This window comes from Dermacentor albipictus, chromosome 4 (assembly GCF_038994185.2).
Source record: "Dermacentor albipictus isolate Rhodes 1998 colony chromosome 4, USDA_Dalb.pri_finalv2, whole genome shotgun sequence".
In the NCBI taxonomy this organism is placed as follows: Eukaryota; Metazoa; Arthropoda; class Arachnida; order Ixodida; family Ixodidae; genus Dermacentor; species Dermacentor albipictus.
In genome coordinates this window covers 107753362-107825450 of record NC_091824.1, presented here as the reverse complement: position 1 = coordinate 107825450, position 72089 = coordinate 107753362, and the positions used below count along the sequence as shown (strand labels likewise).

Genomic DNA, 72089 nt, shown 5'->3' with positions numbered 1-72089 from the left:
CCCTACCGCAGGCGTATCTTATCTGTGCGCGCGGGAAGCGCAGGCCTGGAAGAAAATGTTAGCAGATGCGCTGCAAGAACCGGCAAGGCTCCACGGAACGTACGCCCGCGAACTCATATGTTCCATGGTCGCACGTAGGCCGGTTCTACACGCGTACTGTTCTGCACCGTGCGCCGGCTATCGCAAAATTTTGGTTCCGTGATGATTCACTTACCGTGAGAAGAAGGCACATTAGACCGCAGTCAATGAATCTAAACGCGGAGTCAGAAATGACGTACTGCCTCCTCGCCGGCGCGCTGTCGTAGTGATGAGCGGTCACCCGAAGATTGTTCAATAGGGCACGACGATTCCTCAAGCGAGAATGTGTTTGTGCTCATAAACACCAAATGGATCGCAAATGGGTCGGTGTGTCGTACGTGTCTCCAGTGCATTCTTGCAGTAACAACTGCATGCACACCTGCATGCAGTTGCACGCAGATGTACGCATTCTCACTAGTGCAGCTAGTGAGAATGCGTACATTTTTTTGTATTACCAGACTTCTAGCTCGCAAGACCGTCTGAGAGCCCCAGGAGGTCCAAGCAGAAAAAAAAGCAAGTAGAAGGCAGCGATAAAGGTGACCTTTTTTAATATCGCGCAAGAACTGGCCAGCGGCCGGTACCCGCGGTTGATGAGAACAGCTCATTTTGCTGGCCTGATAAAGCATGTTTATTTTCATAAAAGCCGCTAAAAGCAGCCGATTCGACCTCACGGCCCAATTTGCGAAGTTCATTATGAACTTCTTTCAACATGACTTCGGCAACAGTAATGCATTGAGACATCGTGATTAGATTATTTTGTTCGGTATTGCTGCGGAGCGCGCACGTCCGAGCAACCCGGTTGAGCGCAGCGCGGCGTGGTTTCGCGAGAAAGGTAAACAGGAGAGGAGAGCTGGCGCGATGGGCGGAGCAATGCCATGAGCAACGCTAACTTCCGGCTTCACTTTAGCTTCACGAAGAGTGACGACAGGGTCTCTCCTGAGTTTCCTTCCTCCATGGTAAGAGGCGATTGGAGGACTGGTGGAAGAAAAGTAGGGAAACAACAAAAAATGGAGACGTACAAAAGCACAGTTCGCAATAGGGGATCAGAAAACTTGGTTGTGGGAGTTCATAGTTGTTGTTTTCCTTGTTTAACCTAGGTAGGATATTAGGCAGTATAATAACAAGAACTTGGCGGCGCGACCTACCGACCCGTTCCGAAGGGGACGCTCATAACATCCATCCATCTAGACGCGTCGCCTGGGCAGTGTCAGGAGCGTTTTAGTTGAGAGAGACAGAGAGAGCAAATGATAAAGGAAAGGTAGGGAGGTTAACCAGGACTGAGCCCGGTTGGCTACCCTACACTGGGGAAAGGGAAAAAGGGGACTGAAAGATTAAAAGAAGAAGAGAAAGTCCACTGGGGATATCGTTCGGTCACTCAGTCCGGGTCACAGGGTTTTAGTTGAAATTCCGAGTCTTCTTACGGAGTTCCAGCGGCAGGTTGGTGGCGTCACCTGGTGGAGCAGAACTCAACCAGACAAGCACAAAGCTACTATTGCGGTAACCAAGTACATTCTACTTCACCGCTGGTGTAAGTTTTCGGCAGCGGCGTAATCGTGGACACGTTGCTTCATAATTGTTTTTCGACAAGGACACTCATGTTTTACATGAGTGTCTAGGGCATTGTGTCTAGGGCATTGTGGTTAGACGAAGCGTCACAAGATGTCGCTACAAGCGTTGCTGCTGCCGTATAGACTATGGTAGTACAGACCTTTTCGGTAACCCGGTGGGAACACCACCAAAAGGTAGCCATGACGGTAGGAAGTTTGCGTACAAGCTAAAGCTATTTAATATATGAGCGAGCAGAAGAGCATATGTGAACCTTTGACGGGACACCCAAATGAAGTCTTCATCAGTGCTTGAGAGCACAGTGAAGATTGATGATCGCTGAAGCAAGGTCGCTTCTGTTGAAAGCAAACAGCGCCTCACAGTCCTGGTAGCGTGCTGCAGCGAAGCGAGTTGTTTGTGGGAGCAAGCGTTCAATGACTCCAAGTTTGGCGTTATCACTTTACGAATCTGCAGTTATATATTTACTGAGGCTGAACTGATTTCTAGAAGTACGTATTAGTAGGCCAGTCAATGAGTCAATGTGGCATTTGTAAACGACTGTCTACATTAAAAGCATTCGCAGTAAGCGATTGAATAATAATAATAAAAAAACACGATTGTTTTCGTTTAAACTCATCGCAAGAGCTATAGGTAGGTAGGGTGTTACTCAGCCATGACGTACTGCTATTTTACGATTGCTGTGCTTGCTGTCGAAGTTGGCTGCAGTGAGTCAAAGGCGTTTATAACTTCGCCACTTACTCGAGTTCATGAACGCCGATCTGCCCTCGAAATATTTCTCAGTGAGGGGATTGTAAAAAGCTGCCAAAAATGGCAGTCTATCCCTCACAGGAATGTGGGTGTAACCAAAAAACGTCTCTTTATTTGAACACAAGTAGCGTGCCTGTTTTATTCAACGGTTTCCCACCGTGATGGCTCCGATAGCGGTGTGCGTCAGCACGTATGCGCGGGATTGGGGTTTGACCGGAGACAGGCGAGGCGTGGCCATATGTACGCGTCCCGCATGTTCGGCGCTCGTTCGGTGATTTACGAGCTCGCAGGTGGCATCTTTTTGCAGAAAGGCTGGCTGGCGAAACCTTTAGCCTGTGTACTCTTCTTTCTGAAAATAATTTAACGAATGATGTTGATGATGACGATCTGCTTTTGGGAGCAAGGGCCAGATATGACCAAACAGCGCCATATGATATCACGGATGTTGTGATCCTAAGTAGAGTGGTCTAGTACTATATCGCGGGGTTGGAGGGGATAATCATATTAAAGGGAAAGTGGCTTGTAGTTATTGTCGCCTCAAAATACGGCTCCTGTAAACGAAAGGCGTTGATCACACAGGAGATGAATAGTACACACAACAGGAACCAATGAACGAAACAATCAAAATGGGGAATATATCTTAGCCCTAGCCTCAACTTCTTTGTCGTCAGCCTGGCAACCACTGTTCACTATTCCTTTTTTTATCTTATGCCTACTCATCGTATTGAACACAGACATCACGGCGTGCAAATTGTCCACTGCCATGTACCCTTTCTACCTACGGAAATACCTATCATTTACTCCTACAACCGTTAACGTCAAAGGAATTGAAACAAGAAAACAAAGAAAATAGACAACAGAAATAACTCAATGACACGCAGAGCGCAATACATTTCCGGCACCGCCAAGGACGCTAATTAGAAAAGAGGACGTCATGGGGCGACAGGCACAAACATACTCACTGCCGACACAACATTACATTCATTACATAGCCCAGAAGAAAAATTTCTAGGACACTGGTCCAGATGGGTTTCGATGCTCATGGCCTTAAGGGCTCTGCTCAAGCTCTTAAGGGCTTGTGAATTATGTGACCGTCCTTGAAAGTTGTAGCGCCTAGTATCGGGCTATAATGTGAATTTTTGTCAGTTTTTCTTCTTCTTTCACCTTTTATTCCCTTTCCCCAGCACAGGATAGCCAGCCGGTATTTACAATGGCTAACCTCCCTTTCTTTCTTTCCTCCCATTTTGTATATCTTTCTTTCACTGCATACATAGTAAATAAAGACCACCCGCGTGCGAAAGATGTGGGGGGTACCCGGACACCCAGCATATACGCTGTGGGATTGCCCACACACTAAAGGCAAATTAACAGAAACCTTTAAGAAACACAAAATTTGCCCAAGGATCCTCGAGGAGTAGCTTGCCCACTCGTCGGCGGACAACGTTACGGCGATGATCAAAGTCGTCACTTTACTCCACCTTGCAGAAGCAGCAGACGATATGCAAGGGCCACTGCCATAGGAGATATTAAGAAATCCTGTGAAATCCCGGACATGGGGTCGAAATTAATGATGTTCTTATGCTTCTTCTTCCTACAACATGAGGCCTTCGTGCATATCCCAGTCTGCCTCGCAACCGGAACTATTCCAAAGACGGTTGAGAATGTGGTACCTTATGTATAATCGTGCGATGTGCAAGCTGCAAATGTCGGCTCATTTTTACAATCTAAGCAGTAATGAACGACGAAGTTTTAGCGTTACCGCCGCTACTATATGAAGACAGCTTAAATGGGCACTGAAGTGCTGTACCAAATTAGTCTACACTTAGTATCGCATTTTTCCTAAATTCCATTTTCATTTGTTTTGGAGAAAATTGTTGACTAGAAGAAATGAAGGCCAAACTACCCTTTCTTTACCTTCGCATTTAAACATCAATGCCAGTGCGTCACTGGAGTCGCACATTTCACGATATTTTCTCACTATCAGGCCGTATTGACGAAGAAAGAGTTCTCGAAACAATGTTCGGTGGAGTATTTAGTTACTTTGGAATTCAATGGAGCACTTCTTTAGCAATAAACTATTAACTATACATGGAATGAGCATACGCTTCCGAAATCTATGACGTCGCGGCGAACAGGTTGAGAAAATCAGGGCGACGTCGCTACTGGCCTTTCGTGTCTGCCTCTTTTCTGCCCCCTCTCCCCCTCCCCCCCACACACACACTCCCTCACTCGCTATATACTTAGTCGTTTTTCACTGGAGTGGCCACTTTGGCGTTGATGATACTTAATTTACCACTACAGCTAGGTTAACTTCATATTCTTCTTTTGTGTCGCCTAAGGAGAGTCGCGTCGGTGCAGTCTATGATTCTCTTTGGCACGAGACGCTTTATAAAGCAAGTGAGACATAATGATCTTTCTGCCCGGGACCACAGAGCAACACGTTAAGAAGCGAGTGGCTAACAAAAGTTGTGATCCGGCTGGCGACGGCTACTTGCATCGCGTGGGTGTAGGCCCTTGGAAACGCTCGTCGCCCCCGGCCTGTGTAGAGGGTCAAGGTGAAAAGTGGCCACGCACGCGAAGCAGCAATCTCAAAGAAAGAGAAGGAGCCACGCGAAGAGAACGGTTCAGCCTCGGAACGTCCGCCGGTTACGTTCACTCGCCACCAGAACTGACCCGAAAACCACTCGCGAATTATATCCCACTCGATTGGGTGATACCGCGTCGCAAGGACGCGTATCAAGGTAAAGCCACCCGTCGAATTTCGATTTCCATCGCCTCGATTCGGCGTCCGTGGCGGCAAAGCAGTGACTTCGTGCACGCGATAGAGGTGTCTACATAAAATTGATCTCTCTTTGTTAAGCCGGTTCAGCGCCGCTTCTACTCGGATGCGCGTTCCATTTAGCATGCCACATTTTATATCGCCGAGAATGATTAATCACCTAGATAAAGATAACGTTTACTGTGAACCATAACCAGGGGCAGAGGTTTTAAGCAATGCACGTCGGAAGGGCATGCATGGACGCGAAGCGAAACGTCAACTTTTCGAATGTGCTGCATCTGTCATCGTGACGGCGGAGCTGCGTTTTCTCACACCTGGTGAAAGGCCATCGCGCGTCTGTTCCAACTCATGCAGCGTCGCTTCTGATTCTGCCGCATGACGAATAAAATACAGACCATGCAACGATGTAATGCTGGGCGGAAGCTTTGCGTGAAACATACTACAATTTCTTTGCTCGAATGCCTAGGAAATTTAACATTTACGACCCGGTTTAACTACCGTGCGGTAATCAAACAGCGCATCTCCTTGTGCCTTTAAAATTGCCCTGAACCGATTTTTAGCGAAGTAGAGAAATGCATTTGAAGCTAGATTATTTCAGAAATACTTTCCTGCAAAAACTTCTTCAATGCGCTCAGGAGAAGCGGAGTTATTGGAGAGTTTTAGGTTACGGGGACGCAAGCGTTCGGGTCCGCTAGCCCTTGGGGCCAACGTATTTTACATGCGCAGACCGGTCTGCGCATGCGCAGTACTACGGCCCTAAGCGCTAGCGGGCCCCAAAGCTTGCGTCCCCTTAACATAAAGCTCTCTACTGGCAACAAGACATAGTGCTCGCGGTTATGCTCCTTCTTCAATGATTTGAGACTACGGCGGAGCGGGGTGTGCCCACAACGTTCCGCCTACTAAACGTCAAGGGGGCGCGAAGTTCAAATTTGATTTTGAATGTTCACGTACGCGCATTTATTCCCGGTTTTGGTGCCTGCGACGCGGTAAACGTGGTTATCCTCAGCGAACATCAGTGCGCTCAACCACGGTACTCGGTTGTCGTGGCACACCGCGGCGGCCACAGTATCTACGCAACGTAGCAGACAGCTGCTGCACGCAACTGCAGCGTTTGCTCTGTGCACGACAGGGCTAGTGTGCGCGCTCGCGCTCATGTGCTCCCGTCTGGCTGTGCTACGTGGTGCGGATCGACTGTGTCCTGCAGCAGCTTGACCAACTGATAGTAGCCAAATACAACGTGCGCGCTTTGAACTTCGCTTCGATCATTAGGTTGATCAAGTTTGTCAAAGCGTTTAACCAAGAGCGGCCATGAGCGAAATTCGAGTGCTTCGATTCTAGTTCACTGTTCAAAACTAGTCCACATTAGTGAGACCCGAGGTCTACGACACTGAGAAGCAGGGTGCGCAAAGTTTAGTTCCTGCATGGGCGGCCGCGGCCGAGCGTGAGGAGACGATAGTCGGCTTCTTCCGGAAGTACGTAATTATTAGCGAAATTCGAAAGCAGATATTTGCTTACTTCAGCCTGTTCATAAAACTGCGTAAATAAATAGTAATATTAGGAAGAAGCGCACTGATCCGAACACCCTTCTTGATTGATGACAGCCATTGGCCAATACCAGCAGCGTATACGGGAATCTGCTATCGCACTATACGAAAAAGCCCGCAGAAAAGAGCGAGGAGCAGGCTTCTGTTGAAAAGAAAGCGTTTGAGACAAAGGTGACCTTGCGCTCCGCTTGCGAAATTCACGCGCAGTGCACGACTGCAAAATTTGGCTGAGATGGTCACAGCAGCATACGCTATCCACGGACTGCGTTTTTTTTTCACCAAGCCCGAGGAGTGGTTCAGGACCCCAATAATAACCTTCGTATTGGTGCCGAGTATTATAGACTCATCTTTGAGAATCTTCAGTATACGCTTTCGACATTGCCAACGTACATCTGCTTTCGGGCTTGTTTGAAGAAATGTCCGTGGATGAGGATTGTAATTAATCGTCGGATTACTGGCGTCTGGACACACTGCTACCGGTTCAACCAGCTTCAGCCATAGGGCGACTTTGAGTAGTGCAAACACTCTACTACACGGCTCACGTAGCCCACGTTATCGGCAGCACCTTTAGCATGCAAGTCTTTCTTTCATAGCTGTCAAAGCAGAGCAGACCGGCACCAGTACTGCTTCTCTTTGCTGCGCTTGTGCCGTTCCCTCTGGAATACGGTAGCACTTCGTCACACAGCCAAACTCTATTTCCAATTATCCGCCGGAACAACAGGACACGATGCGTGCGCCTACCTTCGCGCTCGCACACGCAAATACTAGAGTGGTCGCTGTATGCCTGCATCTTAAGGAAGCCTAAATGCAGGAGACGTGCATGCGCAATCAACTGCTTCTTAAGGAGCCCTCAGCCAACGCTGCAGACGCGGTTACGCACAACCGCGGTTTTTTTTGTATTGCACGTCTCGTATTACGTATAAGACAAAGGAGTTGTTGGGCCTAGGTGCACGTCGATAAGCAGACTGGGCACGTAGAGGGGCTGCCCATGAGTGTCTTTAGCTGCAGTCTTACTTTGTCTCACTTCTGCTGCAGGCCTTATACGGCTCTTCCACTGATTAAAAAGAAAACTATGTTATCTTACAGAGGGGCTGCTGTGAATCTCCTAGGCCGTTGAACCTTTACATACAATCCGTAGCAAAACAGCGCCAGAGTACACAAAGGTCTTTTCTACTGCGGATATGAACCAACCAGCCCAAAAGTACGTCTGGACCAGTTACTTGCAATGGTTTCCTACGTCTGACTGACTTTGAGACTGTGTGTGCGTGTGTGTGCGCGTGTGTGTGCGTGTGTGTGTGCGTGTGTGTGCGCGTGTGTGTGCGCGTGTGTGCGCGCGTGTGTGTGCGCGTGTGTGCGCGCGTGTGTGTGCGTGCGCGCGAGTGCGTGTGTGCGCGCGAGTGTGTGTGTGCGCGCGCGTGCATGTGTGTGTGCGAGTGCGTGTGTGTGCGTGCGTGTGCGTGCGTGTGTGCGTGTATGTGTGTGTGCGCGTGTGTATGTGTGCGTGCGCGCGTGTGCGTGTATGTGTGTGTGCGCGTGTGTATGTGTGCGTGCGCGCGTGTGCGTGTATGTGTGTGTGCGCGTGTGTTTGTGTGCGTGCGCGTGCGTGCGTGTATGTGTGTGTGCGCGTGTGTATGCGTGTGTGCGCGTGTGTGCGCGTGCGTGCGCGTGTGTGAGCGTGCGTGTGCGCGTGCGTAAGTGTGTGCGCGCTTGTGTATGTGTGTGTATGTGTGTGCGCGCTTGTGTATGTGTGTGTGTATGTGTGTGCGCGCGTGTGTGTGTGTGTACGGGCGTGTGTGTGTGTGTGTGTGCGCGCGCGTGTGTGTGTGTGCGCGCGCGCGTGTGTGTGTGCGCGCGCGCGTGTGTGTGTGTGCGCGCGCGCGTGTGTGTGTGTGTGTGTGCGCGCGCGTGTGTGTGTGTGTGTGTGCGCGCGCGTGTGTGTGTGTGTGCGCGCGTGTGCGCGCGCGCGTGTGTGTGTGCGCGTGTGTGTGCGCGCGTGTGTGTGTGCGCGTGCGTGTGTGCGCGTGCGTGTGTGCGCGTGCGTGTGCTTGCACGCGTGTCTGCAAGTGCGGCTGTTTGCTCCTATTCATGTACACGTGGTGGTGTAGAATAATAGGCGTACTTGGGCAATGTCCGGGCTTTCTAATTAGTCTTTTGTGCCAAAACTTGAATGATTAAGGCAAGCGGAAAGGCGTGATAGCCGTAGTAGTTCACTTTTAACCTAAATTCAACTAATTTCCTACAAATAGATTCAGCGGTTGCATACGAGGGCATTCATGCACTGCTGCGTCTGATATAATAAATCTGTGCGAAGCCAGATCTTTGTATTGAGCTGAACGACAGGAACCTGAGCCAGTTGGTAGGGATCCATGGTCTGAAAAGATAGGCACACGAAACAGAGAGACAAGAGGAACAAAAAGGACAACATAAATGCACTGAGCAGGACGGTAGTCACAGCTTCGTCTGAAAGGCAAAGCATCGATTGCGATAGCAAATGAGTAAAGAGCTAGCTATACTAAGGATATCACTCTTATCGGTCTTATACGCTTGTAAACATAGGCATACCAACTAAGCTAACAAGCATGGTGTCACGCGCATACGAGAAAACATGAACACATCTTACTCTATGACCGCCGAAACACGCTGTCAAAACGCTGGAGTGAGGATGCGCGGCAGCAGCAGTGAGATAATTGACCTTCAGGCTGCATCTCGCATCAACACAAACTAAGCCATGAAAAGACAGCGCGAGGGGGGAGGGGGGGTCTCCGTTCCCGTCGCAGATGGCTTTCCAGATACAGCGCCCGGGGGTCGCGCCCGGGCCAACCGGAGTATAACGCGTACCCTCTCCCTATAGTCTCCCCCCGGAGCTTTGCGCGCGACGGAAGACGGCGCGCTTCGTCCCTGCTTTCCTCGCTTGCGTGCGAGAGATTGAACCGCAATCACCGGCTAACCTTCGCACGCTTTCACTCGCAAGTATACAGCATATGGAGCACGGCGACGATTTTATCATCCTTGTACTTGATACGAAAAAATCACGGCGACGGCAAAAATCCACCCGGAGTGTCCATATAATTCTATCGCAATAAATGCCATAAAATAACTGTGTAACGTTAAATACCTTTCGCAGTACATTGTATACAGGGTGTCCCAACAATCATGCCCCATGATTTAAAAAAAATTGCGAATGACACCTAGCTAGACAGAACCAAGGTAATGTTTACCGTCGATTGGAGATTCTCAGATTAAATTTTGCATACCGCCCAATTACATAATTCGTCATAATTAATGAACTCATATTATAATTAGATGAAAAGCGTTAATGAGAAAATTGTAGAGCATCATGAACAAGTCCGGATACAGCTTTCTGTTGCTCAATACGTCGTACATAAAAGTTTTTTTCAAGCGGGAAAGAAGCCCGCGAATAAACGAAGAATTTCCGCACGACTGACCGCTCGATGCACTTAGCGTGTATTCGCAACCTTCTTTAACGCTTGGAAAAACACTCTTATGTAGCAGGTATTTAGCAACAGATAGCTGTATCGGGAGTTACTCATGTTCCTCTACAATTTTGTCATTGAAACATTTATTCTAATTGTAATATTGGAGAAGTTCATTAATAAATATTCAATATTTATTTAAGTGGAATGCAAAAAATAATCTAAGTATCTCCAAATGACGGCAAATAATATTACGATGGTTTTGTCCAGCTACGTGGGATTTGCACGTTTTTAAATATGGTGAATTATAGTTGGGACATTTTGTATAGGTACACAGGAATCATATATTGAAATTAGAACATATTCATTATCAGGACCGTCGCACTTAATGCAGAAAATATTCTTTAAGTCGTTCGCTGGCAAGTTTGCTCAGTTAGCGCTCGAACTGGTAAAATAGTGTTCTCGCCAGAAGCGCCTTGCGCGTTCTCGTTGGCTCGTTGTCGTTCAGAGCTTGCTGCTTGTGTCGCAACTTGCGGCCTCTGGACAGGCTGCCGCAAATCGCTCATATTATTGATGACCGTTCTCGCCCGGGAAGACACACGCATTGCGTAGGATTCCAAGAACGAGATTTGTTGCGAATTTGTGAAATTAGCCCATCAGAATTTGATCTAGGAAACTGCAGCTTGCCTAAGAGGTCTTCTCGTAAGATGTCTTCATAGCTGACTGGCAGTCGGCAAACCCTATCGCGGTTGCAACTTTTTCCGATCGTTTTGCGTAACTATGTTGACACGTGCTCCAGATTCGCTACAGCGTGTTCTCTTTTCTTTGCGAGAGCGTTAGGTTTCTCCAAGTGTCATGAAAAAGTTACCAGGCGAGGCGTACAGTGCAGTAAGGTGCCTCACGCAACGGATTATCCACACTGACGGCTTTGGTTGAACATATTTTACCGCCGGTTAATACAGATCGCTCCTTGGGTGCGTTCCTAGCTGAACACACACAAAAAGAAAATACGTGCTATGCAAGGTTCAGCCTTCGTTGAGCGTACCGCATCTGGAACGCGTCCTATTTCTTCGCAGCTCACGTAATGTGAGGTGGCGTGCTCGGTGACAGTAGGCGATTTTTCGCTTGCCCCTCACGAGCGATCTCCGATCTCATGGAAGGGAAAAGCTGCACGCAGCCTGGCACCGATGGCGCGACATGCGTCTTTACCGAGGGTGACGTTGCACAGATGTTTGGCAAGACGGAACCGGCTTCTTAGAGGAATCAAAAGGCGACGTGCTGTGGTGTGCGCAACGTTTAACTATATACCGTGACAGGTTTACCTGAGTTCGTGTGATACAACTAGCTTAAAATATAAAGCAAGAGTACCTGCGGCTGAGCAAAACGCCATTGAATAAACAGCGATTTACGGATACCCTCCGCTTATGTGCCAGTACAGGACTCAAATTAACCAGCCAATAGGAGGCAAAAGTCTTCGTTGCCGCAGTGACTGCATTGATTAAAGCTATTAATTGTTATGTTGACTATACACTGCCCTTTGTTAGGTGCTCAGTAATCGTTACTTTGTCATTCGTTGCGAAAGTGCTTGTTGGTATATCGTCAGTAAGTTGCCCTTTTGCTTGGTTTATTCAGTTCAACTCTTTCATATGCGTGTTACTTCAACTACACCAGGCATGATACAATCGGCATTTCGGATGCAATAGTTAGGTTAGCGGCAAATAACTGCGGTGGGTTGAAGCTTGGGCGAAATAGCAATTCATGGCATAGCGTAAGCCATGAATTATAGAAGAAATTTTCGGTAGTCAGCACCATGTTTGTCTCTCTTTCTCATGTCTTAGTCCCCTTCGTCCCACTCACGTTATGTTCTAAACTACATGTGCGACTTTCTACAATCTAGCTTTGTCCCCAAAAAATTGTGTCTGCGCGATTAGATTCTCTTTCTGTTCAAACAGAAGGGAACACCGCTAATTTGAGAGATTTTTGATGCAAAATCAAGAGCTCGGAAGTGGTTTAACTGGCTTTCTTCGTCGGGACATGGAGAGCCAGTTCGTATGCACCTTCAAAAAAGTGGGCCTAAACTGCAAAGCTCATTAGAAAATGCTAAGACATCAAAGCTCGGCACAACGATCACTATTCGAAAGATACTATGAATATCGAAACATCACATACGTATTATTTCGTGATATTAACATTATTCCAAAACTATTTTCATTCGGTGGTAGAGAAGCGCTCACGTCTCTAGGAGGGCTCATTTCAATGTGCTAGTTCATAAAAAATATAATAATCTCCATAGTTGTCCGAAGTACATGACCACCGCCAGCACCACCGTCGTATCATAGTCGGCTTTTTTATAATGGCCTGCGTAATTGTCCGAAATACATGCCCACAGCCAATATATAGAGAGAGAGGTCACGCGTTGGCGCGCGCAACAATCCCAAGCTGCCTGTCATTGAAATGATGGCTATAGCTAGAATTACGTAGATTCACGATCACATGACGCTTATTTTTTTGAACCACTGGATCGTACTGCCTGCTTTTGACGGTAGGCCTAAGCACGTAGCAAAAATAGGGGTGTTGCCATCTGTCGTGAACACTTGAAAAAATATTCACGCATATAAACGCTTAGGATTGCCAAGCTTTCATTCTTTTGTGCCGATGTAGGTGGGTTGCAAAGCTTGCCATTTGTGCCTTGTGAAGAAAGGGTGTTGCTCACAAACAAACAAAAAAACCTTTTGTTCGCGAACAGATTGTGAGGATGATTGGAAGGGATGTCTATGCGCTTGTCTTATAGCACAGCAGTCAGTCTTTCACCAGTTTTTGAACGTAACTCGTAGTGGTGCGCCGCCAATGCGCCACGGTTTATGTCTACCTCACGTTTGCAGTCATGCCGTTGGTTTAGTCTGTAGCTAATTTGCACTAACTAATTTGCGCTCAAAGCAAGTGCAAATAGCACTCGCAGCGGTGAACAGCCTCACATTCGCGCACGTACTAATAAGCAGCAGCAAAAACACGGATGCACGTCACTGAACTTTTGCCACTCCATTCGAAGATCTTCGACGAATCACGTCTCTGTCCTCAATGCCCCCTTCGGTCGAGGCCACTGGCGCGTTGACTATAGGCACGGCAGGCAGCACACACTTGCGCGTTTTCCGGAAGCGCTTCGGAATCAGATGCTGATAGTCCTTGAAACCAAAGAACAAGTACACGCCTTGTAGTCCTATCAAGATGATGACGGTGATGTCCATGGCGAGCACATTGAAGAAAGCGCTCACAAAGCCGAGCATCCACGTCATGCCCATGATGAAAGCCAGCTTCACGTACAGTCTCATGTGGGAGGAGCTTCCACCTCCGGTGAACTCAAATATGGAGGCGCGCTTCGACGTTCTGCGAATTTTTACGACGGTGTGCACGTACAGACCGACGTCTACCACAAGGAGAATCATCATGGGCATGAGGAAGAACGCCAACTGGCTCCAGAGGTTGCCTATCCAGCAGCCGAAGCGACCGTAGTGAGGCGAGAGCACAAACTCTGGAGCGGCCCAGTTTATGGCCACACTTGTCCCGACTATAAGCAGAGGGACGCCCCACGCTATGACGCTGTACAGCAGAAAGCCACTGCGCTTGCTAGAAGAAACTCGCGCCGACGCGACGTTCTTCCAAATGTCGAAAGATAGCAAGCTGGTCCAAAAGAAGGTAGAAAGGAACCCGTAATGAAGAACAACGGCGAACACAACGCACACCAGCGTGTGTACGTCGAAGCTGTTGGCGAGCAGAAAGAACAGGTGACTCCAGAACAATGTACAAGACAAGCACAACGTACACCGCGTGGAAAACGAACGAGAACTCTTAAAGAACACATACACGACGCCCTTCAAAAATAGGCATGCGAGGGACAAACTGATGCAAATAATAGTGAGGTAGTTTTGCACGTTGTACGCTACGTAACGCGTCCTTCTTCTGTTGACATTGATCAAATTGTCATTTTCGTCCTCCATCGAATCGTTCGTGTAATAATATTTAGGCACCCTTATATAACACTTGTCATCGTGCCACGAGAAGCAAGACTCCTGAGTTAGAACGGGTCTCATTAAAGACACGAGGTTAGGCCTGAACGGTGTTTTGATGTGAACTCGAACCCACGTCTCTCGAACTGCTCGTTTTGGAATGCACTTCAATGAAGACAGCTCAGCCCCGTTGCAAAGGCCGCAGTACACGTTCTTGTAGACAATATCCGACATATTGTCTATGTGTTCGACAGGAGCAAAGTATGTATTACATTTCCGCGACATTTCCATGTCTGTCATTTCGGGGCAACTATGCACGTTCACTAAATGAGGGTCACAAGGCCTGAGGAAAGTATCCACGTGCTTCAGGACCACTGGCGGAAGGTCAACCTGAAATCCACTTTGGGGTGTTCCCGAGGAATTCCAAAACGTCGCTGTGCCATCCAAGTCGTAATTGCACAGAGCACAGAAAGCATTGACGTACGTCACCATTTTTTTGGTGGTCACTGGTATCATGTAGAAGGCCTCCTTCGAATGCGTCGCATTCTCACACGATTGTCGCACGCTGTCATCCGGCCACTTTGGGTCGCACAACGAGATAACGTAGAAGTTTCTTCCGAAATGGTGATCGACGTTCCGTGCCACGCAGGTTGCCGGCGTCCTCGACGACAAATTGGGTCCAGCGTCCCAGCAACAGTCACCGTAAAGTTCACAATTCTTTGCGCACGAACACGTCACCGCGAAGAGCTCCTCGTCGCAAAGAATCGGCGAAGGGCTGCAGCCATGAAGTTCGTGTGGACAGCGAAGAAGATTTTGGAGGGCGCTTTGTGGTATGACTGGATGATCGCTGTTCTCCACGCTCCAGGGAAGCGTTACATTGCAGTCCCACTCCGAACACAGTGCACCGACCAGCCACAGTAAGGTCACAACGGCCGAAAGCATGTACTCGTTCATGCCTTCATGAAAGCCGGGACTGTAGTTTCCTCAAGGTGGACTCTCTGCCGGTTCTGCGTCTTGAAGCATTAAGCTGCACGTGAATAAAAAGACCCGCTTAATATTACGCTGAATTGATACGCCGAATAAACACTTGAGAAAGAAAAGGTGTATTTTGTTAGCTCGCATGCTGGTTGCAAATAACTTTGTTTAATCATGATAAATCGACACAAGTGCGCGAATTTGGGCTATGTAGCTCTAGCATGATGTCCTAAACCCAACGAAGGGGGCAAGATAAGAGTACCTATGCAATCCACCTTAATTCTTGCTGTTTTAATGTCACATCTGCTATGGTTAGCATGTCGGCATGGCAAAGCGGAGTTGGAAGTGGATGATGCATACTTATACACATACACATAATAACTACACGTGATTTTGTTCTACGTACCGACAACGGTAACGTACCTACAACGGGAATTGTCTTTGTCAAAGTATTGACCGAAACAACCACTGACAACGTGTCTGAACCATGGCCTGAGGTTACACGCCTTACTACAAACATACATACATTCTTACAAGAACTGACATTTGAGCTAGTTTGTAAGAAACCTTACTTAAAGCGCTTGTGCCGTTGTTTATTGAGCTTTAAGTGAAGCATACATTCTTGTTACCTGAGCATGTTGTACAATCGGCAACAAAAGTTTATGGACTGCGGGAGCTCAGAAAGCGTTCAATTTCCGAGCAGCCTGTAACAGTAGTCAGTAAAACCTAACATCACAAGTTTGTTCACATATGCTAGTAGAGACTGTGCAGATATTCAACTTTCTCTCAGATTTCGTGGCCGAGTGTACCTAGACCCGGTGAAACATCACGGAATTCGCGTTTGCAAGAAGGTGTTTGAACAAAAAAATGCACGCCATGACTTATGCGTTGCTCTGCCAGCAAGTTCGCACTATGCACGAGCATTACCTCGCGGTACGTACCTGAAGGGATGAGCGCCTCCTGAACGCGGATAGACTTGCGTGCAGCACATGCTTCCGCGGGCGTTCGTTTCGTTGTTTTCGAGGCGACAGACGCGACGCGTTGTGCATCGAGCTCATCGGTACCCGCCTGGCGAAGGCCGAAGACGATATGGTATACGCACGTGACGAGTGCGACGCGAAGGCGAGCAACGCCGGTTGAGGGTCCGTACCGTCCGTGCCAGGGGGGCATCGTCGACCGGTTTTCGTGCGCGGCATCAGCCCTTTCCCCAAGATAGAGTGGCGTATACTGCATATTTGGCTCAGAACCTAATTTAAAGTTTAAGCGCACATACGTCCCCGAACGCTTCGTGCAACTGCCAGCCTATGCAAGGTCGACGTGGATCTCGTAATATATTTGTGCGCTTTTTGCTAGGGATTTGCAGGCAGAAATATCAAGCGGCTTAGCGTGGCGCGCGTAAAAGGAAGGAATGCGCCGGTCGCAAAAGCTGTAAAAGACGACGCGTGCGTACTAACGACAGCACAGTGATCGCCTGTATGACACCTCGCCTGACCAGCCAGTGTGGAAACCTGCGGGTTTCCACAATGTCTAGAAAAATTGTTGCTTTAGAAAGAATGAATGACAAAACGGCGCTGAATGCGCCGGTTCTACGCCACTGGGGTTTAATAGCATCTACCCACCTTACGTACTGACTTGCCACCTAGCAATGCGGTTTCTTGACGTTACTAAGCAAAAAAAAAAGACCGTTTTAAACGAAACTCACTTATTGTATGGTTTGCAGCCTCTTTAGCATTATAAAAAAATAAATTATGGGGTTCTACGTGCCAAAACCACGATCTCATTAGGAGGCATGCCGTAGTGGAGGACTTGGAACATTTGGACCACCTGGGGTTCTTTAGCGTGCACCTAAATCTAAGTACATGGGTGCTTTGGCATTTCACCCCCATCGAAATGCGGCCGCCGTGGCCGGGATTCGATCCCGCAACCTCGTGCTCAGCAGCCCAACGCCATAGACACAAACTAACCACGGTGGGTGATCTAGCATTATAGAAAAACTGTCTAAAGCAAATTAGGCCTCATAATGCTCGTTTTCATCGGGTAAGGTGTAATGTAAATAATGTAAACGCGACACCTCAAGGGAACGTCAAAGCTACAAAGCTCGCACGCCTCTTCCGAAGTGAACAGCTTGTGTTCGCTAAGTAAAGGCCACTCACTGCGCCTGGCTGTAAGTGCTAGCTTAAGCGCCAGAATATCTGCACAGGCTTTTTGTCACAGATATCAGGACGCTTAAAATTAGATCCGCAAGACTACTAGGGCCATTCGGTCAGCCCCTATGGCAACAATCCTAACGAGCAAGCTCACTCTGCTGTGCGAGATCTCACATGCCGCGCATCAGATCAGGAACTGCTCCAGGATGGTTGCGGCTCCTACAAAGACCCACTTACTACTTTTCACGAGATCACCTCACACTATAGGGACGGCAGGAAGTTTTTTCCTCCCTCCCCCCCCCCCCATCAGAAGCTCAACCGAGCTCAGGCAGTCACATTAAGAATGATTCAAACTACATCTTATCCCACACCTAATGTGCTTAACAAAATTGACCAGGATTTCCGCGCGGAATGTAAAAGTTGTGGACACACTCCATGTCGATTTGATCATATGTTCTGGCTGTGCCCCAACCAAAGGGCTTCGGATCTCAACAGTGAAGAGGACTGGAGTCGGTGCATATCCAGCGAAGTCCTCCAAGATCAACTCCTGGCTGTCCGGAGAGCTCACGATATCGGGAAAGCCTTTGGCCTACCGGTGCCTACGTGGGCGGAGCCACCGACTTAGCCTGGGGGCTTGTGCCCTCGGGCCCTAGTTTCTCTGGACCAAAATAAAGTTCTTGCCATGCCATGCCATGCAAGACTACTCTGAAATTGTTAAGCCGACGGTGCTACTTTCCGCGAAGGGACATGTACCAAATCCCCTATGAAGACTCGAAACAACATCGCTGGAACAGAGGAACAGTTACCGTTGTCCCCACCACCAGCCGAGGATTCGCGGTGACGTATTTCTGTGTGAAGTATTTGGGTGTGGAGTCCAGGGCCGCTATTTTGTAGCGATGCCTTATGCCTTATTCTATGCTATTCTTATCATCCACCACACACGGCCGCCTGATCCCCATGATAACGAGGGCAGGCCGTCGCTCTGACCAGTGGCCAAGCGCGATAAGCCTGAAAAAGCATAGAATCGGAAAAGGCATCGCTACAAAATACCGGCCCAGGAATAGGTGCTTGGGGCTCTAAGACATCTGTGGGGAGACATATTCTGATTAACCTGCTTGATTTTCTACAGGACTCGGTCCCATTGTCTAAGAATGTAATGTAAGATGGCTAAGGTTACAGCACTGGTGAATATATATATATATACATGTATATATATATATATATATATATATATATATATATATATATATATATATATATATATACTGGTGCGCATCAATGAACCTCGGGTGGTCAAAAATTATTCAGTGCCTTCCACTAAAGCATGCCTAAAAATCAGATGAACATTTTGTCATGTAAAACCCCAGAATAAATTTGTTTAAATAGGAGTATATCGGTTCTTATAGATGCAGATCCACCCCTCTCCCTCACACGGTATTACTGGATGTGGGAATTATAGTGCATTAGGGTTACTGTGTAGTGTTAGCAGAGACCGCAATCTTTGAATGCTTTGAGTAATGCAGGTAGCCGGAGCACTGAAAACTCGAAATGGACGGCTTTCATCTCAGCCATATCAAGCGGAAGGGGTCACAGAACAGGTATCTTATCTCTGAGATTGACATGCTTGATACATCGTTTTCGCCTTTAGAAACTACTAAGCAGTGCTCGACAACTTAGTACCACGCGAGATACTATAGATGATGCTCCTTAAAAGATAGTCGCGTAGCTTTCATTTACCAAATATGGGAGCCAAAAGCGGCCTGCTCAGAGTGGGACAGGTAGCAGCCATTCTGACTTATTGGTTGGTTTGCCAGTATTGTGACCAGGTAGAGCATGAGCGCAACAGACCACTTGTAGACTGACTGGAATATGGACCAAGACACTATCCTGGGACTGAGTTAGTGACTGAGTGAGGGCCCGATATTTGAGTGAAATCGAAATCAGTGCATTCTGCCAATGAATGGCTCCGCGTCCCCAGAGGCCTTGCGCTTCCCCCTCCCAATCAGCCTGTTCAATCAATCAATAGGAAATAACATTGTTGATTAAGAGAGTGAATTCTTTCGAATACCCTCTCGTAAAGTCGGCTCTTTCATGCGAATGGACAGTGGCGCAAATCCTAATGGACTCCGTCTAACACTCTAGCTTCTTCCATGTGAAGTAAAAGGATAAAAATAAAGAAAGAGACAGCTCCAACAGAATGAACTGAATGAGCAAGACAAATGTGTACCAAATTTGCGTGCTAATCGCCCATTTTCAATGTCCACCACCCTTCGTGGTGCTTTCTGCAACCGCCGGTTATTAGAACCTCATTCACCTTCGAATTTCGCAGCTTTTTGCCAAAAAGCAAACATGTCAGCCAATGCTCAAGCGCAAGGTTTTGTTTTTCTCATTTTTTGTTTTTGTAAGCTTTAAAGACAACATTTGTCATACGGTGCGGCGATTCCTAAATCGCCATTAGCGACACTATCAGCTTCCGGATCAGGAATTGGAAAGCATCCCTCCGAAAGCTCCAAATGGAATCCGCAACGGGTGTCGAATCGCAGTGACCTGGCGTGATGGCAAGCAGGGCTCGTCTGACTTAAGATGCGAAACACGAAGTGAGACCTTCCCTCGAAATGGCAGCTCTGTCGGCATCACGGCACCGTTTCCTCTTAGAGCGACCTTGAAGCGGTCTTTGTTGTTGTCTGGCACGTTTCGAGCTTCGGATAAGGAGATGTTAACACGATAATAAGCGCTAGTAGTCAGCAGCAGTGCTGGCTGGGATGACGTTTAGCCTTAGGCACACCTAGCTTTGAGATGCAAGCCGGAGACTTCCCGCTGCGGGTATACCAGCTTCGGCATCGCGGAGCGCTAGATACGTGATCTGCGATGGCGCTTGCGCCCCAAGCTTTTGCCTTCATTCGTTCTTTTCATTCGCGGAGACTTCATTTCCTAGGCGATAGAGCTTAGCGATGTTCTCGGATCTGGATCTCTTGGTGCTTGTGGAGCTTCATAGAACGGCAAGTAGAACGACCGGGTACATTAATTTCTCCGCGTTTCTGCTGCCCCTTCCTCTGAATTCTGTTTCGGATGAGGAGGTAGCGGCAGCCTTTACACTTTGGTTTCAGCCGCCCCTTGTGGTCCAATACCTGACGACTCTGTGAGCTCTCCGAAAGGCTTTGCTCCAACATTCATACAGGATGTTTGCCACTTGCCAATGCCCTTTTCTTGTAAGGGTCGCCAACAAACGCATCGATCAAACTGACAGTTATACGCGTCGGCTTATGAATAAGAAGTTCCATAAGCCACTGCTTCAGTGTTTGCGTGAGACAAGTCTGTAGGCTCATTTAGATATTTAGTTGAGCAGCAGGACAAGCAGTTCTAAATAATAAAAAAGGCACTTTTGGGCCATCCTTAATTCTTTTCTTTCATTATTTCGTTCTTCCTCTCTTTATTCTGGATAAATTACGAAAAAAAATTCCTGTATATATCATGCAAGTCCTCAAGCCTTCTGCCCGATCATGCCATCCTTCTTTTGGCAGTATATCTTTACCGCTACACGTACTATCGCGCTCAATATGAGTTGCAACACGAGAATCCATATTTTTTTTTGTGGGCGCTGCAGTGTTGCCGTACACTGCCTACTCAAAATATTTGCTGGACACTGTTCAAATTGCTGGTGCACCCACTGTTCAAATTGCTGGTGCACCCACGAGAAACATGGCACTTCTCATTTTTATTATTCGAAGATTTGACGGATGTGTGCCTGTATTTCAATTCATATTGAGCGCGACAGTAGGTGCAACGAACAACAAATACGCAGCTTCATTTTGATGGTGACAAATGACGCACGGGTTCTGCGCGCACAGCTTTAACTTTTGCCATCATGTCACAAGAAAGTGTTCCATATACCACGTAGCCAGAAATGTGCCGGTTGCGGTGTACACATTCCGCGCACGTATTAGAATGCACAATGGTTGTTGAAAAGCTATACAAAAGAGGAAACGGTGTCGTTAATGGGGCAACAAGCGGAGGTTACTGAATTAAACGGTGGCTTATCGAATTTTTTACCAGCCACAGTGGCTCAAATACTAATAATATTGCACTCCTGAGCTGGATGTTAGGTCCAGTTTCCGGCTTTGTAGACTGCATTTCGACCAGCCTAAATCACACAAAAAATATCCCGTATAATCACATTTTCAAATCAAATCAAGCTTGTTCATTATAAAAAAGGAAACGGTTACATTTTTGTTTTACAAACGATGGTCCCAAAGTCGAAGACTGTTGCCGGGACCGTCACCTACTCCAGCTATCTCAGCTGCTTCGACAATTTCCCTCATTATCTTATTCCTGTGGCGATAGACAGCAACAGTCCGTTTTAAGAGAGGGTAGGATGGTGCTTTCACACTGTTATGTTATGTAACACATTGTTGTGTGTTAGCACGCCTTCTATTCTTTTGTCTAAGAAAAGAGCGTTAATTCTAGGCATAGTAGTCACATGACTGCTTTTCCTTTTCTTCCCTTCAGTGTGTGTTGCAGTGGCATACCAGTGAGTATATATATGCTTACCAGCTGCAATAAATCAATTGTTGAAAGTTAGCGCTCGTCCCATGTTCATGCTTCATCCTTGTGTAGTTCTTGCGCTATGTATCCCAGTTTACGTCTGCATGCTGAACTGATGACAGACGACAATTGTACGTATCACCCCAGACAGATATTCCATGGTTAATATGACTATGAATAAAAGCACAGTGATAAAAGAGCCAAGTGTCTCGAAGAACCGTTCCCCAACATGTGCCCTACAGCAAACAGCTGACTCTCCTCCAAGATAGACTTGGGGACCACCTTCACATCTTCGTCGATGGATCCGTGATACCGGAGACGGGCTCATCCACAGCAGCCTGCGTTGCACCGGCCCTACAAAAGAGCAAGCTGTGCCATCTCCCGGGGCATGCAAGCTCTACCGCAGCAGAGCTAGCAGGACTCCACCTTGCTGTGGACCTACTGGCCAAGGAGCTAAAAGCGACCCCGGCAGCCACCTTCTGCGACTTTAAGGCGGCGCTGCTCTGCCTGCAGAGCACTTACGGGGCTAGCCTTGGGGTTGCGCTGCTCTATTCAAGACTGACGGCCCTTCAGGACGCAAAATGCTCACTATCCCTGCATTGACTACCGGCACACGTGGGGATCCCGGGCAATGAAGAGGCGGACACTCTTGTAAAGAGTGCCCACCACTCAAGCGCCCCCTCAGCCCTGCTGTAACGGCAGCAGACTTCTCCAGACACAGGCTGCGCCGGCACATCATCGCCTGCCACCCGGACAAACGGGTATCCCTGGGCCGGCCTCCACGGCCTCTTCCACAGCACGGCCTACCACGAAGGGATGCCTCGTTGCTGCTCCGACTGCGAGTGGGCTGCTACTGGACGGCAGCCCGCCGGCACTGCCTTTTGAAAGCCACCTCGCCAGCCTGTGCCTCCTGTGGTGAACCAGAAACTCTGGAGCACCTCCTGCTGGCCTGCCCTGCTCACATGCAGCACCACGGCCGACTTCCGCAGGAGTTCCACCGCCTGGGGATCCCATGTTCACGACAGGAAGATATCCTCTTCCCCTGTCGTAATCAGCTACCAGCCATCCTAAGTGTCGTCGAGTACCTCGACTCGTCGGGGCTCTCGGCGAGACTATAGGAAATTTCTACAAAGACGGATAGCCTAACGGCCATCCCACCACCTCGGGCTTCCTGATCCGCCACAACTTCGCTTCTGCTGGGCCACCTCCTATACGGTCTATCCCCAGCCTACTCCTCCTGTCGAACCCACTGGGCCTTCCCGGCCGGGCTGCTCTGATGCTGCTAGGACGACCCTCTACCTTTCTCCCTCCTATACCCTCTCTCTCCTTTACTCCCATCTCCGCTACCCTGCTGGCGCTGAGCCCTGCTCCCGCTTGGGTTGCAGAAGATAGTGGTAGCCTTTCCTCCTTTCCCCTCAAGAACCACTTCTCTCTCTGAAAAGAAGGCCCGTGCTTTTATTAGAGCGCGAATGCCAAATGCCCTTTTTTTCTTAATATTGTTAATATGGGAGTCTGTTCTGTGCGCGTCGCGAATGCACGGCCAGACTTTTCTTTCAAGAGGGAAGCGAGCCTTCCTTACCTTTATGGCTTTCTCTTTCACTGGCCCCCCGCGGACTCCAAGCTGTGCGCGAGAGAAAGGACCCCGCTCCCTCCGTTCGGTTCCTGAAAGAAACCCAGTGACGACGCTTCGGGGTGTCGGCTGTTGTTTCCCGTGCCTGGGGGCGGCGACGGGGATGGAAACCGCAGTTGGAAAAGCGCGGGACGGGCAGACTCGCCCCACCAGCCCTAGAGACCGGACCACTTTTTTATGGGGCTAAAACTGAACGTTTTGTGTATTTTTAACTTGCTTTTTTGACCTTCTCAGTGTAATTAAAGTTTGTTTTAAATGTTCAACTGCGTTCGACCCGTTATCTAGCTGGACAGCGGACGCTTTGATCCCGTCAAGTGCGATCCGCGAGGCCAGCATAGTAAAAAAGTGAAGTCGACTGCCATCGGCCGCCAACTCAACGTCCGCTGCAGTGGAATACGTCGCACGGCAAGACCTCCGGTTTGACCATGACATCCGCCTACTGCAGGGACACGGCATCGCCTACAAGTTGAGCAGCTGACGGCACACAGGGCAACGACAAGGTGGGCTCGTTTCAAATTTCATCGCGCAGCTTAGCAGGCTTCACCACATACGTCCGCTTTGAGTGAGATACGTCGTGAAGCACGCACGCCAAAATGGATCAGGACAAGCTGACGCCTGAAACGTCTCAAATTATGACAGCAGAGCATGAAGCCTCCACGGCAAATATTCGACCACAAAGAGCAACTACGTTTTCCATGAAAGCTAAAGAAACGTATGAAACGAGCCGCGAAGAGCACTGCCGGAGAATAGACGCTGCCTGGAAGAACGTGGAGACAGCTATTTTCAAAGTGTCATGTGCAAAAGAGGAAGACGTTAACAACGCCGCAACGCAGCTTCGCGCAAGCTATGAGCGCTACGAGCACGTCGCCGCCAGATACGCTACCTTCCTCGCCAAAACAAGCAGATCTGAAGCCCAGCAGGAATTAGAACTTCAAAAAGCAATCGACGCAGATCGTTATGTGACTGTAAGCGACAAATTACGTGAGGCTACAGAACGAGAACGCGACCGCTTACAAGAGGTAATGTCGCTGCACTCTCTATCGGCCCACTCAAGCGTTTCTTCGAGGTCACGACGATCGGGCTCGTCCACAATCAGCCTAGCCGCCGTACAAGCACGCGCACAAGCTGAAGCCGTCCGGGCCAGAGCAGAGTTTGGTCGCAGAGAGGCCGCGATGCGTATTGAGAAGGCAAGGATAGAGGCTGAATTGGATATTTTGCAGCATGAAAAATTGGAGGACGCTTAAGCTTCGCCTTCAAGAGTGGGACGCGACAGCGTTCCCGTCGACCCGCCAAGGGGTATAAGACAATGCGCTACGGCACAGCAATCACTTACGATGCGCCCCGCATCGGACTTAGCGCCCACCTATCACGCGGTGAGCGTCGAGCAACGCAGCGTTCGGCGCGGCAACGAAACGTGCGCCTGAGCGAACGAAACGAACCAAAGAACTCGGTGTCTCGGAGGGGAAACGATCTACGCCAGCCAAACGTCGTGATCGGCACGGGCAGAGAGATAGATGGTAATCTAAACCGGGAGCACGGCGAAGCGTCGTCAGGGGAGAGGGAGTCCCGCGACGCGCCTGGCAGCGGTCCCAATGCGCGCGCGGCGCGCCTCCTGTCGGGGCAGCGCCGTACATTGAGAGGAGGGGGTCTTCTGTGTTTGCCGCAAGATGGCTCTGCGTGTGCGGAAAGCGCAGAAGAAATGCAGCGGAAACGCACTTCGCAACTCGTGTAATTCTGACTTCTGTACGTTACATGTTCATAATTACCGATATACACCGCAGTATAACTTTCCACGGCTCGTTTCGAAGGCAACACCGCATTCACTAGAGGCGCGTTTGCACCGCTTGGAAGCATCGAACTCGTGGCTGAGTGGTAGCGTCTCCGTCTCACACTCCGGAGACCCGGGTTCGATTCCCACCGGGCCAATCTTGGAAGTTGCTTTTTATTTATGAAGCTCCTGCCGTGATTTAACGCTCACGGTCAACGCCGCCGACGCCGACACCCGACGCCGACGACACCGGCTTTTCTGCGACACGAGCTCCTTAACGCTATCGCGTTAAAAAGAAGCGGCAGCTGCAAACGCACAGGCGAATGCGCTCGAGGCAGCCGTGGAGCAGGATGGCGGGGAGCGCATGCGCACGCTCCCTCCTGTGGACCGAACGCTGCAGACTAGGAGTTATATCGATGAACAGCAAGCCCTACGCAACTCTGCGCTCGTGTTTACTGAGGTGGCTGCCACCAACTCTAGCGACGACGTAAACAATGTTCACACGTCGCCGAGGGCCAACACAGCTGCGAATAATTCGATGTGTCTGCGAGCTGATGAACGTCCACCTGACTACCATGCTGCCCCTAACAACCCAAGTTTTAAGCATGCTGGAGCGACGAGTCGTCCTATGGACTTACGAGTTGAACCGCAGCCGCTTGTGCACGCCCCGACACACAACAGTTCAAGCTCAGAGCTAGCCGATGTCCTCAAATTCCTGTGCCGCAAAGACCTTGTTTCAAGCGGTCTTACCAAGTTTGATGATCGACCGGAGAACTTTCGCGCTTGGAAATCATCGTTCAAAGGTGCCGTCAGAGATCTAGGTCTTTCTGCCCAAGAAGAGCTAGACCTTCTCATCAAATGGCTTGGCCCTGAATCTTCAAATCAGGCTCGGAGATTGAAATCGGTGCACGTGGATGACTTTTCAACGGGCTTGAACGTTGTGTGGAAACGGCTCGACGACGTCTTCGGGCGCCCTGAGACAATTGAGGATGCACTACTGAAGCGGCTGGAAGACTTCCCGAAGATATCTTACCGGGAAAATACCAGACTCCAGGAACTTGGCGACCTCCTGCTAGAACTCGAGGCTGCGAAAACTGACCCGTATCTCGCCGGTCTTGGCTATTTGGATACCGCAAGAGGGGTCAACAAAATTGTCTCAAAGTTGCCATCTGGACTTCAAGAAAATTGGATGTCGGCGGGGTCGAAATACAAGAAAGATCACGACACTGCATTTCCACCCTTTTCTTTCTTTAGCAAATTCGTTAGAGATCAGGCCAGCATGAGGAACGACCCGAGTTTCATCTTGCGTGCACAAAATGCGCCGTCTGAATTCAATCAGAGGAAGCAAGACAATGTTACCAAGACCACGCGGCAAAGATCGTCTGTGTCAGCGAGAAAAACAGAAGTGGATCCTGCTTCTGCCAAAATTAATCGAGATACCACTGCTAACGAACAGCAACCGGAATCGAGGGACTTGAAAAGGTGGTGTCCATATCACAAGAAACCTCACCCTTTGGAAAGGTGTCGCGCCTTCCGTGAGCAAACCTTGGAAGAGCGGCAATCTTTCATAAAGAAGCAAGGGATCTGCCTACGATGCTGCTCATCCAAGAACCACATGCAGTGGCAATGTCAGGCAGTTGTGAGATGCCTCATATGCGACAGCGCCGACCACGCCACAGCGCTTCACCCAGCACCGCCAACCTCGGAGCCGTCAAGGGCTAGTGGGTCTGATGACAGTACGACAGATGACTCAGAAAGACGAGTCACATCTAGGCGTACCGAAGTGGCAAACGCTGGCAGCAGCACAAAGTCGTGTGCTAAAATCTGCCTCGTAGAGGTGACTCATGAGACTCAGCCTGAGAAAACAGTCAGAGCGTACGCGATTCTTGACGACCAGAGTAATCGCTCGTTGGTTAGGCCAGAACTCCTCAACGATTTCGGAGTGAAGGGGACGCCTACGCAATACACGCTCCGCACTTGCTCCGGCAGTACTGAAGTGGTTGGAAGAGTCGCTCATGGTTTTTTCGTGCAGAGCATGTCAGGCGAAGTCAAGTTTCCTCTTCCACCTCTCCTCGAGTGCAAGGCAATTCCAGAAAACAGAGAGGAAATTCCGACACCTGACGCTGCAAGGCACTACCCGCACTTGAAGTCAGTAGCAAATCACATTCCGCCTCTTGAGGAGGCTGGAATACTGCTCCTCCTTGGCCGGGACATCCTAAGAGCTCACAAGGTTCGTCAGACAATCAACGGACCCCACGACGCACCGTATGCTCAGAAGCTCGACCTCGGATGGGTCATTGTCGGTGACGTTTGCGTTGGTCGAACGCGGAAAACGGGCAGCGTCAACGTGTTCAAGACCCATGTGCTGGACAGTGGGCGACCATCTCTTTTTGAGCCATGCCCAAGACATTTCTTTGTTAGGGAGGCGCCGATTCTCTACTCTGCAGATAAGGTCTCAAAAGATTTACGATTGGCAGCAACATTGGATGACAACCTGGCCCCGAATCTTTTCGAGACAACAGAACGTGACAACCAGCGTGCTCTCTCCATGGAAGACAAGACATTCCTCAAGATAATGAATAGTGAATTCACCCAAGACAAATTAAACAATTGGGTCGCCCCTCTCCCCTTTCGCACACCGAGATGTCGGCTTCCGAACAACAGAGAACAAGCTCTGTCTCGTCTGCTGTCGCTACGGCGTACCCTGCGAAAACATCCTGAAACACGGGAACGTTTCGAGAACTTCATGAACGAGCTCTTCATCAAGGGTCATGCAGAGGAAGCTCCACCACTTCACGTGGACGAAGAATGTTGGTATCTGCCCATATTCGGCGTTCACCACCCCCAGAAGCCTGATCAAATCCGAGTCGTATTTGACTCCAGCGCTCAGTATGAAGGGGTATCTCTGAACAACGTTCTCCTGACCGGCCCTGACCTGACGAATAACCTCGTGGGGATTTTGATACGCTTCCGGCAAGAACCAGTTGCGGTTACAGCGGACGTCCAGCAAATGTTCTACAGTTTCATGGTTCGCGAGGACCATCAGAACTACCTGAGGTTCCTCTGGTTTAAGGGCAACGATATCTCCAGAGAAATCATAGAGTGCCGAATGAAGGTTCACGTTTTCGGCAACAGCCCATCGCCAGCTGTTTCAACGTATGGCCTTCGACGGACTGCCCAACAAGCTGCCCCACGATTTGGCGAAGATGCCAGGAAGTTCGTTGAAAGAGATTTCTACGTCGATGATGCACTTAAGTCTCTCCCGAGCGAAGAAGATGTCATTAGTCTGCTGCAAAGAACACAGAAAATGCTTGCAACGGCCAACATAAGGCTGCACAAGATAGCTTCGAATAGGCAGAATGTGCTGAATGCATTTCCTCGAGAGGACCACGCCCAGGGACTGAAGAACCTCGACTTCGGCACAGACGCGTCGCTTACGCAGAGAAGTCTCGGTCTGCTGTGGGACATAGGCGACGACAGCTTCGTCTTCAGGGCTCCTCGTCAGGACAGGCCATATACGCGGCGAGGAGTGCTGTCGACCGTCAACAGCCTTTACGATCCACTAGGGTTTGTGGCTCCAATAACGGTTCAAGGCAAGTACCTTCTCCGTGACCTCGTGACGAAGGGTTATGACGGGGACACACCGCTTTCGGACGAGAAAAAGCAGAGATGGGACGAGTGGAAGAACTCTCTCCAGACACTACAGCACCTTCACGTGCGAAGAACGTATGCGCCAGTCTCGACGCTTGAAGCCGAAAGCAGGGACATTCATGTATTTTCAGACGCGTCCACAAGGGCCGTCGCAGCTGTGGCATACCTACGCGTGACTGACAAGCAAGGAAACAGACACGTCGGATTTGTCATGGGAAAGGCCAAGCTTGCTCCACAACCAGAAGACACCATCCCAAGGCTTGAATTGTGTGCAGCAGTGCTTGCTGTAGAGATGACCGATTCTATACTACGAGAATTGGACTTCCAGCCGAACTCGGTCACGTTCTACACGGATAGCAAAGTGGTCTTGGGTTACATATACAACGAAACAAGAAGGTTCTACGTGTATGTGGCCAACAGGGTGCAGCGGATACGTAGCAGCACGCAACCTGAACAATGGAAATACGTTCACACAGACGAAAATCCAGCAGACCACGCCACTAGAGCGATTCCAGCAGCACAGCTTAAGAGCACGAACTGGCTGTCCGGACCTGATTTTCTCTCACGACGAGAAGAGGAAGCACGGTCGTCGAGCTTCATCCTCTTAAATCCTGATGAAGACAAAGAAATACGCCCTGAAGTCTGCACTCTGGCGACGGAGGTGAACAGACGACAGCGACTCGGAGCTGAACGCTTTCATAGACTCTCGAACTGGAAATCTCTCACTCGTGCTGTAGCAAGTCTGATCCAGGTTGCCCATCGCGCAAAGAACGCATCACAAGGAGAGGTAGCTCCCGTTGAGGCGCTCTCCAAAGCCAGGCTCGTCATCATTCGCGCAGTACAGCAGGACGCATTTTATGAAGAGATATGCTGTATCCAGAGAGGAGAGCAGGTTCACAAGACAAGCTCGCTTCGAAGGCTTGACCCATTCTTAGACGCCAACGGCTTGATCCGCGTCGGCGGCCGCTTGAACAGAAGCGACCTTGCAGACGATGAGAAACACCCTCTCTTATTGCCGGGTCGGCACCATGTGGCGAAGCTTCTCGTGCGCCACCACCATGAATGCGTGCAACACCAGGGCCGACACTTCACAGAAGGAGCCGTACGAGCTGCTGGGTATTGGATCGTCGGAGGTAAAAGGTGCATCTCATCCGTGCTGCAAGCATGCATTTCATGCAAGAAGCTGCGAGGGCGCTTTCACGACCAGAAGATGGCTGACCTTCCGGCAGACCGAATCAGCACAGATCCTCCTTTCACGAATGTTGGAATCGATGTTTTCGGTCCCTGGATGATTGTCTCTCGCCGAACGAGAGGTGGTGTTGCAAACAGCAAGCGCTGGGCAGTCATGTTCACTTGCTTAAGCATTCGCGCTGTGCACATTGAACTGATCGAATCAATGGATACGTCGAGTTTCATTAATGCCTTCCGAAGGTTCCTAGCAGTGCGAGGGCCCGTCAAGCTAATACGCTCTGACTGCGGGACCAATTTTATCGGAGCTTGCAGAGAACTTGGAATCAGCGCAGAGGGCATTCATCGCTCACAAATCGGCAAGTTCCTCAGCGGAAACGGCTGCAAATGGATATTCAATCCACCGCACGCGTCCCATATGGGCGGTGCGTGGGAGCGGATGATAGGTATTGCACGTCGCATTCTTGACTCAATGCTCATGCAGTCACGTCATCAACGACTCACGCATGACATTCTTGCAACCTTTTTGGCAGAAGTTGCGGCCATCATTAATGCCAGGCCCATAACTCCTACTTCGTCTGACCCCGAAGATCCCACAATCCTAACTCCGGCGACACTCTTAACCCAAAAACACGGAAGCGCATCTGTAACAACTGGGCAGTTAGATACAAGCAACCTCTACAAACGGCATTGGCGTCTCGTGCAAAACCTGGCTGACGAGTTCTGGAAGCGCTGGCGCACAACGTATGTCACTAATTTGCAACAACGCCGAAAATGGCAAGCAGCAAAACCCGACCTCAAAGAAGGCGACGTCGTTCTACTCAGCGATAAAGAAGCAACCCGCAACGACTGGCCCGTCGGAGTGATTACACGAAGCCTGCCCAGCGCAGATGGAAGGGTGCGCAAGGTCGAGCTGAAAACAGCCAAAGACGGGGTTGTGAAAACGTTCTTCCGGCCAACAACAGAAGTTGTGCGTTTGCTGTGACCGTGATATAGTGGTGGCGTCTTAACAACGGAAGACACCAGACGGGGAGTGTTCTGTGCGCGTCGCGAATGCACGGCCAGACTTTTCTTTCAAGAGGGAAGCGAGCCTTCCTTACCTTTATGGCTTTCTCTTTCACTGGCCCCCCGCGGACTCCAAGCTGTGCGCGAGAGAAAGGACCCCGCTCCCTCCGTTCGGTTCCTGAAAGAAACCCAGTGACGACGCTTCGGGGTGTCGGCTGTTGTTTCCCGTGCCTGGGGGCGGCGACGGGGATGGAAACCGCAGTTGGAAAAGCGCGGGATGGGCAGACTCGCCCCACCAGCCCTAGAGACCGGACCACTTTTTTATGGGGCTAAAACTGAACGTTTTGTGTATTTTTAACTTGCTTTTTTGACCTTCTCAGTGTAATTAAAGTTTGTTTTAAATGTTCAACTGCGTTCGACCCGTTATCTAGCTGGACAGCGGACGCTTTGATCCCGTCAAGTGCGATCCGCGAGGCCAGCATAGGAGTCAAATTTGAGGTTAGCGCCCAGGAGAACACAGAGGAATAGAACCACGCCACCAGCTGCAATTTGACGAGCACCAAGTGTTAACGCTAGTGGAGAAGTTAGGGTCCTGTGACCCCTATTGAATATTACATATTTCGTTTTCTCGGGATTAATAATTAGGTAACTACAGCGATACCATTCTATAACGTCAGTTAAGGCAGAATTTAACTGTGTTATTAATGAGATTAACGACGTGTTTGATAATGATAAGGTGGCGCCATCGGCGTATAAAACGCAGTGAGATGAAGGTAAAAGGTCGGGTAGGTCATTAACGTAAATAATAAATAGTAATGGACCGAGAATGGACCCCTGGGGCACACCTAGGTTGATTATTTTAGTTTGAGAACGGGCACCAGCTACAGAAACCACGTACTGCCTATCGAACAAATAACTTTTCTAATAGAATTAAGGCGGAACCAGTAGTACCGTATGCTTCAAGTCTGGTGAGCAAAATTCTGTGATTAATCTTGTCAAAAGCTTTGGTGAAATCTAAAGAGACAGAGCCAACGAATTTACCCCAATCTATAGATTTCTTAATAAAATCGGTTAAAGAGAGCAATGCTAAACCAGTAGAACTTCCGGAACGAAAACCGAATTGACAGGGATTAATTATATTAAAATTTTCAAGGTGGTTATTTAAACGTTTGACTAATAAATGTTCAATAAGTTTACTTTAAGAGGAAAGAATAGATATTGATCTATAGTTAGAAGGTAGGTCTTTGGCACCCTGCTTGAATACAGGAATAAGCTTAACCTTCTTTAGAGATAGAGGAACAGTGCCCGATTCGAAAATGCGATTAGTTATGATAGATATCGGTTCAGAAATAATATTGGCCACTAACTTTAAATAGTGTGCGCACATGTTATCTAAACCCGGGCCTGTGTTTTTAAGGCTACAGATTGTTAAATACCTCTTGAGCAGTAACAGGGGAAAGAAAAAAATGAGTGAGGTGATCTAGGCAAGGTTGGCTTAGTGACTGTGTTGTTATTTATTTGTGACAGAGCAAAATGATCGCTCAAGGCATTGGCAACATGAGTGGGCTCTTGGTATGTTGTACCATTCAGGTTAATTTTAGAGCATTGTTCAGATGCAGAAGATTTATCAATGAATTCGTTCAGATGCTTTCATTGCTTTTTTGGACTATTGCTGTTTATTAAATTCATTTTCATAACAGCCCCTTTTAGCTTGTTTAAGTAGCGTGTTAAGAATATAATAATATTTTCTATAACGCAGGGCCAAATTAGACTTAGAAGGTTGCCGTTTAATTTTTCAGTATAGGTATAGGACGCACGTTAAGTATTCAGCTTCAGATTATACTAGACACATCCACAACAGCTATCCTTGCAGCACAAACGTAGCCTTGAAGTTTGAAAACCTCGCAATAATTCAATTTTTTTGTTACATGTATGCGATGATCATTAACGTGCGCCCGAGAAGGTTCACGCAGTTTCACTGAAGGCCGTCTATTGGCCCTAGGTCACATTCCACCTGGTGCACATGGCATCAGCAGCGTCTTCATAAGAATTTCAAGGATTCCTGGCAAAACAAGCTGGCTAGTGCGAGTTTCGCAATGCCGAACATTTACCGAACGATCTGATAGTACTAAACCATGGCAAACGAACAAGAAATGCAAAATATGTATTTGCTTACCTTACTCGCATATAGTGATAAGCAGTTGGTGAGGAAAACTTATCGGTGTGACTGGTGCAATCTACAACGATGCTGACAAGTATTAAATCGCTTTTCGTGGGTGCTTTCTACAAACTTTTCGTGTTAAACTGGAAAGGAAAGTAGATTACGTAAAGTTACTTATGCTTGGCCGCGTATTGGAAAGATGGTCTGAATTTATGGCACGTCTCTTCACAGCTAGTTTAACGATGCTAGAGTCACAGTACGTGTCTGAAGAGTGTGCACAAAGTAGCAATAGTAACGGGAATGTTTTGTCGCTGACTTCGTCTTCGAGGCTGAGATATATTTCCTTGAAAAGCGAGGAGCTGAAGTTACCAAGTTTTCGTTGGTAAAAACTTTCTTCTCACGAACGAATAGTCGCTATACGCTATAACTATAGTTCGGCTGTGAAGATTTGTCGGCTCTTATTCCTACAAGTAGCTCTAGCGCATATGGACAACTCTGCGTATGCGGTCGAAATCTGTTGTATTTGACACTCTAGAAACATGATATTCCTAGTTAAGAGCTTTCAATAAAACTACAATAAATTGTTTCATTTGCGCAATTCTCATGAAGGCAGGCACTCGAATTAAAGCAAAAGTTACGACATCATGTTCCGCAAACTTCATAAAAAAAGAATTATTTCACTGTAACGAGGGATTCTCCTCCCCCCCCCCCCCTTCTACAAATAGTGACTAGATTAGCGTACGACATAAATGGTGGTATTTCAACAGCATTAGTCATCAAGAAAAATGAAATTGCCGCTGCGCGTAGTCGTTTCCGGTTTAGTTCGCGGGTGAATTTTACGCAAGGATGTACATAAGTGCTACCGGAGAGCATAGCATTAGACAAAACAGCTCATATTATACGCTGCCTAAGCCGTACTCTTGTCCGAATGCGCAATTTTTCAGTCAAGGACATCTTCCAACAGTGTAATCTTCGCATTGTCTCACCTAAAGGCGGGTTCAGCACATGAAAGGCATCTGCAATGGATATTCTCATGGCATCAGGACTAGCTGCGGCCTCTGTACATCACTAGACGGAGTAACACTCGGCGCTAAGCTGTAGAAACGCATGTTAATCATGTAGAGCAGCTATAGTTAGCGAGGCGCAACGTTTAACCTGTAGATAGAAGAACTACGCTAAATGTAGTTGTTACTTGGCGGTCGTCTTTGAAAAGTAGAATGCTCGTAGTAGTATGATTAAGTTCCCAGAGAGACTCTCGCAGAGTCATCCCGCTGAGCCCAAGTATATATGTCATTGGTCATGGCTACGTCGTCAGCGCTCAAACAGTAAAAAAATTAGAAGTGGGACCGAAAGGTCAATCCGGAAGCACAGTACTCGGCCTCAACGGAATGTATACGGCACTGTAGCAAAAGGTATACGCTACATATACTGTTCAGTCGAGGAATGGAATCCGCAACTGGTATGTCTTAAAGCGCTTCCCCTTGTTTCCCTCGTTGCCTCTCTGATACAGAGGCAAGCTCCACCACGCGAAATGTTGGAACCTCTGCTGGCATACCGGGAATCTAGAGATGAGACCTTTCTGAGGCCTTATCAGCGCTGGCAAAAGTAAAATGTTAAGTTGAGGTAGTATCTATACAGAGCCATTCAAAACGCTATAGCTAATCGTGAATCAAGGTAGTGCAACCTCAATGATCCTTGAGATCACTGCGCTGTAGCGACGACGTTAGAAAAGCTCTGTATGTTATAAAGAACGCTCTTCCAGTTCCTTGGAGACTGGAGCCTATTTATCCGAGAGAGATTCACGAGATTCGCTTGCCTATATATTGGCGCTATCGAGACGGCAGCCGGATGTAGGTTACTTATCGGACTCGCTAACCTTCTCTCCATTTGGCACCACTTTCCTTACCTGCTTTGTTGACTCGCGTGGTGACACCGAGACCTTTTACGATGGTGCTTTTAATACTACGTGCCAGGAATGTGGAATGCGTATGAATGTGGAAGCGTTATGTGGTAGAAACTAGCGCGACTTCTTTTGATATATGATGATATACGCTTCTGTGTTTGGAAAGCGTTATTGAATGGCTTAAGCGAAGCCTTCAACTGTGAAGAAACGCGTTAGATAAACGCGTAGAAATATAATTGGCTGCATTTTCCACATAGAAAGTAGCGCCGAAGAGCGATCGATTTAAAAGCAAGAAAACTCAGCTTGCGACGCGGTTTACGATGTGCAGTTGTCAAGCACAACCATAACCGTGTAAGAACGCTTGCACCTTGTCATTCGCGCTTGTACTAAAAAAAAAAAAAAGAACTCAGCAGCTCATTCCATTTTTTGGTGCGAATATGCCGTTTCAGGTGGAATTAAATCTAATGTCTTCTTCAAGCGTTACAAAGTGAAACTATGGGACGAAGCTCCAACGTATCTGATTATGCCGCAAATAAGCAATTTAAAACGACCTCGTAGATGTGTGATGAGTATTAAAACCTAAAAAAAATCGAACCCGTTCTGAGCGAACAGAGTCGATCGGACCTGATGCGACAGCGAACTGATCCCTCTACATATTTTGTAACACCATGTGATCTATCTCCCTTTCTCGCTTCGCATTTATCATCTTTAGTCGACTCCTGACAGCATGTAGCGCAGCAACGACTAACCTCGGGACCATATAAATCTGCGCATTTCTGGGTGCAACACGAACGGTCATGCGTTGAATCTACCACGACGATCTGGGCAAGGAAATCAGTAACGATGCTGCTCGACGCAGCACCGTTACCGCGCCCCTCTTGTCCTTCGGAGGCGCGGTCAGGTCGTGACCACACACGTGTGGAACGTACGCCTCGATGTCAAGTCAACGTCCCCGCTGGGCAACCGATTTTAACGCGACAGCGCTAGGGGCCCCGTGTCGCAGAATATCACCGGCGTCGGACGTCGTGTCGGCGAAAAGATTTTCGAACCACCCATACCCGAGCTCTCCATGTGGCGCAAGGAAGTTACTGAACTAATTGAATTTCTCAAGCAAAAATTACGTAGAAAAATCGTAAAGTACCTTACGCATAATCTACAGACATGATAGCGTCGGATTATAGTTTAAATATACGAGACAATATAATTATGTTACGCGAAAACTAAAAAAACTCTTTTTCTAGCGTTTCTACCAATCATAGACCGGCAACGGCGTCCGCCATTTGTGTGCAGCGGCGCGCAAATATCTTGGAGGCCACGGAGCGAAGCACCCGGCTTTTTGCAACACCTCCAAATGGCGCTCTCTCTCCCTGTGATCTTTGCTTTCCCCTTTCCCATTCCCCCGGTGTAGGGTAGCCAACCGGACGTTATTCTGGTTAACCTCTCTGCCTTCTTTTCTATTTCCTCCCTCCAAATGGCGCTCGCCTCCGCCGCATCGCGCCCACACAAGAGAGCGCGTTTCTACCAGTTCACGGGCACCTACATATTCAAAGAATGCTTTTGATGGCCTCGATACAAGAACCAGGCTGGTCGAAAATTACACCATAAGCGTCCATCAGCCACTGACAGGAAACGGCACGACCACTGTCGAAGAATCTCTTCTTCCCCAAGAAAGAACAACTCGTCTGACAGAAACGGCAGTAACTCAAAGTAGAGCCTCTCCAGAAGTGGAAGCAGAGTGTGGTGACGATGTCCCGCGGTAACCGCCTTGCACCGGTTACGCCACAGACAAGAGGCCCCCGAAGCAATTGAAAATCGCGCGAAGCGGACACGTGAGCAGCGACCAGATTTAGCAAAGCGGTTAACTCCAAGGCCACGGAAACCAGCATGCATGGCCCTCCAAAATACCCTAGCGACGACGCACTGCAGCAGCACATGCTTGTTGGTTTCTTTAAGGGTGCAATTGGGACACAGCGAAGATGGGACTATGCCCCACCACTGTAGTCTCACTCGTTGGCAGGACTTACCACCCTGGACGCCACATGAAGTCGCGAAGGTGGCCAGGCAGAAATGACGCCGTTATCGCACCCCACGAGACATCAGTCGAGCGTACGTGGCGCGCTGGGGGAACTAGAGAAAGCAGTAAGGCTGGCATGGTATCCACAACACGGTTTTCAATAACTTCTACATCAGGACATACCTGTTGTACGTGGCGATAATATGCCACGGCTGTAGAGTAAAATGCAGGTGCGTTTAACACTTGTGGTCCGCCATTTAAGTGTAATCCGTCCGGCCCTGGGGCCAAACCACGCTTCATGGAAGACAATGCTGCCTTCACCTCATCAGCTGATGGTCGTGCACAAAGGCGGTCAGCTACCTCCGGTGGAAACCGAGGTAGTGCACTAAGCATTGTACGAGATCCTCGAGAATCGAGATCTATTCGCATAGTCGTGTGAGCCACGTTTTCAAAATGTGTTACAAAGAGCGACTAATCACGTGTGGGAGGCGACTTAACAGGAAGTGTTCTCAGGGACGCAGAACCTAATGTATTCGGCTGTCTAAAAAGCGAGTTTCTTGCATAGCACAGAACTTCAGGGTGTGCACACGGACAACTTCTGCATCGCCAAGCAGCTGCTGATAAAGACGACGCTGCGATGAGGCGTTGGAAACTTCTCCGTAGCTCCCGCTACCATGAACGCATCAGCGGAGTCAGTTGATTGACCCGGAGGGTAATACAGAGCTTCGTGGCAGTATCCGCCAGTTCTGACACAACGTCTGAGTGCACGTCCTTCCCCTGAACAATGCAGACGACACTACACCTTGTGAGCGTCCCATGACTTGGTCAGATCTAGAAAGAGAGACGCGAAAGACTCTTGACATACAAGAGCGCGAGTGCGCGTCATGCAGAACGCGGATGTCGAGGCGCCAAGGTTTTACTGATGAGGAAGACGAGAAGCAAACTTCAAGTACAATTGATCTGTTGGCCTACAACACCAGTGAGTCCTGAAGCGTCGAAAGAAGATGCACTACAAGTCAGATTTTTTTTAAATTTTGCAACTGCATGATGTTCTTTACGACAAAGAGGAAAATAGTAGTGTTATGAGAAAAAAACAATGTTTAGTTATTTAGTTGCAGTTAGCCTATGGTACAGGAAGTCCATGCTATAGAAATGTACAATAAATGAAAGCAAGCATCTAAACTCACAAAGAGCAGTAAATGCTCGAGTATGATAAAAAAGAACTGTGGCGAAACAGTCTGATGAAGACGCAATACAACAGGAATGTGTGGCGGTGATGTCCGATCAATTTCCAATGCTACTGAAGGGCGATTCAGCAGCTGTCTTGCCTAGCTGGAGTGTAGTATGCTGCTTCACTGCCAGTATCACTCACAGCAGACACGTATAAAATGAGCTTATGGTGCCATGCCTTGCACCAGACTTCAAAAGATATTCTCATATAATAATGACACTCACGGCTAGTAGGCGTAACGCCTTTAATTCACACCATGTGCTTTTTTTTAATGGTACACTGATGTTTGGCATTGGCCACGATGCATCCCATGCAAAAACCAAGAAAATGTGGATAAGGAATAGACACCAACATAAACCCCTTCGAATGCCAAAGAATTGGAGAAGAAACTAAGAACTTCAAGTAAGGGAAATGCCCAGCGCCAAAGTTGGAGGAGCTTCCGGAAGAATTCACGACCACCACATCGGAACCTTCAACGAGCGTTCTAAAGGATTTCACAGATTACACGAGACCAGCCACCAAAAATTTCATTGAGGATGTGGGAACACACCCCAGCGAAAATTATGCATGCCACCGACCAGGTAAGTAGCACGCACGTACACGCATAAAATAAACAGAGAACATACATGCAGTAATACACTCTTACACGCATGCACATACGATTACATACGCCTGTACTACTTCGCAACGCGAGCCAGCATCAGCGTACTATTACGAGAGCACAGAATGTGAATGAACGTTCATGAGCAAGAATCCCTTGATCAACCCAATGCTAGACCTTGAGCAGCGTACCACTTCTGAGCCAAAACAGTATGTCACCCGAAACCGTTCGGTCTGCTTATCATACAGCCACGTACACTCAGGATGCGTCTTCATCGAGCGGCCGTGATACAGCCGTAGGGCGGAACGAACTCGAACAGGGATGCCGAGATCGGTATTCGCGTCACGACTCCGTGGCTGTGTGAGCGTCGAGGCAACACAACACTCAGCGAAGGACTTTTCTTGCAGCTTAAGGTCCTAGGGTGCAGTAATGCGATGCAATGTGGGAACATCAACGCCTGCCTCACTATGGTGAGCACTAGATGCAATCGCCTACTACGCAGGAGGGACAGACCTTGATGGGGGGCGGATGTCAAGACGAAGGTAGCAGACAAACCACAAAGAGGCGTCGTGTTAATTATAACTGTCAGCACACCGTCACAGGATGAGTCCAAAGAACTCGATATACTTACTTACACTCGATGTATTGCAGAGCGGGGATCGCAGGTTTCTTCATTCACCAAGAAACAAACAGCTTTGAGGCAGGAACAGAAGTTCACACATGGTCAGCCGCGGGACGACAGGCGCTAAACGTCATCCGAGACATGGCCTAGTGAAGGAATATCCACCGTATGCGCCTGATGGCAAAGGCTGAAACGACAAAGAGGCGTCGTGTTAACCACCCGCCAGCACATTTCGCAGTACGAGTCGGAAAAACTCAGCATCCTTATGCGCATGCGGTGTACTGCAGTGTGGGAACTGCGGGTTTCATGCCCCTTGGAACCAGCAGTTGTGAGGCAGGAGCAGAAGTTCAGACACGCGTTCAGCCGCGAGACGACATGCGCTGAACGTCATCCATCTGGGACAATACCGGATGCAGGAACATTGCTCGCGCGTGTCAGAAGCCAAGGTACAGGTTGCGGACCTGAAACTAAAAACGGACGATTTGTTAAATGACGAAAGTGAACAGAAGGCACGCACTCACTATGTATTACGAGCGTGCTTCCACGAGCCGTGGGCGATGGGCCCGTCCAAGATGGTCCGCGTGTCGAGCGAAAACACGGCGTGGCACAGGAAACGGACAAGATGATATGGGATAGAAAAAAAAAAGTGGCCATCTACCACCGTCTTCACCGCAGCGCGCTACGCTACAGACCGAAAGCAACGTCCGTTCTTCTGTGTCAATGAAAGAAACCGGCACCAATTCGGGATGCCATTTGCCTCCGCGATTCCATATTTCGCGCCCGGGTGCACATTGACGCGAAATTATGGCCGGGAAGCAGTAACAATGCGAACGGGCCGATGTTCGCGTCGCAAACGAGAGAGGACCGCTGCAGCTGAACTTGCCTAGTGTCAGCTACCTTCCTAAAGTCAGCTAAGCCTGATTCTATAATCGCCCCGCCTTTTCCTCTCCGCTTCCGTCACGGCGACGACACGATGTGGCTGCGGCCGTCAAGGCACCTTGTGCCTAATTAACCATTACAGTTAACTTCACAATTGGCCAATATTTCCAATTGGTTGTAGCTGAGAAGTTAATAGTCGCGCCCCTCCCGTGAGCTATTGAGTTTCCCTTCACGAGTTAGCTGCGGAAGCCATGTAGCGACGACAGTTGCTGCGTTGTCCCTCGGGGTAGTGCCATGATCACTTGGTTGCATAGGCTTCACGTACGGCTGGGAAGAGGAAAAAAATAAAAAAAGAGAAAGAAAAACAAGTCAACAGCAAGCACAGGTGCTTTAAAACGTGCCGTATTTGCACGTAAATAATACAACCACGGATATAATGAAACGGGAAGGCACTTTAGGTCTCAAAAATATATACGTATCACGAATAACGCGAATTCATTCCTGAAAAGAAAAAACGACGCATAAACGCTGATGCTCGCAGGCTTTCTTAATCGTTACTCCGTAATACCGTCGCAAAATGCAGGGAAAGCACGGGCTCCGACGTCCGCCACTGTCACTGAGAACGGAGTCACCCATTGCTACACCCATTAATGTTATTGGCAAACTCAGAATCGCCCGCGACACAATCGAACCTGACAAAGCTTCTCTCGGATTGCATGGTGATCCACCGCGCGACTTCGAAGACCGCTTGCTTGACGCGCCTGCACAGCAACGTCTATTGGCTTGCTCAAAGCTGCGAGAGCTATGCCGTAGCCACATGCATTCTCGCCCTAGCAGCGTTGTCAATCTGGAGGAAAAAATAAAGAAAATCGGCACAAAATGCACTGGCAGCGGGCACGGCGAGAAGGCGAAAATAACATAACGACACTTTGTTAAGAACACGAATCCGAAGATAACGCGAGGGATCGTTACGGGGCTAGAAATGTCGAAATAAAAAATAAGAACTGAAAACACGTTATATTTGTGAACATACGGTAATTATGAATCAACGGCTGAACTGGGGAAAAGTCAGTAATGCAGGCATCACAGCATGAAACCAAGAGCAGCGGCACCCTAAGATCTATAGGGTGTTCCAGCTAACGTTAACCAAGTTGTAAAAGGAAAAGAATGAAGAATACGGTGCCAGACACAACTTTAAGACCTGCGGTGTTCGGTTGTCCGACCTCTGACGATAAAACAGTATAGTTCATATAATCACATCTTGCACCCTGAATTCTTAAACTTTTATAGCGAAGCTGTTAAGGGCTAGTTCTCCCAGGATCGTGTCCACGTATAGACACAACACTAATAAACAGGATCGGCTATTGTGTCGTCTTCTTCCACAGCTGGATTGTTGGCACCCCTCGGCGTTACCGTGAGAACACGCTCGTGCCACTGCTCCCGCGTTCGTCGCCGTCATTAATGAATTAAGGAACACAAAGACTTAACCAATTTCACAGCGAAGCTGTTAAGGGCTAGTTCCCTGAAGATAGTGTTCGTTTGTAGAGAGAAAACTCCCCGTACGTGGGATGGTCCCGAAGGTAGTGCAATGTCAGGCGGACTCGTGAAGGAGGTGCACTTCGCCATTAAGGGGCCCACATGCACAGCTTCACTGGTCATCCTTCACAGAGTGGAAGGGCACTGCTTTTTTTTCTTCTTTGAACTGCTTGGCCATCGTTGGCTGGGACGTACAGTATATACAGAGGGACCCACCTTATAAGCTGGTGAAGCACGTAGCGACAGTTGCTTCGTTGTCCATTGAGTAATCGGCACGGTCATTTGGTTGTCCAGGCTTTCCGTACGGGTGGAAGCACGTACACAAAAGCCCACGACAGGCACGACTTGAAACTTATAAGCAGCAACAGCTAAAGGAGTCGTTGGGGTCGGTCGTGGCATCAAATACGTGAGAAGGAATGCAACAGCCGCCAGCCGTAGCACGTTTTCCAGGGGCTCCAAGGGGCCGCGCGAGCATTCCGGAGCCAAAGCAGGTATCCTAACCGAGCTTGCAGAGGTCGAGGCCATAAGTGGGCCATCCGCGACGCAAAGCTTCGAAGCGCGCCTTACAGCAGAAACCCGGCTGTGATAGCCATGGTTATATTTTTTTAAGTTCGTGAAGTGGTAGACACGGCGTCTAACGTCGACGATCGCTGTCAGATCATATGGTACGAAGCAGACCTTCATCTGACACAAGCGACCGTGAATTGAAACATGACGGGCAGGACTCCCGGCGGCCGCCTCTAATACCTTATTTTAATCACCATTCTCAGCTTTTGGCGGAAGCGCTCCCGTGCCCAGGCGTCTTACCTCCGTGCACCGAACGTTATCACCTTTCACCACTGGATTGCAATTGCCGTTATCGCCGAGATCGACAACTTGGTGGAACCGCTGGTGTGCAAGAAAATAACCAAAGAAACGAAGGAAAATGATCGTTGGCGAAATCGGGCCTTCCATAAGACACCGGTGTCGGAATGTTCCGGAGGCGTCTACTTTGTTCGACAGCGCCGGCGCGCCGCGCTGAGGATTACGCTACCGCTTGCCGGCGCATCGTCTATCGACGGGATCCGCGGACGCCACCACCGCTCTGCGCACGTCATGCCGCCGTCCTTGTTTGCGATGTGCTTTCACAAACTGCGCGACTTATAAGGCACGCGTGCGTACTAGGTAACGTGCCGGAACCAGTTTCGAGGTTTTACTGTTGGTTTCATTTTCTTTTTCTTGCACCGTCTCGTTTTGGAACGCTCGCGACAAGGGTTTGCCGTTCATTCAATATGCCTCCGCATTCTAATTGTTTCGATTTCATATCGCGCGCACTTATATCGTGATACCGACGTTTTTGACATGTTGCTAGGAGCCCGTTAAGTCGTGGTGAACGATTAAAAGAAAACTTCGGCAGGCACACTTACGGCTGCTTATGTGTGGGAACACGTAATAATTATACCGTTTGTAGACCTATGACCGCCATGAACGCGCTCATGTTATACACTCATGACGCGGCGCCTCCGCCTCCCAATTTGGCTGCGCCATCACGTGCCCGATGACGCAAGTACTAGGCACGCCTTTACTTTGGCCCACGTTCGATTCCCACCCAGGACAATTTTATTTTCAAAGCCGTTAATTTATTGCGTTTACAGGAACCTCCCCGAGAAATCTGATCGTCAATCCGAGCATGTTTTGAAGTGTCTTAACTCTTAGCGCAGTTGGCCATTTCTGGCGCCATCTACCGGTCCCACCGACGCCGACGGATTTTCGAGTAATGGAGCATATAATAAGTTCGCATTATTATGCTATATAAAAGGGCTGTTCTTTGCAAAGTTGGCGCGAATGAGGCTGACTGTCTCGACGACGGTGCCTATGGCATTGCGAGAAATGTTTAACGACGACGGGACGGTTGTTTCTACGGAAAAGCGTGAGCGCGCTTTGCAGGAGGGCGGCGAGCTCGCTGTGCTTTAGCTACAGCCGCTTACCCTCACTGCACGCATAAATTTGAGCTGCCCGCCGCAGGAGTGATAGCGGTATTCTGCTGCCGCACACCAGGTCGCCGCTTCGATTTTTGGCCGTGGCGGCCGCCACATACTGACGGAGTAAAAAAATGCTCATGCACGTAGATGTAGTATGCACTACAGTACGTATACGCAAGCTCTCCGCCACAGCAGTGCACAGAGGAAAAGACGAAGAAAAACAAGTATTCGACAGAATCTTCGCCGGAGCATTCATCGCGACCACACACCTCGTCTAGAATGCCGATGACCTGTCAGGCCAGATGTCTACCAAAATTGTCGAGTCATCGCCTGTCGAGCAAGCAACTGGCCGTCTTCGAGGTAACTCTGATACATAAGCGCACTCGTGTCCAAGTGCTATACTCCGTTCCATACATAGCAGTCAACGCTGTGTAAGCTACGCAAGAAGTTCGGTCAAGGAAAGTTTCGCCAGGCTAAACCCGCCTGTTGCTACAATTCACCACCACCACCACCACCACATCAAGGAAAGTTATCACACCGCGCGTTTCGTCTGTGCTTCGCTGCGCGCTAACAGCGTTCGCTAGCGCGAGCATGCACGTGAGGCTCCTCGCGACGGGTTGAAAATAAAAAAAAAACCTCCAAAGAACAACAAAAATAAATATTACCTAGAACAACGCATTCGCAACCGTATACCGCAGTGCGTTGATATATATATACAGTGAAAGCTCGTTAATTCGAACTTCAATAATTCGAATTTATGGATAATTCGAACTGTACGATTTGGTCCGGCCAAGCTCCACAGAAGTCTATGTATAAAAAAGTCCGTTAATTCGAACGCGAGAAGGTTCCCTCACGGATAATTCGAACTACGCTCACCTGGCACACGGCCAGAGAAAAGCGCCTACTGCCTACACACAAGGCTGTATTGCCTCCGAAACGGAGTGAACGGCGACAGAAGGCAAAATCGGGAAAAAATCTAACCGACGCGGGGTCAGCCAGAAGGCAGTGGCTGCTGCCGCCTCTCCGTTCTACGTAACCTCCAAGACTTCTTGCCCGTTGCGAATCTCGGAGGCTTTGCAAATCTTGTACAGCTGCTAATGTTGAGCGGAGATGGCACGGCAAGCGCCAAAACACAGCGAATCAAGTACGTCGCAGCTGCGCTTGCAATCAAGAACCAACGAATCAGGGCCTTCGCCACCTTCACATGTTCAGCGTCTTTGTCTCGGCAGTCTTCATCGGTTGTGCACCTCTGTTTTCAGCTTAGGAGGCATCGGCCGTCGCGATTCATTGTGATGGTGTTAAGCCTCGGCTAACGTTCGTTTCATTGGACATCGGTGGTGTGGCACAGTCGGACCCAGAGCTTCGACTCGAAGATGGCGTGCGCCCGCGGCACACGCCATCACTTTCTGACACGCCAAATTTCTGACATGCCCTACTGCTTCCAAATCGCATTGTACTGTTGCGCTCCTTCACTTTCGTTAGTTCGAAATTTCGTTAATTCGAACTGAAGCGGCTTCCCCTTGCGGTTCGAATTAACGAGCTTAAAAGCTCGTTAATTCGACCCGCAAGGGGAAGCCGCTTCAGTTCGAATTAACGAAAGTTCGAACTAACGAAAGTGAAGGAGAGCAACAGTACACTGCGATTTGGAAGCAGTAGGGCATGTCAGAAATTTGGCGTGTCAGAAAGTGATGGCGTGTGCCGCGGGCGCACGCCATCTTCGAGTCGAAGCTCTGGGTCCGACTGTGCCACACCACCGATGTCCACCGAAACGAACGTTAGCCGCGGCTTAACACTATCACAATGATTCGCGACGGCCGATGCCTCCTAAGCTGAAAACAGAGGTGCACAACCGATGAAGACTGCCGAGACAAAGACGCTGAACATGTGAAGGTGGCGAAGGCCCTGATTCGTTGGTTCTTGATTGCAAGCGCAGCTGCGACGTACTTGATTCGCTGTGTTTTGGCGCTTGCCGTGCCATATCCGCACAGCATTAGCAACTGTACAAGATTTGCGAAGCCTCCGAGATTCGCAGCGGGCAAGAAGTCTCGGAGGTTACGTAGAACGGAGAGGCGGCAGCCGCCGCTGCCTTCTGGCTGACCCCGCGTCGGTTAGATTTTTTTCCGATTTTGCCTTCTCTGGCCGTTCTCTCCGTTTCGGAGGCAATACAGCCTTGTGTGTAGGCAGTAGGCGCGTTTCTCTGGCCGTGTGCCAGGCGAGCGTAGTTCGAATTATCCGTGAGGGAACCTTCTCGTGTTCGAATTAACGGACTTCTTTATACATAGACTTCTGTGGAGCTTGGCCGGACCAAATCGTACAGTTCGAATTATCCATAAATTCGAATTATTGAAGTTCGAATTAACGAGCTTTCACTGTATATATATATATATATATATATATATATATATATATATATATATATATATATATATATATATATATATATATATATATATATATATATATATATATATATATCGTAAGTAAATCTAGGGGCCCGATTTTTATTAATCATATCATAAGTACCCTACAAAGAAACATACCAAGGACACCACAGGGGAAATTACTTGTATACTTAATAACTGAATTTAAGAAGTGATAGATTCATGGAAATGAAAGTGGATGAACAATATTGGCAGTGGCTTAGCTGGGCTATGCCAGGATATACGTATCGAAAGCTAAGGCATAGGATGGTTAGCCTTGGTTAATTTTGATTGCAAGTCCAGGTTAGTCTGGTTGTCTAGCTATGTTGCGGCGTTTAGCCAATAGTTCGGCGCGCTGTTCGTCTGTTTCCTAGCTGGGCGATTCGTTTCCTCTTCATCTCGTTCCGATGTCGATTCCAGGCCTTCTCCAGCTTATCAGAACTGTCGCCGTCCATACTGCCGCCTCAACTGTGGTTGCGGCGCACGCGAGCTTTCCTTTTCAATCCTCCGACATGTTACCAGGCATGCGACGCAGCTGGCGAAGCGAGCGGAGGCGAACGCAATGACGAGGAACTCGACGTGACGTCATGCGCCTCCTCGGAGCACCACCACGGCGAAATCGCAAGTTCGCGGCCAGTAAAGCTTTCGCTTTAAAACAACGTGCCGCAGGTGGGGAACGATCCCACATCTTCGCATTACGCGTGCGTTGCTCTACCAGTTCAGCCACCGCTGCACCGTTTCCCTATCTACTTTCTGGGTTATTTATGTTTTATTACTTCAACTAACTCCCTTTCTTAAATTCAGTAAGTACAAGTAATTTGCCCTGTGTTTTCCTGGGTATCGCTTGAGTTCCAATATGTTTACATATATATGGCACAGTTTACAGAAAGAAAGAAAAAACGAAAAAGCTTCCTTAACTACGATCATCATCATCATCATCATCAGCCTGGTTACGCCCACTGCAGGGCAAAGGCCTCTCCCATATTTCTCCAACAACCCCGGTCATGTACTAATTGTGGCCATGCCGTCCCTGCAAATTTCTTAATCTCATCCGCCCACCTAACTTTCTGCCGTCCCCTACGCTTCCCTTCCCTTGGAATCCAGTCCGTAACCCTTAATGACCATCGGTTATCTTCCCTCCTCATTACATGTCCTGCCCATGCCCATTTCTTTTTCTTGATTTCAACTAAGATGTCGTTAACTCGCGTTTGTTCCCTCACCCTATCTGCTCTTTTCTTATCCCTCAACGTTACACCTATCATTCTTCTTTCCATAGCTCGTTGCGTCGTCCTCAATTTGAGTAGAACCCTTTTCGTAAGCCTCCAGGTTTCTGCCCCGTAGGTGAGTACTGGTAAGACACAGCTATTATACACTTTTCTCTTGAGGGATAATGGCAACCTGCTGTTCATGATCTGAGAATGCCTGCCAAACGCACCCCAGCCCATTCTTATTCTTCTGATTATTTCTGTCTCATGATCCGGATCCGCAGTCACTACCTGCCCTAAGTAGATGTATTCCCTTACGACTTCCAGTGCCTCGCTGCCTATTGTAAACTGCTGTTCTCTTCCGAGACTGTTAAACATTACTTTAGTTTTCTGCAGATTAATTTTTAGACCCACTCTTCTGCTTTGCCTCTCCAGGTCAGTGAGCATGCATTGTAGTTGGTCCCCTGAGTTACTAAGCAAGGCAATATCATCAGCGAATCGTAAGTTACTAAGGTATTCTCCATTAATTTTTATCCCCATTTCTTCCCAATCCAGGTCTCTGAATACCTCCTGTAAACACGCTGTGAATAGCATTGGAGAGATCGTATCTCCCTGCCTGACGCCTTTCTTTATTGGGATTTTGTTGCTTTCTTTATGGAGGACTACGGTGGCTGTGGAGCCGCTATAGATATTTTTCAGTATTTTTACATATGGCTCGTCTACACCCTGATTCCGTAATGCCTCCATGACTGCTGAGGTTTCGACAGAATCAAATGCTTTCTCCTAATCAATGAAAGCTATATATAAGGGTTGGTTGTATTCCGCACATTTCTCTATCACCTGATTGATAGTGTGAATATGATCTATTGTTGAGTAGCCTTTACGGAATCCTGCCTGGTCCTTTGCTTGACAGAAGTCTAAGGTGTTCCTGATTCTATTTGCGATTACCTTAGTAAATAGTTTGTAGGCAACGGACAGTAAGCTGATCGGTCTATAATTTTTCAAGTCTTTGGCGTCCCCTTTCTTATGGATTAGGATTATGTTAGCGTTTTTCCAAGATTCCGGTACGCTCGACGTTATAAGGCATTGCGTATACAGGGTGGCCAGTTTCTCTAGAACAATCTGCCCACCATCCTTCAGTAAATCTGCTGTTACCTGATCCTCCCCAGCTGCCTTCCCCCTTTGCATATCTCCCAAGGCTTTCTTTACTTCTTCCGGCGTTACCTGTGGGATTTCGAATTCCTCTAGACTATTTTCTCTTTCATTATTGTCGTGGATGGCGCTGGTACTGTATAAATCTCTATAGAACTCCTCAGCCACTTGTACTATCTCATCCATATTAGTAATGATATTGCCGGCTTTGTCTCTTATCGCATACATCTGATTCTTGCCAATTCCTAGTTTCTTCATCACTCCTCCGTAACTACGATATATATATATATATATATATATATATATATATATATATATATATATATATATATATATATATATATATATATATATATATATATATATATATATATATATATATATATATATATATATATATATATATATATATATATTGCATATTTTCACAGTGCCTGCGGTTCGTCTTAACGTGAGTATATCTACTGCATGCATGATTCTCTGTCACTTAAAAGAGTCATGGGAGGAGGAGGAGGAGGAGGAGGAGGAGGGGGGACAAGTCACTGTGTTTTTAAGACTTGCCTAAAGGCGCAGCGGAGTTGTACGCGTCATCAGAGATATGCTTCACTCATAAAAGTCAAAGAACTACAACACAGTATTTTATGACAAGCATTTCGTCAATGCTGACAGCAGTACACAGAACGTTGAGTCAAGAAACTATCATCGCAAAAGGACACGCTAGCTTTGAACCATGATCTTTCAATTTTAGCGTTAAACGGCCTTGCCCGCTTATCCTGCTAGCGCAAGTTGGCGATCACTGCAGCGCCTCCTTTTTTTTGTACGCGTGACTACGTTTGCCTGAACTTTGCCTGATTAGAAGCAAAAGTAATAGAGAGTACGTTTTAGATTGCCCTAAGGTCATCAATAATCACAATGTTTGAATAATTGATTTGGACTAAATTGGAAAAGTTGAAAAGTATTGTAATGCTGGCTTCTCCAAAAAGAATAGGTTGTTCAATAATCTTAAGATGATGAGATGAGGTGAAATGAAAACGTTCCCAAATTACAACGAAACGACAAACATGCTAGATGTTTGTACTAATTGCCGTGTTACTTTCATTTAGAAATGTTAGTAAGGCTTTGAGGCGTATCTGCGTAAGGTCGCAATACTTCATGACCCAATCAACTTTTCTACCTTAGCAACTGCTGTTGGTACATACCGCCAAGGTTTTACTGCGAAGCTGTATATGGCTAGGTTCTGGAAAGATTGCGTGCGTCTATCAAGTAGTGTAGATAGAGAATTTCTACCCGGTGGGCTGTTCCCGAAGACAGTGCAATATCGGGCCCACCCGCGGCGGAGGTGAAGCAGGCTTTAAGCACTCCGCCTACTTGTAAGAAGAAGAAGAGAGAGGAAAGGCAGGGAGGTTAACCAGAGGCGAGTTTCCTGTTTGCTACCCTGTACTGGAGTGGGTGACATATGGGTTGTAAAGACGACAAAGAGCGAGAGGAGAAAATAAAGAGGAACGAAAATTCATTGCTATTTCACTCTGTGAAGAATGATGAGCAGCGAAGCTGTGAATCTGGGCCTCTCACTGGCGAAGTGAACCTCCGCCGCGGGTCGGCCCGGTATCGTACAATCTTCGGGATAGGTCAACGCATGGGTAGTGCTTAACGCCTGCTTCACCTCCACTGCGGGTCGACCTGGTATTGCACTGTCTTCGGGATCGGCCCACGTACGGGGAGCGCTTAACGCCTACGTCACCTCCACTGCGGGTCGGCCCGGTACTACACTATCTTCTGGATCGCCCCACGTATGTGGAGTGCTGAACGCCTGTTTCACCTCCGCCGTGGGTCGGCGGAGGTGGAACTATTGCTCTATCTATTGTATCGTACTGCTCTATCTTCGGGATCGGCCCACGTAAGAAAAATAGTTGGTCTACGTCCACGGAGACTAGATCCGCGAGAGCCTAGCCATAAACAGCTTCGTAGTAAAAAGAAAGAGAGAAAACAGGTAACAGAGAAGGCGTTCCAATCGCAGCCATTCACGCCTGCCGGTCGATCTCGAGAAGCGCAGTAGCGCTTGCACGGCCTTCTGATGCGATGTAAAGTCGCGTGGATGTTTCAAAATGCTTTCTTCTGACAGAGGCTGATCGTACAAGTGGTTCAGCACGTTGGAAAGCGATTGTCTCTGCACATTGTACTGCGGACACTGGCAAAAAACGTGACCAATTGTTTCCGCGTCGCCGCAATCATCATCATCCACCTTACAAAGTGGAATCGCACTGAATGTTTTTGTAGAAGTGAGCTACAACAGCTGAAAAAGTGTTGACTATAGCGATGATGATAGAAACCACAAATTAAAAGCTGGGCCACCCATCGTGCATTGCAAGTTACAAGGGTAAAATCCTAAGCAACATTACGTAACCTTTGCTGAGATTTGATGTACAACTATTTGCGCCGGGCCCGTGGCACGGGTTACGCAATGACAGCTTCTCTCACGTATTTTGCAAATAAGCTTACGGTCAATCTAGCCCCTATTCAATTCAAATAAAGCTTCAGTGGTGACTTTGAACACAGGTGAACGCTAGAGTTTCAGGTACCTCGAGAACTATCTATACGATATCTTGCGTTCAAGTTCAAGGGCTGCACGTTTTCATGAAAAGAAACATCAGTAGCTTTAAACATCACGACACAGGACACAACGAAGGAATCACAGGACAGAGTCACGCTGTTTGAAACTGCATTTTACAAGATGTACCAACCAGCCAGAACGAACAGGCTTTTAACCTTGTCAGTTTTGAGACCGGCCAAAAGTAAGCCGTGATGCACTAATAAAATCCCGGCCACGGCGACCGCATTTCGATGGGGGCGAAATGCGAAAACACCCGTGTACTTAGATTTAGGTGCACGTTAAAGAACCCTAGGTGGTCGAAATTTCCGGAGTCCTCCACTACGGCGTGCCTCATAATCAGAAAGTGGTTTTGGCACGTAAAACCCCATAACTTTAAAAAAATGCACTAATACGACTTGGAAGGAAGCTATCCACTGTGGATGTGGGGCACCGCACAGGCGTCCTCCTTGAAGTTTCTCACCGCTTAACATAGCACATGACATTAAAACTCTCTGTGTTTCAGTGGTAGCTAACCGTCAGCTAAGCGTCCAGATGCGCTAAACGTTGCCGTAACCAAAAAGGACATAGACTACCGAAGACGTCAAAAAAGACAGACGACGTTTGCGTCCTTTTGCGCTAGAACAATGCTTATTTCTGTGCAACGTGAAAGGTTGGGCGAGTTGGTGGTTTTGATTCGTGTGGTATTTTCAGACCGTGCTAAAGACGAGGGACTAGAAAGAAAAACTGCAAGCACCGGCACTAGCTGGCAACTTATTGAAAAAAAAATAAGTAAGTATATAGCACGGCTAGTGCCCATACGACCCAAATGAAAAGTGCTCAAAAACGAATAACCGAAACCACAGAATGAGAAGCAATGCTATTTGCTCATGGTTACGGTAATTGACGAGGCACGTATCTCAGGTAATCAAGTTGCTTTCGTGATGCAATACATCAAAGTTCATTTGTTTTCTGGTAACTTCAAGTAGAAATTACCACATGTGCTTGCCCTTTCTTCCTTTTTTACACTCCATCAACCATCCCCCGTTCGGCGATAAAGTAACATAAGTAAGATAACGTAACCTGTTTAGTATTTTGCAGGAGTACTGACCGCATCGTCGTCGCCAAGTGACGTCGCCGAAGCAGCGTCCTTGTAATGTTTGAAGGTATCCTGAACAAGCTATACATTCCTCTAAAGAATTCAGGAATGCTACAATGCTTTTTATTGCCCGTGCACTGCAGGAATCTGTTCCTATAGAATTGTGTTTTCGGCTCTTCCTGGTGTATTGGCATTTCCACTGATCATTCGTGCACTCCACAAACTTTAAAGGGCAATAAAGTAAGTCTATGCGCCAAGGTTCTATACATCATTACCTCGAGAAGCGGGACATTGACTGAATTTATACTGATGTTTCGCCACAAGATAGTAAATAAAACAACACCCAGATCAGTGCAGAAAATAATAATGCCATGTCTCAGGCTCAGTATATATTCTGTGAGTACTGTCCCAGCGGCATGGGTACCTCATGGGCGCTGATGGTGTCTTGTCTAACATTATGGCACTTGAGAACAAGTAGAATGAAATTTTATGCGACAGTATCGGATAGAGTTGAAGTCAGCATAGCGCACAAAGTCATATAAAAGGTCATGGTGAACGTTTCTTCCTCGAAATACATACATTTTCTTAAGGTGCTTCAAAAAATTGTGCATATACCCACGGTTGAACATAACATTGCAACTGTCCTCAGAATGCGCGAATTTGGGAAAGTAAGGCCAAAGGAAATACAGGGAAGTTAACCATACTCAATTACTGTTAGCTACCCTGCACAAAGGCAGGATGATAAATGGTGAAAAAATTCACCGACGATTACGATATGCCCTAGTGCGAAATTTAGGCGCAGCTCTATGCGAGTTTTCATTTCGCAATATATTGACTGGCGCAGACAATCTGTCTCGTGCGCCACATTGCAAACGGAGCGAAGTGTTGCATGGCTACCTTGCTAATCGGGAGATCGCGAGAGTTAGCGCGTGGGTGACGCGTGGACAAGGTTCAAAGCAGCCGCCGCAGACAGACCTCCGCTCATGCAGCGCTTTGTTTACATGCAGACGACGCACACTACTCCGGCGCCATCTTGTGGCCATCGTAGCCGGACTGCCTGTCTTGCGCGGCACTACGCTTCTCTTCTCACGCTTTCGCCACACCCACCTCCTCCGCTTTTAGCCTCGTAGTACCGCTGCACCCTCCCCCTCCACTTTCCTCCTCGCGTTCTCTTCGCTATCGCCGTTTTCACCTGCTGCTGCACTACGCATTCGCTTTCATCCTTTACTGTGCTCGTTCGCTCCATCACGAGGTACGACGCCAACGCTCTCCGCAGGAACGAGGCCCAAGAGCTGCACTCTAAAAGAGAGAAAGAACTGAGATAAGAACGCTAGCTTTCCGCAAACTTATAGATGCACACCGAGCCTATAAAGGATCGCAGAGGCCTACCGACTTGAAAACTGCAACAGCGCTCTCGTCACTTTCTGCGCCACCTATGCGCACGGCCACTGTACAATGACCTTCTAGAAAAGGCCTTGAGCCCTGCCGGTTTAGCCGTGTCTAGAAGAGGTGGACGTTGTAACGCGAACAAAAGCAACGAGGTGTCCACTATTGTTCTTTGCACTCATAAGAATAGCTTTTATGCATGTCAACCATTTAATGAGGAACGAGTTAGCATTCATAAATGGTGCGCCAAGCAGATGGTGGCACAAGTGCGTTTAACCATAGTGGAAAAGTAGGGACGGGAGTTGCGGCTATATTGATGTGTTGGCTGTGTGCATGAATCTACAAACTCTTTCTGACAACTACTTTGAGACCAAAGACAAATTAGTAATCTATTGAAATTCCTGGTTTGGAAAACAATGGAACTCATATGGAACTTACTCTTTTCTTCCGGAAACCGTGCAAGCACTATCAGGTGAAACAACGAGAAGACAAAGGGGTATTCAAACAACGTGCAATACTTCGTTAAAACACAGGTGACCAACATTCCAAGGATACAGAATGCACAAAACATCCGAATAGGTTTATGTACAAATAAAACACATGAACCATGTCATGCGGTGTTAGTTCCTACCCTGAGAGACACAAGCAGAATCTGGAAGGGTCGTGTCGAAGGCTTCAAAGTTTTGTTTGCTTGTGGTATGCCCAATACGAAGTTATTTACAGTTAAGTTTGGGCTTGTTTCACGCGCTAGGGAGTTTAGGTTTTAGCAGAGTCAGCAAGAAATTGTTCTGTCGCCGCATTGAAAGCGCAGATGACCACATACAGCCCCACAGTCACCAAGTGCGCCTGCAAGGGAACCGAACACGTACGCCGTGCCGCCGCACAGGAACCACGAGCCTAGGCTCTGGGAGCACTACGGGCTCAGAACAAGCACCTGTAGACACATAGCAAGACCTGGGTGACGGAAAAGAGCTTGGCAGCTACAGAAAGAAATCGCATAAGTTTGCTGTTGATAAAACCGTTCAATTTTCTACATGTTCATGAAGCACGTTGGTGGTCTTGTGAGGATGGATGCAGAAAGAATGGATAATATGGAACGATTCGACAATTAGTCGTGATGTAGGTAATGTAAAGACCATTATTATTGGACGCACACACTCTTGTGTCTCCTCTATGAGGCTCAAAAGAGTACGGGGCAGTACTTAGCATGTATATTTGGTATTCTTTTGCTGGCGTCGGCTGTGATACGAACGCAGATCCTTCTCTCTAGCACTGTCCTATTTTCGTACGCAAGGTTTAGAAATACCTAGCAAGGCCGAGTCCTCGTTGCAATAATTCTGTGCATAGGCGACAATGGGAACTAATGGACACTAAAACGGTACGACAACGCAAGAAGCATAAAAAAGTAATACGTGATGAACCAATGACCTTTTAGGTCACATTAACTTTAATTAAATATGATTAGTCGATGATTCCAGGGCAGTGTTCGGAGAATAACCGCGCTCAAGAACCTTTGAAAAGACACGAGTATAGCTGATATATAGCTGTTGGGAGCAAATGGATTATGTTTTGTGCCTTCAACCGCACTTAGATCACATCGTCGAACTTCTAACCGACGCATACAAAGCTTTCGTACATCCGCCGACAGATAACCACACTTGTATCAGCCTCGTACATCACAACGAACCGTTGTTTGTTTTTGCTACGCGTGACTTCATACTTTGTGTTAAGACGGTACTGCTTGGCTTCACCCGCGTTGTCTTGGCCAGAAGCACTATCTGCGCAGGTGGCAGCTGTGGCCAGGGGCAGAGTGATCCCCTGATGACATCAAGACGCCTATTCTCGCGTCGCCAACGTCGAACGAAAAAGCCAGCGCTCTGGCCGTAAAGCGAGCTGTTGTGACCTTTATCCTTGCTACGAAACACCTTGCACTGACATTTCGTCAAGGTGATCATAAATATGAGCTCTACACACTTTTACAGCGCCAAAATACTGTGTTGTGACCTGTGCTGGTTTTCCCGAAATGGCAGGTTACGTATCCTCAGGTGCAAAGCAGTAACTTAATGCATCATTGTGTCAAGGTCGACAACACAAAAGGACATTTCTGAAAACTTGCATTGTGCAGTCTTTCGTGCTCCGCAACAAGGTGATGTTTGAATGAGATGTTTAAAAAAAAAATTAGGCGTCACGTATAGGTGCTTTTGTTGCGAGAACTTTTCCTATGTACTAACACGTAGCACATTGTGAAAACTGACCTGTTCATATAGCATGAGAGCTTGAATCTTGCAGTGGCCCTCACTTCGGTCGACAGAGCCAGTTAAACGTATTAAGCGTTAAGCATTCACCTCCCGAAAAACAATTTCTTCTGTGCTTCTAGAGTAATAGACGGTTCACCACGCATGAGAAGCTTGTCGGAGCTGCAAGACCATCTGATTAGGAGGTTACAAATTCAATAATATCAAGTACAGCTCTCGTTTGTTGAATCGACGTGCTAGGTTACATTAGGAATAGCGGTGAACTCTGTAGCTGGTAAAGGTAAGTTTAGTAGTACTTGGCAGGTTTGAGCCTGCATACTTTCTTTTAGTTTGTTTTGCCATATAGATAAGTATCAATATTGCCTATTTGTATTCGAAACGGCCGGCGCGAATTAGACTAAATACGTTATTTATGCTCAGCGTATCAGGAGAAAAACTTTCTTAACGACAGTCTGGAAACATATTATTCTCTTGTTCTAGCTCTTGTGCTGGTAAAATATTTGTTGTTTATCCACCCATAGTCAACTATGTGCCTGAATGTTTGAACTGATGTCATAAAAAGTCGCACTTTCGCCCGAAAGGCGGATCATCGATTGCGATAGCAAATTAGTGGACAGCTATACGAAGTAAGGATAGCAGTTTTATCGGCAGTATAAACTTGTAAACATATGCATACTAACTAAATTAACAAGCATGGTGTCACGCGCACGTTAGCACACATGAACACATCTCACTAGATGACCGCGGAAACTCACAGTCAAAACTGTGGAGTGAGGAAGCATGGCAGCAGCAGTGAGCGAATTGACCTTCCTGCTGCGTCTTGCATCGACGGGAACTAAGCCACAAAAAAAAAAGTGTGCGGCAGAATGTGTCGCTGTCGCAGGTGACATTCAAGACACAGCAGTCCGGGCGGGCGCACACGGCCCTGAGAAGAACTGTCCACGTAATGATAGCTCACTTCATTGAATACATTTTGGTATAATGACAGAACTAGAACGTACATGCATCTTGGGACGGCTTGTGATCACGTCGTTAAGTTCAGCCATTAGGGCAACGTCACCCAACGGAATTATAAAACTTGCCTAACTTATTTCAAACATTTCCATTGATTGCAGATGAAAGCAAATCTGTTTTATCTGACTACTTCTCTTTTAGTTTTCGGTAAGAACGTTTATCATATTCCTCAAAAGTTGAAGTAGTCGTTTGGGCTCTGTACAGAGTTGTTCTAGAACGATCACTCTCTGCTAATGCTCAAGTGAAGTTGCAATGACAGTGTTTGCATCTCAGGTCTTCTGATGCACATGTGATTTCTATACACTAATGTTCGGTTTTGTTCTGCAGATATACGCACTCAACTGCGCTTCCAATTTTTCTGTTCATAACAGCCAGTGACGTCACCAGAACTGATATAAGTGAACAGTTCATTTTATAGTGACACCGGCTATAGGCATTTTGCAGCTGTATTGTCGATGTCATTGTAGTCGGCGCTATAGCCGCGATACGGTAATGAACATCATGTAAAGTGTATTAATGTGAAGCATTATTGGGATCGATCGGTGATTTTCTTCATACTGTGGAACAGGTGGTATACCTGAATTTTAACCTGCAATATAATGCGAGTGAGCACACACCTGTGTTGCGCACATAAAAAATAAATTGACACAAAACCTGTACACATGTACTCTAAATCACACAGACGTCTTGAGGGAACGGAAGAATAGGTGAATGGAATGAAAGTGAACGGATCTCAAAGAAGCGCGTCTTCATTAGCTCGCTTCATTTCACAACAAATACAATGCATTTCACGTGCTCTCATAGGAAGCAATTCATTTGCCTTTCTACTGCAGTGTGGTGTATAAAATTGCACTTCTGTAAGCGTCTTTGGGAGGTTGACGCCAAAGTAGTGGCGTGTAAGATTTCTTTAATGACACTTAAGCGAGCGGAAGAAACGGCGGAAGAAACTTAAATTCCGTAAACAGCGTTGTGCTGATACCAAACGTTGTTGTATCCCTACGAAAGGCGGAGGGATAAATTGTGATACAATATACCAAAAGCACACATAAAAAGTGTGTCATTATGCATGCGTTCGCAAAGGGATTTCCCAATTTAAAGATCTGCGGCTACATCTACTTCAGCCACTACTCACGCTTCTCAATGCTCCACCCGGCATGGCATCGTCGACCAGCGTATCAACATGAACGTGCCGAACTCCTAAAGAAAATACGTCAACACGTCAATAAAGGATGCTTTATTGTTGCAAGCTTCTAGTAACTTAAGTGTTGTAACCCAAACGCGTCTCAACGTGAACCCTTATCGTTTTCCCATATCTTACGCACATCCCACATTACAGTTTGTATTCGTGTAATAAAGATTTAGTAGACATTTATTCACGATCAATGTGTTGGCACAAAGGCTTCGCATTAGCATATATTCCCACATTGCATTTTTCGGTCAGCAAACTTTTTGTCTTGTTACAGAAATAAAATAAATATCTAGAAAGCAGTTCACTCCAGACAGTTTGAAACTTCGAGCACCTAGTTAGCTGATTGGTCAGGATATCTATGAAGTGAGAGCAGGCGATCCGAACAACAGTGGATTTTGAGATTGCCCTTGCTATGCGCAATGCGGTGTGGAAAACATATACCGTACGATTTCGAGCATCGGAGACTTGTGGCGCTTGCGACACGACCGCGTTCAGCTCGTAATAAAGCGCCTATGTTGATCAGCACAACGGGTACACAATTATGTCGCTCGTAAAGTGCAATACATTTGATTTTATCCACGGCGATGGAAGCGAACGAAAAAGCCAGGCGAACCTGCCATCGCTGGGAGACGGTATACGCCTAGCTCGTTGGCCGCCCGATTCAGGGCCAATAGCCCTTGAATCCCCCCCCCCCCCCCAAACTTTCTCGGATGATCTTTCACCATAGGGAGCTCTTGCTCGGAATTTTACGGTAAATATGCACTGCGAAAAACCAATTTAAGCATACAAAGCCGAAGAAGCGAAGTTAAGCGCAGGTTAAGAAAGATGAAGTAGCCCAACAGTGGTTCTCCAGATAAGCAGGAAATAGGATGGTCGACGTACAGCTGTTGCTGATAGATTCGATCGAGTACAACTTTACGAGTACGACGCGACGCCTTTTAGTATTTGGTCTTCCGTATCACATAGCTTTGGTTGTGTTGAACGGAAAGCCCGTACCCGGCCAAGCTCCTAGGCCGTGTACGCGCAAAGGGGTTTTGTGTGTTGCTTACGGTTAACGACGTGCCCAGAACAAGGCACTGCCGTATTCGACGGGCGCACCGCTTACAAAGCCCTGCCTCTGACAGACAGTTAAGTGCAGACTGTTCGCTTCGAGTGGCGCAGTGCACGAGTACTGCTGTTGATAGCGCACACAGCACTGCGACGCTCAAGGCTACTCCACGTGAATAGTGAAATTGACGAACGCAGTGATGCTGGTGGCGTTAGTGGTCAAATACGACGACGTAATTTACAAATACTCATCAAACGTGAATGAAATTGATACTGTGCGTAATTAAAAGGGCCGCTTTTCGATGTCGCTGCAAAACGCACTTTCGATTGCAAAGAATTGCGAGATTTTGTTTTCTCGTTTAACGTATGTGAAACCTGCGCCACCGTAGGGTATCGTGCAACAACGAAGGAGAAACATCTCAGGCATGGCTGAGACCTGCAGGTCAAACTCTGATTATTGGTCAAACTCAAATATTATATCTGCAAATATTACGCAGTATACGTCAACAAAAGCATGGATATTTGAAAGAAGTTTAGTAGCGTTCAGTTTCCAAGGAAACGAAAACTGCGCACCTAACAGGAAGCGCACATAGCTAATGTTGATCGTATACGTTTCTTCTTTTTCCGTTCGATAACTTTTCGCGGTGTTTCGAGTTTTCTAAGTGATACGCTCATTGCATGGCAAGACTTTGTGATCTGGCAGTTTGGATGCCATGAGGTGTAGCATACGAGTGTTATCGCTCAGCTGCTAGCTCTTCAGCTCACGTATACTACCTGAAGCCTGCAGTTCAAAGAACGTAGCACATCCGCAACCTTGGCCGTGCGTGGCGGTGGCTAACACTCCTGGGGATAATTTTGCACACATACATAAAGCACCAAGAAAGTGGATGGGTGGATGACAGCCGTGTTAGCTTGATCGCTTAAGTACCGTACGGGTGATGCGGAAGATGTGGACTCGACCCCCACTTGCGGCAGGTTATTTTTCTTGTCCACTTTCATATTTGTGTTGCTCTTTACTTATACGTTAAAGTAAGCGTAACATACCAATTAAATATGATAATTATTTGTACGTTCCAAGCAAGCATAACAATTCATTTTTGCTATGCTTTCCTGGGCTTCATTGTCTATATTTTCATATACTTGCGATCCCAGTGATACCACAGCATACGGCTTCGGAACAATGTATTTACCTGCCGTGGTTGCTTAGCGGCTATGGTGTTGGACTGCTAAGCTCGATGGCGCGGGATCGAATCCCGGCCACGGCGGCCGCATTTCGATGGGGCGAAAACAGCCATGTACTTAGATTCAGTTGCAGGTTAAGGACCCCCAACATGTCCAAGTTATTCCGGAGCCCCCAACTACGGCGTGCCTCATAATCAAATCGCGGTTTTGGCACGTAAAACCGTATAATTTAATTAAGAATACATTTCAGAGCATTAGCGCACAATTTCCACGTTGTTTTCTTTATTTCCAAGAGGTAATTAGCCACACAATGATTTCCCTTTTACATTTTTTTTTCAGGTCATGCGACACCAGCCGTCAGAGAAGACGACGTGCGGCAAAGCGTTCTTGACAGTCTCGGAAACAGTTCTATTCAATTGGATGACATCAAGTTTTCTTTCAGGACATACTTCTTTGTTAAGTACAAATTTAGCCTTACTCAAGGTTTGCTTCTATTACGCGTGGCCGAAGCACGAGATGCCGAATGTAGAACCGTGGTGACTAAACGCAAATACGTGTTGACTACCTGCTACTTCGATATTTCTCGAAGCATTGCACTCTACTCTGTCTCACGGAAAAAAGACGCATCCAATCTCAAGCAAAACTTCAATGCCAGCGCTACTGTCACGAAAGGCAGCGTACATGTTTCCATCACGCTAAAGCCACCCGGTTACAAAGGTACGTACTGAATATTTGTATATCTTTTAAATGATACTTGTAATATATCTTTTAAATGATACTTCTATTCTATTCAGAGAAGGGAAATTAGCACGGGAAGGGCGTGAAAGCGACGATGTTAAGTGGGTCTTCGTCACAAAGCTACGCACCGGCTATGAGGTACGCCGTAGAGTATACAGCTGTAGATTTTCCCACTTTAGATTATTGTGCTCCGAATCCATAATGCGCGGACTAGTCAACATTCAATTACGGCAGGAAGTAATCCACCGAGGCGAGGAATCGAACTCTACTATGCGTGGTCGTAGCCGCTAAGCCACGACGGTGTATTAGTTTATAGTGTGCATTTTATATTGAAGGATGACTGGCGACAATGCCGTTGAGGGCAAATAGTGGCGACGGGGCCGCGTTAAAAGTGACGATATGCTTGCGAGGTTCAACGGATAATAAATAGCGGCTGATTTTGTAAAGTGTATGTCGCTATAATGCAATAGCAGAGCGCTAGCTATTTTTTTAGAGAAAACCTGTCGGCGTTTCCTTCTTGACCGTTTCATACTGCTACGAGATGTAGTGGGAGTTGTAAATTCTTACAAGGAGAGCGCGTAGGCCTAGAAAAAAAATAAAGCAGAGGGGAGGGGGCAGGCCGGCAACACGTACAAGGTCGAGGAGGAATTAGAGTGCGTGTGTTGGAACACGGCTGCGTCCGGTAGGTCTGCCGCCTGCAACTCCACTTGAAAAATAAGGCACTCGTGGTCCGCCCTCCCTACCTGGCAGGTCCAGATTTGGTGACAAATGACCAGCCGGTCCGTCGGGGCCGAACAACGGGGCCGTGCTTGAGGGATGCGGTTGCGGTCCCCTCTCCAAGATGCGAGGATCGCCGGAGAGCAGCGCATCCAGTCCGAATGAGCCCTACCAGGAATATATGAAGCTGAGACAATCAAGGAGGAATCCGGATGGTTCATGACTTTTCGAGCCGTTACGTATTGTACGAAGTTCTTAAACTCGGATAAAGTGCCTTCGGATAAGCTGACTTCTTCAATCGCTTTCATGAAGTTATCCAAGAAATTATGTCTATATCTGAAGATGATCGTTTTCACGCGCTCCTTTCTTGTTTTATCTTTCGCGAAAATATACATAAAAGTGACAAATGTTAAGGGTGTTTTAATAGTAGTTGTCAATCGATGTTGGACACGCAGAAAGCCAACAGTCCTAGTTTCCGGCACCAACAGTAACCACAGCTCGAGCCTCTTGCCAGAGTGGCGGTAATGTCCTCAATACTGCGTGCGTCTTCTTCACAACACAAGCTTTTTATATGCTCAAATACGATGGTAAAGAAAATAACACACAAGGCACACAATATCAAGGAGTCCGAGCCCACCTAAGCACGTCAATGAACGTAAAGAGCGCAGGAATGAGTTATGAGTTGAGCATTGTGTCTATCGTGAGATGGAGGTGTTGAATGGGAGAAAAGTTGATGCGCTGAATCTGCGCAATGGCTGATAAATGCAGAAAGGCATCCGCTGATATACTGATGATACCAGTTGAAGAACCGTAACAATTCATTAGCTCCCGACAGCCAAGCGAAAAATCTCAGCAAAGTATCGTCAGCGTCTAAAGCAATCCTCTGCGTTTTACTAAGGAAGGAGAAAGTGGAGAAGGAAAGGTAGGGAGGTTAACCAGTTTGGCTTAACCGGTTTGCTACCCTACACATGGGAGAGGGATGGGGGAGATTAAAGATGGGGAAGGGGGAGAGGGAGAGAGAGCACATACCACAGCACACACACATCGTCCGTTGGAGTCCATCAATCTGGCATGGTACGCGACATCACTCTAACAGCCGCTTGTCCAATCCCGTCTCTTTCAAAAACTGAAGTAGTCCCTTTGTCGCCTTCACCTGCGATATCTTCTGTCGGCGGCATGTGAAAATCGTGTCGAGGGACAATGGTCTACTGTCAAGGCGCGCTAGAACAGATGCCAGGGACTGTCGCTGAACATTAAATTCAGGACAGTCGCACAGAACATGTTCCAGCGTCTCCTCGCAAAGACAGGCATTACAGAGATCGTTGTCGGCCATTCCAATGCGGAAGGAGTAAGATTTAGTGAAAGCCACCCCCAGCCATAAGCGATAAAGCAGAGTCGCCTCTCTTCGACGGAGTCCAGTTGGCGTTTTACTAAAGAGAACATTGTTACTTAGGAGGGCACTCATAATCTGTTTATTATAAGCTGAAAACAACACTTCGATCAAGTTTAATTTAAATGCTAAAAAGGCCGCGAATCCCAGCTTCGGCTGTTATACAGGCAACTGCCATGTCATTTGAATGAAATTGCAAAACACAGCTGTATTAAACAGCTGCTCAAAAATGCACATGCCGTCGGCTGCTTTACATTGTACGGGTTAAATTCTGGTGACGACGTAGGCGTAATAAATGCGATGTCTTGAATTCCGGGACACGATAGCAAATTCTTTATAGAGTATGTGAAAAACGGAATTACAAAGCTATTGTCACTGAAACGTTGTGTGAAATGAGTCCTGTCAGAAAAATGCGAGCGTGGCTGAGAAACATTTTTCCCTGACTACTCTCTTCTCTTTTGCTTCAGGTTATGGAGATCGTCTCACGGTGACAGTGTATGTAAACATGACAAGCGTTAGCATCAGTCACCCACCGGATGCATTCGGTTCTTCGAAAGTTCACAAAAAGTTTCAGAAAAAAGCCCACACTCATATCACAAGAAAGATTGTGGAAACGTTGGAAAAAGCCTTCAAGAATGTCGAAAATCGGCTTCGTGAGATCTGGAGAAAGTCTACAATGTTAAGCTCAACCAATGCGCCCATCACCACGACGACAGGCGAAAGCTCATTTGATGCCACAAGCACTATTACCACAGCTACGACTGAAGAGCTGAGCACTACCACAACAGACACTCCTGCAACAGACAAGAATTCAACAGAATCTACGTCTTCATCTACGAGCATAAATAATTGCTAGTCAATGTCAATACAGCAATGAGCAGCGATGCTTGGGTAATGTCACCCTTATTCACGTCAGAGCCAGAATTTTCGGGTAAAGTGATTGAGGTATTGCGGCATCATCTTTGCTGTCTGTTTGAATATTAGTAACCGAAAATTTAGTAAATGATGTAGTTTTATGCCGTTAGGACATTACTATTTTGGAGCAATGAACGAGCAACAATTTCAATAAGTAAACAATAACAGCGCGTAATCAGCGCAAGTACGTCAAACAACAGAACGCGGTTCTACTAAGCATAGTAACGTACTCCTTCAATTTGAACAAATACCTTGTAATTACATTACTTGCTCTTAAGGAATGGAAATACTTTATCATGTTCATTTGTCCTGACGAGACAAACATCAGTTTGGTAAACCGCAGAGTGTGGTGGTACTTGGTGTGGTACATGGTGTGTGGTGTGGTACGCAGTGTGGTACTTGGTGTGGTCTAGGCTCATTCCTGCACAAAGATAGGTGAGGTAATGGGTCTGTCTCCATGACAGAACTCCGAGCGTTCCCCAATAACGTTCGCTCGCCCTCCTATTTCTTTTTCCTTCGGTGAACTAGGTGTTTCTGTACGAATGTTCTAAAACCCATAATTTTCGTCAAAACTGTGTCCGTATAGCCATAACAGCAGCGCTCGCTCAAAACACCGCCACTTTTGAGGGCTAAGGTGCTCTCGCAAACAAAGGACAAAGCAACATACAAAAAACATTTATTACTCTTTTTTATACAAAAATGACAGCCAGCCAAAAACGAACATTAGTTCCTTGATGAGACAGTTGGAGGAATCGATACGGTTGACACACCATTGAAAATTATCGAGCGAAGAATTTTCGCTCATACCGGACGCGAGGACTAGATCTTCGCGTGTGCAATCACGCTAATGGAAGCGGGTCCGAGCAATATCAGTGCCAGTTGCGTCTGGAAATCAAAACGGTTTAGTCACGCAAAGACTACCAACGAGCTAGCTGTCGGTCCGCGCGTTATGCATGGTGCCCAAGTCAAAAAGAAGGAAGCCAGTTCCTCTAACACCCGAGTTTTCCACGCAGTAAGGTAGCGCTAGCATCCCTATGATGATCGACTATTTATAATAGCGTCCCATTCGAAACGGCATGGCGCCAAATAGTCGCCCAGCGTGCTTGAGCTAATCAGGTTCGACTACACCTGCTGCAGTTCAGCATTTTTACCTGTCTCTATATTCTTTCTCTTCATAGAACCTCTATCTCTACATTGCAAAGTTAATTATTTGTTCTTAACCCTCCAGGTAATGACTATGCACATTAGAAAGGGGACGGGCAGTTAGACAGTATACAATGAGCAGTACAGCATTGAGGAACGCACAGCTTGACGAAAATTGACGAAGTGGCAATATACATATAGATATACCCAGATTAATTAAAATATCGTTTCGAGTAACAGACGGAAAAGGAATAGCATACAAGCCTACTAAAGTAAGGTAATTGGAGCAGGTTGCTTATCGCTTGTTTATAAAAGTGGCAGTTTGGCCCGAAGGGCGAAGCATCGACAGCGATAGCAATGTTTAGCGTCGCGCTTACACGCTTTCGTTTGGGGCCTGTACTCTCTGATTCAGCCACAGCGAAGTTTGCTCCACTGTGCACGAATTTTTACCGAAGTCCAACCAAATGTCCTGTTAAACTTGTGTCTTCTTTGTGTACGTTTTTCAGTTATTGATCATTGATTCCTCCTACTATTATTGCTTTCATTTTAAAATGTAATTTCACCTTGCAACATCACTTACTCTATATAGGAGTCCTGAACGTTTATTTGTACTTATAGCTTGCAATATAGCTTGCCCGATGCAGCACACAACTCTGTTGGCTAGAAGGAACAGTGCAGTAACCTAAGTTGTCATGAAAAATGTTCGTGGCAGAGCGGCACATATCCAATGTCAATTACCAGTGACCCAAGTTTGCCCGATGGTTGGTGTCGCACCCGGTTCCCTCAGTACAGCCCGGTTACTCTAAACATGGACTGCCCAGTGACCCAAGTTAGCGGGGAAACGGTTAGTGACACAGACAGACAGACACCGGAAAGCACGTGAAGTATTCTAAGAATGATAGCAACATTATTGTCACGTTTCTTGTTGCGAATAATAAGCATGATAACACACACACACACACACACACACACACACACACACACACACACACACACACACACACACACACACACACACACACACACACACACACACACACACACACACACACACACACACACACACACACACACACACACACACACACACACACACACACACACACACACACACACACACACACACACACACACACACACACACACACACACACACACACACACACACACACACACACACACACACACACACACACACACACACACACACACACACACACACACACACACACACACACACACACACACACACACACACACACACACACACACACACACACACACACACACACACACACACACACACACACACACACACACACACACACACACACACACACACACACACACACACACACACACACACACACACACACACACACACACACACACACACACACACACACACACACACACACACACACACACACACACACACACACACACACACACACACACACACACACACACACACACACACACACACACACACACACACACACACACACACACACACACACACACACACACACACACACACACACACACACACACACACACACACACACACACACACACACACACACACACACACACACACACACACACACACACACACACACACACACACACACACACACACACACACACACACACACACACACACACACACACACACACACACACACACACACACACACACACACACACACACACACACACACACACACACACACACACACACACACACACACACACACACACACACACACACACACACACACACACACACACACACGCACGCACGCACGCACGCACGCACGCACGCACGCACGCACGCACGCACGCACGCACGCACGCACGCACGCACACACACGTTTTCATTGCCGAGCGCTGCACTACCGCATTTAAACCTCCAGATACAGTAAAGCTCACGTGAGTGAAATGGCATATGCGTATATGAGAGACATAAGGTTGATGTTCTGCGACGAACGTGCCCCTAATTCGGTTGTGTGATCACGCGCCCTGTGCTCGGCGCCCTGTGCTCGGCGCCCTGTGCATACAGTTGGGAACGTGTTGGAACGTGTGTCGTTCTAGTCTTACATTTAAGTTTCCTTGACACTCCTTTTCGCTTTTCGCACCGGTACGGCATGATAGTGACGCAATTCAGTGTCTTCCGCTCTCAGGCTTAGTTTAGATGCAATTAAAATTATTTTACATGCCACAATTCACACACAGATCCGTTTCCATAACGCGTCGTTGAAAGGCCAATTTGATACACCACCATTTTGACCTTTTGAAATATAACACCTAATGCCACAACAGAAAAGTGCAGATCAATAACGCGCAGTGAAGTACATGTCGAAATAAGTTTAATCATGCTATGCGCCGTGGCACATACGCATTACGGAGGAATGGACACATAATCCACCCCCCCCCCTCACACACACACACATATATATATATATATATATATATATATATATATATATATATATATATATATATATATATATATATACAGAGAGAGAGAGAGAAGCGAGGAAGAACAGGGAGGTTAAAGCGGCAAGGTGTTTAAAAGAGAAAGAGAGAGGAAAGAATGAAATAGAGAGAGCACTAGCTGCATGCACGCACCATTGAGCATGCACGCAACGTCTATGAAGAGTCATAGCGGCTCGTCGACTTCAAGTACTGAAGTACTTCTTGCGAGAGCGCCTCATAAATGAGTCATATTTTGCTTCTCTAAAGCAACGCTTCAGGGTTTGCAGTTTGCCCTGCGTCAAAGGACTTACGAGCAATTGGTACAGCGGATAAATAATTATTGTCGTAATTCTCTTGAGACAGCACATGATATAATACTTAAGTGGTTGTCGGGACGTACCGGTATTACTGGTAATAATTTCGCCGACAATGTTGAGCAGTATGTTCATGATGGACGCCGAGCGGTTCCGATCCCACTATTGCTGCAAAGAAACTATTTTTTTTTTGGCTCGGACTGTACCGCGCACTAGTTCCCCGAAGAATCACATACATCAACTTTCCCCTTCCTTAGAGCCGCAAATGCTATCATGAAATTTCCCGCTCCAATGCAGCGTTGTTATGCCGACTCTGGATCAGGATGGCATTCACGAAAGCTTGCTCGTTCCGCCTAAGCGCGACTTCTGCGGAACCGAAGAGACTACTGAACACCTCCTGCACTTCCCTTCCCGCTATGACGTCCAGCCCCACCTTCTTCGGAGAGGATTAAACCGGCTGGACTGGAATACCGTTTTGAGAAGCCAAGATTCGTGAACCATGGCCGTGCGCATCGCTGGGGCAGAAAGCAACCAATGGACACTGGGCACAGTACATATACGTCATATACCCGAAGGAATAATAATGATATGCCATTATTTAATATTTTGTTACTCATAAAATAGGTGGGCTCGCTGGTGCTGCATTGTAGGTTTGTATTAAACCATACCACCTGGCCCACCCTACGCGAATTGTGGATATATCTCAGTAATGTTTCGCATTTAGGAACGAAGGGCATCATTGAATATGTACGCGGATATGATTTTGCTACAAAATCCTAGTCGACAGCCCCGCGAGATTATATCTTCTTATGAATCCATCAAAGTGCGTTATAAGAATAACATGCCTGTCAAAGGTTTGGTTCCCGGTTATTCTTGTTTACAACGTTGCTTCAATACAAACCTGTACTGGGCCCTGTGCAGACACCCAATAAATGCGTCCCAAGTTTCGACACAAGGATAAGTCCCAGTAATTTCATTTGGAATCGTACAATAAGATTACATCCGTAAATGTATGTAACATGTGGTTGCTAGATTTATCTATTTGATCCAAGATAATTTCATACCAGAAGGATTACTTAATTGTTCGAGCCGCGAAATCATGATTCGGAACTGAAATAGCGTCTTAATTGTTGGGTTTAAGAAGGCACGACTCAATTATACTCTGTGTTTCGGCAAATACTTAAAATAATTTTTTGCAACAGTGCATTACAATTAGGCAGGGTATTATTCTGCCGAATCATTACATGCGCCGGTGAAAGCCAGAAGCTGTGTCATGTTCATTGTTTGACACTTTACTAAATGTGAGTACTCAGGACAAAGTGTTCGCAGGATAATGGAGACTCAACCGTCGACGAAGGGAAGCTTGGAACCAGCGTTTCAGCAAACCGAGTTTTTGTCCGTTAGGATAAAGAGTAGTCCTGACGAAAGCAAATCCTTTTGTCGAAACGATGACTGCTGCCTGATGCTCTTAATGCTCGAGCACTGTTAAAACTAACTAATCATCGTCGTACATAATTTGCATTCTGCACGTGTTTCTGTTAGTGCGATTAAGCGTGGCTCTTACTCATCGCAAGTCGAGTTGATACGAAATACTAGAAATTATGTAACTGCCACTGACAATCAGTTTGAAATATTCGACTCCGAGATCTGTAATAAAACACAACGGCATTCCACACTGTTTTACAGCAATGCATAAATAAGACTCTTAAACAACCAAAACTAGAGCCTATCAGATCCCCTTATTCTGGCTCATTCCAGGAATCTGATATACCTGGCGTATAGATACTGGCGACAGCCCGAAAAATGATTTGGTAGAACCTAAAGAGCCAGCAAATAATAAATTACTAAATTCGCGAAGATAAGTTGTAGAATGGGCGGGTGCGGGTTGCTTCTAATGCAGGAAGCCGTCTTTAAATTTTCGTTTTCATGTAGACTTCTGCTGACTGGCAGTTACATCTGTGAAAACTCCAGCGTAAGCGTTGTATTCCATTTTAGGAATCCTTACCGATGTTTAGGGCTAGTTGTCGGCTGACAGTGTTCTTGGTGCATGTTTGCTAGAACTCAACTTCAGCTACATTTATTTTGAAACGAAGTCTGGAGGAGGGGGGGGGGGAGAGGAGGCTTAAACAATGTGCGTTATGCCCCCACACAGTCATGTCGGACAGCTAGTCACACGTAACACTCCATGACAGACTCGCGCCAACGCAGACGGCACAGTCATCCTTTATGTTGAAAACGGCAGTATACATCAGAGCGACATGTTTCCATGAAGCTCTATTACGTGGCGTTGAACCTGTCTTTGCGATTTTTGCCCTTTTGAATAAAGGTCACGGAGCACGTTGTCAGACATGTCTTATAAAAGTTGTGCGCAATTTTCTGATGCCATTGACGTCAGTCTACAGCTTCCAATATACGCAGTAACTGTCATGGATTCGTGCGCTTAAATAAAAACATTCGATGTACTATAGGGGGAGTTACGACCAAAAGTACTCTCGTTTGCCGTGACAATTCTGCCTGCTTGAAAGGTTGCATGTCCAGTAATACAAAGTACTACTTGTCGTTCGAACCTATGAGCTGAGCGAAAAGCCGACGTTGGATTCTACGTTTCTTGGTCGGAAGTTTACCGGTGAGAGAACTTATGCTGACATCAAAACTCGACTGCAAGCTGTGTGTTCCCTGGTATTACGTTCAATGTTGTCACAATTCTTCAACCCGTATCTGATATGTTCATTGTATTTGGCGCTGTATGGTAAGCTATAGACGTAAGCTTTAAATCAGCTCTTGAGAACGCCTGTACAAAGTTGGTAAGTGAGCATTTCAAAATTTTACGCCTGTACAAAGTTGGTAAGTGAGCATTTCAAAATTTTATTTACACCTTTCTGATGCAATATCGAACATAATCAGCCTGTAAGCTTCTGATGCTGCGCGGCGCTCGACCTGTTGTATCGAGATTGCAATTGGCAGCAATCAAACTGTTTTCACGCGCTCGACCATTGCCACTTCAAAAGCAGCCGCTGTTTCTGACCAAGACGGCCGTACCTACAGATATCCATTAAAAAAAGAACAATACTTCTCTGAGTAAAATAGTCCGGCACTTATGTTTGGTGCACATAAGCATGCAGACATCTGTTCACTCTCGCGCGTATTTGAAGACAAAGAAACAGATACTAGCAAGAATCAATTTAAGCCCGTAAAGTGTTGCATGTTCTGCAAGACAGAAACTATCATTAAGCAATGAACTGGGGCGGCTTGCACGAACATTTAATAACAAAAATATTAACTAATTTGAGAACGCGTTCTTGTGCGGTCTAAACGTTGTCTATAGAACATTTAAGAACGCGTTCTTAAATTCGTTATAATTTACGTTAATAAATGTTCGTGCAAACTGACCCTGAGTTTTTCCTGCTTCTCCCGCATCTTTAATGTCTTTGGCGCCTTTCTCGGAGATGGTACTTTCATCTTCTTTTAAATGAAATTCACCTAGACATATAACATGGGAGCACTTACGTATTGTGCACATCCCTGTGTAGTGCGGCAGTGCAAAACACAACGGCGACACGAAGCAATCAGAATGGGCACTTTTTTGTGCTCTTCGTGTTTTGCGCTGCCGTACTCGTAATGACACATTACCAAGTAGCCCGGTTGTCCGGTCTATTGCCTGTATTGTCTCCTCGTTTTAGCTGAATTGAAATTCCGTCCTTTTATTGAGGACCAATGTTTCCACGTGATTTCATGTTATCTCCGTTATAGTGGAAAGAAGAAATGTTCTTGTTGACTTTGCAATAATAGCCTTGGCTCATTGCAGATGAAAGCTCAATTTCTCTTCGTGACCACGTCTCTTTTAGTTTTCGGTAAGCAACCGTGTTGTATTCTTACAGCAAACGCCTGA

The 72089-nt window shown here is 47.3% G+C and overlaps 1 protein-coding gene and 1 long non-coding RNA gene across 6 annotated transcripts; one reads left to right on the top strand and one right to left on the bottom strand.

Annotated features, from left to right (window-relative positions):
• Positions 1-12770: 12770 nt before the first annotated feature.
• LOC139059231 (uncharacterized) lies at positions 12771-43103 on the bottom strand. 5 transcript variants are annotated; one of them, XM_070537372.1, is made up of 5 exons: positions 42222-43103; positions 40112-40796; positions 39873-40057; positions 39600-39777; positions 12771-15179 (listed from the first exon to the last, which is right to left on the bottom strand). In XM_070537372.1, exon 5 carries the CDS (start codon positions 15104-15106, stop codon positions 13169-13171), a length of 1938 nt encoding a protein of 645 aa, XP_070393473.1. In that variant the 5' UTR covers positions 15107-15179; positions 39600-39777; positions 39873-40057; positions 40112-40796; positions 42222-43103; the 3' UTR covers positions 12771-13168. The 5 variants fall into 5 exon arrangements, with proteins under 5 accessions (XP_070393473.1, XP_070393471.1, XP_070393470.1 ...); XM_070537370.1 differs by having other exon boundaries at positions 39600-40057; positions 40108-40796; XM_070537369.1 differs by having other exon boundaries at positions 39600-40057.
• Positions 43104-56087: 12984 nt separating this feature from the next.
• Positions 56088-64303, top strand: LOC139059680 (uncharacterized). The gene is made up of 4 exons (XR_011514307.1): positions 56088-56350; positions 57186-57231; positions 60842-61219; positions 63815-64303. It is a non-coding gene; the product is annotated as an uncharacterized lncRNA (long non-coding RNA).
• The last annotated feature ends 7786 nt before the right edge of the window (positions 64304-72089 follow it).

Coding starts and splice junctions, on each gene's coding strand:
- LOC139059231 (XM_070537370.1), bottom strand. CDS start 15,106: ATGAACGAGTACATGCTTTCGGCCGTTGTGACCTTACTGTGGCTGGTC.